General features: G+C 38.1%; 1 protein-coding gene across 1 annotated transcript; it reads left to right on the forward strand.

The window, feature by feature from the left end:
• Positions 1-23,134: 23,134 nt before the first annotated feature.
• LOC149845363 (uncharacterized) lies at positions 23,135-23,803 on the forward strand. The gene has a single exon (XM_089987719.1). The coding sequence runs from the start codon at positions 23,135-23,137 to the stop codon at positions 23,801-23,803; it is 669 nt and encodes a 222-aa protein (XP_089843845.1).
• Positions 23,804-72,089: the final 48,286 nt, after the last annotated feature.

The following is a 72,089-nucleotide window of genomic DNA, read 5'->3' on the forward strand; positions in this document are numbered from 1 at the left end:
CATGTTTTCCGCTTTTTTGCCTCGGCCGTTTTTGACTGCCGCTAAAGGTCCCAGCAGAAACTGGGACCTCCCAGTTTCTGCTAGGACCTTTAGCGGCATTCAGAAACCACGCCAAAAAAGGCAGAAAAACTCGTTTTTAGAGTGTTCTTTATTTTTTGTGGCCGTTCATCATGCCTATGATATACTGCCAGTATGGTTGCTCAGGTAGATACGCACCAAAGGGTTGCGCAGCTACCACTCTCTCTCTCTCTCTCTCTCTCTCTCTCTGTGTGTGTATATATATATATATATATATATATATATATATATATATATATATATATATATATATATATATATATATATTAGCTCCTGGAGCACCTACTCCTACCTAATAGAAGCTTTAAATTTTCAATTTTATAGAGCTATGTTTGTTGATCAAAACTGAATATTTGATGGGGATAAAACGTCAGATCTGTCAATTGATTCATAGTATCTATGCATATAAGCAGAGTGCTGAATCCTAGTTTGCCTCTTGTTACTGGGCAATAGCTCTAAATGGACGCATCCTGGTTTTGAGTTGTATGACGACTGAGGCTTGTTGGTTTGGTGCCTGAATCCAGGAAGATGGTTATTGGGAGGAAAATGGTTCTAACGAGTTTTTCCTTACTGTGATTCAGAAGGCAGCAAATGGCCATATTTGCAGTGTGGAAATCAAATGTGAGAAGTGATACTGCAACTGGGATTAAGAAGTGTGGCCTTTCTATGGAAAGGATAAACAGGGGTAAATTAGGAGTACTTTTATGAAGCAAAACAGGAATAAATTAGATGTACTATCATGAAGCAAATTAGAAGTATTATCATGAAGCGAAACAGGAAACTTGAGGAAATACAGTGCATGGATTTCTGGAATTGAGCTTTTGAGGAGGCTAGTTTGTAAAATTTCCAAATAGTATGGAAGCTTCTGGCACCTTGCTGCAGGCCTAACAGAGTTGTCTTCGTTTTAGAAAGAAATGAACTGCATAATACTTTTTCTTCCTGTGATGGCATAGACATATCATGGTAACAAGTGATTCAGCCTTGTCTGCATTTTAGAAAGAAATGAACTGCATGATACTTTCTCTTCCTGTGATGGCATAGATATTCCATGGTAACGAGTGATTCAGCCATGAAGCCTATGCTTTTTATAGTGGCGTTTTATTTACTTTTTCATGTAGACTTTGTGGACTAAACAATAAATTATGTGTCCATGCTTTGGTGAAAATGGTTCTGAGAGAAGCTGAGAGAAGTGATTTTGGTGGGAACTTAGGATTTTCTTCCTGTTTAGGAGCACCCAGTGATTCTTTGAAGATTCCAGGCTACAAATTCTTTTGATTTCTATACTTCTGGGGGGTAAAAATTCCAACAAATACCTCATTGGAAGTTCCGGGAAGAGTCAAAATCCTTCACAAAGATAAATAATTGACAAAGTATCCTTCTGCATGAAGGAACCGTTGCACGCTTGCCCATTTCCACCAATTTCTTTTTTGCCACAATGTGGATGGAAACTAATGGAAAACAAGGGTTCGTGGAAGCAAAAGGTGATTATTATTGTTTTGGTTCAGGTATCCTTATCATCGAAAGTTGAGGACAGGGCAAATGTTAGCCAATTCCAAGCATCTCATTCCCTCAAGGAATACGGACCACGTAAATTTACCAAACGAAATTCCATACCAAATGGGATGGCTTTTCAGTTTCTGCAAGCATGCTCTTCTCTTGTTTGGCTTGTAGAGATTGTACATGTATCTTCAAATTTATGCAACCCATTGATAAGCCAAGCATTACCAATCCTCAAGCGATAATGACACGTGAAGATCCTCCAAGATGACATCGGAATATGACTCCTTCAATGTAGCTGGAGATTCCACAAATGTAGCAACAATCTCCTCTATTGAAGGCCAACTCATCAAGTCCAGCTGTCATTCCTAAGATGATGCAACTGATTCCTCAAATGTCGTTGCTATCGTGATATAGCATTATCCAACCAATTCTTCAAATGTCGATATTCTATTGTGATATAGTGTTATCCCTCAAATATTGACATTTGAGGATCGTGTATCAGCTGTGTGTAATCTCTGAATAATTGAATATATAATAAAGCCCAACACTCACAAAAAATCAAGTGAGTTGAAAATGCAGGTTTATAATTGTCATTATCACGCAAGCTTCTTTACATTATTGTTATTCTTTTATGGTATCAGAGCCTCAAGCTCATTCGAGTACTCCAATGGCTTGCAGCATTGCCACAACCCAGTGGAATGTCGTAGCAAGTCTCGTATCAATCAAGTAGAACAGAGAAAACTACCTTCTCTGAAGATCTCAACTTGAGTAAGTAATGTTGAGTCAAGATCTTCTCAGATTTATAGATGGCTCTTCTTTTGAACCCCTCAAGTTCATCCTCTCAGAAGGCGAAAAACAAGAGGCAAATCTCGAGTTCTACATTTGGCGCAAGTCTGATCAACTTGCCTTAAGATGGATCAAGGCTACAATTTTCGAGTCTGTACTTAGCCAAATCATGAGAACCAAGATTGCACGAGAAGCCTGGGTCATGCTAGAAAAGTCTCATGGATCTCAATCATAGCTGAGAATCATGCTTTTGAAGAAGGGTCTTACCTTCATTAAGAAAGAAAACATAGACATGGATACATATCTTAAAAAAATCAAGTTTCTGATTGATTCCCTTGCTACTGCAAATAGTCCCGTTGACGACACTGACTTGGTGCAAATCACTCTCAAAAGGCTCCCCATCGAGTATGAGAGCTTTGTCACCTCTATCACCACTGCAGTCACCTATTACTCGTTTACTAACCTGTATGATCTCCTGATTAATCAAGAAAGGAGAGTTATTATACTTCATCCTAATCAATCAAAAAATCAAGAATCTTCCCAAACCGCTTTTAGAGTCTCTTGAGAAAGAGGTCGTGGTTGTGACTCCTATAGGAGTCATTGGAATTAAAGTCGTAGTCGAGGAAGGGGTCCCTCCAAAAATATTAATCTACCCTTCAATAACCCTCAACATCAATGGGGCCCAATCACCTGTCTTTATTGTGGTAAACGCGGTCATGTTGCAAAAAACTATTGGGATATTCCCAAAGCCTTTTCCACCATGTCATTACACCAAGCAACAGATGACCATTGGTATCCTGACACTAGTGCTACTAATCATCTAACTATGGATGACCAACAACTTGCAAACAAATCCCCTTATCAGGGCTGTGATTCCATTATGACCGAGAATGGTAAGACGTTATCTATATCTTATATTGGTGATTTGGTTTTATTATCTCAAGGCTCTAAGTTTGATTTAAAGAATATTCTTCACGTGCCCGACATTGCAAAAAATCTATTATCTGTGAAAAAATTCATGAAGGATAATGATTGTGTTTTCAAATTCACTCCCTTTAATTTTTTTGTTAAAGATCAACAAACATATAAGATTCTTCTTCGGGGATAGAAAACCAACATGGGACTCTACCCAATTAAGGTGAGTGAAACCTCGATGATGGCAGCATATGTAGGACCTTCAGCTTCATTTGATTTGTGGCACCAACACTTTGGGCATGTAAACAAGAAGATTATCTCTTTTCTTAAATCCAATAATGCTATTTTTTTAATAATAAAAGCACTTCAGTTTGTGAACACTGTCTTGTTGGAAAAGCAAAAAAACTTTCATTTGGTCATTCTCTATAAGAGAGCTCACAACCTCTTGAACTCTTACATGCTGATGTTTAGGGCCCTACTCCGATTGGCTCACGTGAAGTGTTATGTTTCTATCTGTTAATTGTAGATAATTTTAGTCAACTTTCATGGTTATTTTCCTTAACAACCAAATCTCAATTATTTGATTGTTTCAAAGGTTTCAAATCTATTGTTGAAAGTCAAGTTGGGTTTTTCATCAAATCCTTTCAATCTGACAATGGTGGCGAGTTCACAAATAGGGAGTTTGAAACTTACGTACAGAGCAATGGTAATTTTCATTGCTTTTCCTATCCTCACACGCTTGAACAAAATGGACTGGTTAAGTGAAAGCATCAACATGTTGTGGAAACGGGTCTCAGTCTCTTAAGTCGTGCATTCCTAGCTTATGTTTTCTAGACTAATGCCTTTCGCACTACAGTCTACCTCATCAACCGTTTACCCACTCAAGTACTTTGTCGCCAAACACCCTTCGAACGTCTCCTAAATCGGTCACTTGAATACCATCACTTGTGTTTTTGGATGTGTATGCTATCCTCTTGTTACCCCCAACAACTCCATCAAGTTTCACTCGAAAACCAAATCTTGCATCTTTCTTGGTTATCCTCCTCATCATAAGGGTTACATTTGTTTTCATTCCTCTATATCTCATATTTTTATCTCTCATCATGTGCTCTTTGATGAATCTCAATTTGCTCCTCCCAGTCTTTCTTCTCACTACAAGAAATTTGTGGATTAGCGATGGACGTAATCCGTCGCTAAACAATTTAGTGATGGACTAGCGACGGATAACTTTTATCACAATTTTCTAGTTGCTAATTAGTGACAGAACATATATGTTGCTACTTTCGTCACTAATTTATGATGGATTAGCTAATGTCATTATCCGTCGTGAGGCCATCACTAATATGCAGAGAATTGGTTTTGTGATAGATACACATCCATCACTATTGTAGCGATGAATTTGCACAGATTATAATTCATCGCAAAATACTGTTCGATTCAGTTTTGCGACAGATAAATATTCATCCCTAATCCATCGCTAAATTGGAGGTCGATACTAATTAGCGACGGATATTATCCATCGCAAAAAAATTTTAAAAAATATTTGAAATATAAATATCGAGAAAAAAAATTTCGTTATACAATTTATATATCATGTGTATAAAAAATAAAGTGCACATAAAAAATACATATACAAAGCAGGTGAAACAAATTTAACACAAGTTACAAGGGGAAAAAATTTATCGATCCACTATAATCCTCACCAAGTTCTAATTATTTAAAAGTGAACATATAGAGTTTCGTTTGAAACAACAAGAAGGTGCAACAAATTCAACATATGAATCTAATCATCGTCAAGGTTCAGAGCATCATCCTCTTTATTGTCTCGATCTGCCCCTTCATCCATGCCTCCATCAGCTCCTCCACATTGATTATCTCCAGCATCCTACAAGAGAACCGAAAGGTTAGTATTGATAAACAAAATATAATGAAATAAATTATATGCAATGCACCTAATCTAAGGCAATCAAAGTAACATGGATGAATGACACATAGACTAGCAATAAAGTGAAGAACATTAACATAATTTAGATATATGTTCTAAGGCTGACAAAATAAATCATAGTGATTCAATTATACAAATATGTGTTCTAAGGTTGTCAAAAAAATGTCAATGTGTTATGTATCACAATCATGCATATATGTATTATAAGGTAGTCAAAAACTTTCATAGTGATGAAATCATGCACATATGTGTTCTAAGGTTATCAAAAAACTTTCATAGTGATTCAATCATGCATATATGTGTTATAAGGCAGTCAAACAATTTTATATTGATGAAATCATGCTTATATATGTATTCTAAGGTTGTCAAAAAACTTTCTTAGTGATTCAATCATGCATATATGTGTTTTAAGGTTGTCAAAAAACTTTCATAGTGATTCAATCATGCATATATGTGTTATAAGGCAGTCAAAAAACTTTTATAGTGATGAAATCATGCTTATATGTATTCTAAGGTTGTCAAAAAACTTTCATAGTGATTCAATCATGCATATATTTGTTATAAGGCAGTCAAACAATTTTATAGTGATGAAATCATGCTTATATATGTGTTCTAAGGTTGTCAAAAAACTTTTATAGTGATTCAATCATGCATATATATGTTATAAGGTAGTCAAAAAACTTTCATAGTGATGAAATCATGCTCATATATGATGAAATCATGCATATACTAGCTTGAAATCTAATGACATGAAACTTTCATACCTGACGGGCACCTATAGACAAAGTTCTTTTGTCCCAAAAAAAGTTGCACAACTCATTACTGACAATGTCGGAAATTACTTCATGTAAAAAGTCATGCACTGTGTCCTTAACAAGTTGACAGACACCATCCCAAGAATTTGCAGGGTCAATCGGACGCTAGGAGTTGATGTTGGCAAGAGAACTCTGAGAGCCCTGGCTGGAGGAGGCAACGACTCGTGTGGTGTTCATATTACTCTCAAACCCAAATACACGACCCTTTTTGGTTCACCGGTTGCAATCACCCATGATGCAGGATCAAAAGGCAGATGCTGAGTTGAGTTATCGCCATATCGCTCTACCATCTGTTGCTCATATGACTCCTACAAAGTAATGATTACAATATGGATTAATAATTAAGAATTACAATATTCATGGTAACTTGTCAATTACAATGTTTATTAATATAATAAATACATAGTGTTGTCGCTCTCGCCTTCTCTGATACGAACTCTCTTGTGCTCTTACGTTTATGTGTTTTGACAAACACATCTTTGTAAGGCACAATGCCTCCTTGTTCTGCTTTCTGCGAGGTTAAATGATAAAAAAATCAATTAAAAAGTATGCAACAATACTTATAAATTTGATAATATATATATATATATATATATATATATATATATATATATATATATATATATATATATATATATATATATATATTGATGAGTTACTATTTTCTTTTGGTGGCTCCCAAAAGTCCTAGATCCACCTATGTGTAGATTGACATCGGGCATTTTCGCTCAGTTTTGTGCAGTTTTTGCTAAGCGGTTTGAAATTCATGGCTCGCCTACTTATCGCACATTGCATCCCAATAATTTGACCTGATAGTAGGATGACCATGGCCCTTCCACTGCAGTGGATCATCTATCCCACTAGATGCTTTTATTGTTGCAGTCTTTATATTGTGCAACATGTCGGCAAAACGACTAAGAGCCACCTTTTGCCACACTCGCCTCGCATTCTGCTCCTCTTTCGTAGTCGCAAAGCGATTCGAAGCCTACAAATAATTTTAGAAAGTTAGTACACATGACTATAACAAAAAATTAAATATGAAACACATTAGCTATGATAACGATTATATACCATGAATGAGGACCACAATTTGTCCAACACCTCGTTCAGGTACTCTTTCTATTGAGCGACCGGTCCTGAAAGATGCTGAACTAGTGACTGCCTAATTTCTCGTATTACTTCTTGTGGTTTGAACCTTGCGCTGCACATGAATTGGTACACATTATCAATCGACTATCGATATATATTATTTATAAGATAAGTATTGGATAAGTGAAAATGAAATACTTAAGGTCGACTATCGATATACACTATTTGAATGATTCATCGTGTGTCAGACTGAGAAGACCCTACATCCGGCGTTGTCTCGTGATATGTATGAATAGCTGGTATAGGTAGGTCATGTGCAGGTGAACCATCATCTATAGAAAAATGAGTTAGAAATTCACATAATGCATATTTAAACTAATCAAGTAAAAAATTATTTAAATAATATACCTATCGAAGCATTACGTGAAGGTGAAGGTTGAGACCGGTTATCATAACCTCCACTTGATCCTTGACCACTGGGTGCTTGACCACTGTGACCTCCATGAACTATATTCTAACAAATAAAAATGTTATTTGAATCAGCTACATAACTCTTGATCTTATCATAGACATAACATATGCATGAAATGTAAAGATTTAAAGGTCTTACATGAATCAATTTTATATAACTATGCATGAACTGTGCATGTACATGATAAGTATGCATGAAATGTAACATGATATGCAATTCCATAAACATGAATACATAATCAAATCAAAAATAACTTCATGCAAGCATATATACAATCACATCAAACATTGCAATACATTCAAATCATTCATATCACAACAATGTCAAACATGTACCTGCAACAAACACACTCCAGTATCCCGCTAACTACAACCATGACTAGCATGGTCTCTAAAATACAAACATAAGAGCATATGAGAAAGTGATGTGATATGTATTACAAGATATATTTCACTAGCTCGAGTGTGCTTTCTCATCACTTGTTTGACTTTTATATTATTTTTCTTCCTCCTCCTCCTCTTTATCCTTTTTGTATTCTTCTTCATTGGGTGCCCATCCACTTGGTATATCATTTGGATCGCATTCTTTCATACGTGTGCCATCGGAAAATAGAGATGTGACATACAGACCATGTGTGACATCGTGACCATAAGAGAAATACATATCATCTGATTGATAGTAATCACCCTCTTCAGCAATCTTGTCTTCCTGTAACTGATCATACTCGGGGTATAGTTTAGACTTCACCTTGCAAACTGCCCACCATTCATTTTTATCTGACTTCCTTATATTCGGATATGAAGTATAGTAAACTTATTGAGCTTGTAAGACTAATATGAATGGTTCATATGTTCCAAACCTTGATTTATGATTCACCTCCACCAATGCTTGAGGCTTTGTTGACTCTTGTTGTTGTGGGATCAAACCAATGACACTTGAATAAAGTTACCTTGTTATTTATGCCTAAGTAAGTCAACTCCATTATTTCTTCTATAATACCGTAGTAGTCATGTTCATTTTCACTGCAGCTGCTACCCTTGATACACATGCCACTATTCATCATTGACTTGTTTACACCATAGTCTTTTGTATGGAATCAGTAACTATTTACGATGTACCCGTTGTAACGTTGCACAACTTTGGTTAGACCATTTTGTAAATCACATATTCCTTAGTCATTAACATCACCATGGTAGACCTACAAGCATAAACAATGACTGTGATCACGACCAATTAAGTAACATATTATTATTTACACGGAAAGAATGCATGTCATCGTCCTTACCAACTGATGATACATGAAATGCACATCATGTTAATATAATATTAATGCATTTTTATGTTTTTTTAAGGTTTAGAACCCATGAATGGATGCATTTAGATATAAAGAAGTCTCGGTTCGAATTTTGCTCGAATCAGAGTTAAATTGATAAAAATATCATTTTTTTAGGGTTTCAGGTTTATTTTCGATGCAGAGCGGGACCAGATCCAATCCAGAAGCTCAATTTTGGATCTTGGACTGAATCTGAACCTTATTTTTACCCAAACCCATGTGTTTCAAAGTGTTTTCAAAAGATTTTTCCAAAAACCACCTCTTTTTGACTCGTTTTGATAGTTAGATGCAAATAACAAATAGTTTAGGTGTTTAATTAAAATTAACTTTAGAATTAGGTAGTTTTTAGAAATAGTAATAGATTAAAATATAAATAGTCTGATTTTTAGGGCTAGACTGTTTTTGGATGCTCTGGAGAAATCACCCAAGCTCTCCCTTCTCTCTTCTCTTTCTTCTCTCTCTCCCCCTCTATCACATGCCCCTCTCTACGAGCATGTGTCCTCCCTCCATCTTCTGCATCTCATCCATGTGATTGTATATCCTTTAATGTGATGTTTGTCTCTCTTTTGCAGGGCTATAGATCATGTGGAGCTTTATCTTGGAGGTGTGTTGTCTACACCAAAGAGGCTGGCCGTCCCTCTCTCCATACGGTCTTCATATTCTTCCTCAAACCCTCTACAATCGGTTCCTATCTGAGTGCAACCGGGCAAAGAGAGGTTGCAGCATTGCAAAAAACGTGTGGGCATGTAGATCTAGGCTTCATCAACCGCCCTACCTCACCCCCACCTTCATCAGATCGCCCTTGAGGTATGATCTTCTTCTTTCCCTTTCTTTTAGGAAAATCGAGTCCACCTTGAGTCCATTATTCTCAACCCCAACCCATCTCTTATTTTCTGTTTCTTTTAACAGTAAAACCACTGTCGTTATTTGTGTATTTTCTGTTGTTTGAAGGTCAAGTCTGGTCGTAGGTTAGATGTCAACCCATTCCAGTAGTTTGTCTAGCTGGTTTTGATGTTTGGTACCTTTTCGTGTATTGATTTTTTTTAGCAGCCCAGTAGGTTAAAAAGTGTGTTTTATGTAGTTTGACGTTGAGTTTGATTTGGTTAAACTATAGATTTAGGGTGGCACCTTTTGAGTCAATTTATAAAAAGAATCGACTAGTTTGTGTCTTGCCAATTGTTATCGATTTTTAATGTTGAATTCTAATTTTGTTGGTACTGCTTCCAGCAGAAAGCAAAGGTATAGTGTCAGTCCTAGAGTCTGGTTTAGTTGGTAAGTAGGGTAGAGTTGATGTCAGGTTAATATAGTTTAAAGTTATTTCAATAAAAATTGTTTTTCATAGCATAGGCCAAAGTTGTTTTATGTGTGTCAATGGTTGTCATCTTTCTCCTAGTGGACGGCAGGCATGGCTGGAGCTTAGAGTTTAGGTGAGTTTAGGAAAGTTGTGTTTAGGGTCTAGGTACAATGTATTCAATTTTGGGTAGGTTTTAAAATTTAACCAATTAATTTAGAATTGTTTTTTTTAGTTAAAATAACAGTTCACGAATTTGTAGTTGCATTACCAATTAGTCCTTGCATTTAGTTAGGCATTAGGTTGGTTAATACAAGGGCAGTTAGTTTTAAGTAGCTTAGGTTAGTCAAGCTTAGTAGTTCAAAATTCAAATGAGGGGCGTATGTGTCAATGCTCTAGAGTGGCGAATTTTGGAAAGGTTGGGGGATTTCCTAAATGCGTATAATTAATTTTAGGCAAGCTTATGGTCTCAGCCCCAAGTCTAGTCGAGTGGATTCTTTCTCCTTTTTAATTTGGGAAATAGATTGAATTTTCAACTTTCCTCCTAAGAGTTTCTTGAACTGTTTTAGAAAGGGTAGCACAATTCATTTGCAAGTTAAAAACAAGTGGGCTCTTTTGGGGCTAACGTTTGGACTGTGCAAGGAAGGTCTTGGGTTTAGGAAAGTGATTTTTATTTTTAAACTCTTGCTCAGATTTCAAAGTGAACCGGTTTTGGAAATACCTCATCTTACTATAGGAAATGCAATTCATATTTCTTCAAAACCGTGTGGGCCTGACGACTTGAACCTTTCCTATTGGTCCTTAATGCAAGACTTTATGGGACCCACTTATTTCCAGAATTTGCCACTTGTCATTTATGCTTCTTTCAATTACTTACATAGGGTAGAATAGTTAAATGCATGCATTGTGTTTAGTTTAGGAAACATTTGACTTATGTATTTAGCTTAGTGAATAATATCTAACATTTAGTATTGTATATTAGGTTAATGTATGGTTATGCATTATATTAGTCATTTAGTTGTTGAATGGGTCTAACATAGGGGTCGATTCATCTATTGTTGCTTACAAGTGCTTAGTTAGGTAAATGGTATTACACGTATGTTATTTTATGTCTTAAATAGCTTTGATTATTCATGATGGAGGCTGTATGTAGAAGTGTACATCTCAGAGTATGTTTATGTAACTGGTATTTATAGTTCAAGTTATGAAATTAACTTAGTCGTGTTAGTGTTAATTATTGGTCATTTGACTTATTAGTTCTTTCAAATAACATAGATAGTTATGATTTTGTTTCTTTAGTATTAATTAATTATATTTATTGTTAGTTAGTTAACCTTAGGTCTGATGATGACTGTATTTCATGTGAATTAAATAGATAGTGCACAAATTGGATTTTAACAAATGAATAGTACACTCAAATAAAAACCAGAATTTTGCACTGACTCACACTCGTTATTTTATGTGAAAATTTTCTGATTTTTTACAAAATCACTGTTCTATTCTATTCATTAGTGTGTTAACTGTTTACAAACCAAAATTTAGCTCATTTCGAGTTGATTTGGTTTGACTTTTAAGCGTTTTTCAGAATCAATTTTTTCGTGATTTTAAATTTCGGGACAAACAATTTCCTGATTTTCTATTAACTTGAAACGCTGATATCTGGAGATTCCGGCTGAGTTTTTCAATTCCGTAAAGTCTGACAGATTCTTAAATCTATTATAAAGAGAACAAAAGAAAAAATTTTAAAATCAGATTTCATTTTCGATTTCAAATTCACTGTTTGCAAAAATTTGTCAGAATCCACTTTTGCGCTATTTAAGGGCAAAACAATCATTTCCTTAGTTAATTGATTTTCGGTAGTTTTTATGGTTTTTCTGCATAATGTTAGTGTATTAACAGTAGTTAGCTTCATTAGAATTTATTCAATGAATTAGTTTAGTTAGAAATTACAATTTTAGTTATTTTTATTTTTAATTATAGTTTAATTTAGTAATTAGTTCAGAAGTAGTTTTAGATGTAAATTAGAATTGATTATCGATTACATACTGACTTTTTATTTTTGTTGTTTTAGGTTGATAAGTTCAAAACAGATCAACATGTGTATTTAAAATGTGAGTGTGAATGCACGTGTGGCAAAAAGACAAAATTACCCCTGGTGATCCGGAGAAGACTTAGCAATCTAATTCAGTCATTTTCATTTATAGTTTGTAATTTGATTAGAAATGTAATGTTAACTTAGTTGTAAACTCTATTGATATTAATAAATTAAATTTTAGAAATAATTCTGAATGTATCTCGTTCCCTGAGGATTCGACCCGTACTCGCCACGAAAGTGGAAAGTTGGTTTTTATTAATTTTTGGTTGACGAATTTCCAAATGATTTTATTAAAAATAATGTTTTAAAAATACCACTACAAAAGTTCAACCACCAACTCTTTCAACCATGCCATATACTTATTTTTATGTTGTTTCTATACTTCTGAATCAGTGAGATGTGGAAGTTCTTTTCGCAACTCCAGATCAAATCGTCTGTACTTAACAAATAATTTTATTATCGAACTATGTATGTATGTACGTAGAGAACTTAGTGTAACATATTAAGTATACTTACTCAATGTAGGGGTCGATCGCTGAGCAATTAAAAAGGATATAGATTTGTGCTGCATCTTTCTCTCAATCTTCCAAGAGTCTTGACCGGCAACTATCAAAGGCATGCCCAAGTGGTTTAAATATCGATAGTTCGTTAGCCGCAGTAACTTGTTTTTCATCATCATTACGAGATGAGCAAGTGTAACATATTGGAATGTGAGGTTTAAAGTACATAGATGAGAAATTTAAAATCTCTTCTAAAGTGTACGCCTCACAAATTGAACCCTCCACTCTTGCTTTATTCCAAACCTTTTTTTTTAGGTTAAACATATATCTGTCAACAATATACATCTCGTAATACAATAAATTGCATGATCTTGTCTTTCGCGTCAAACCTTTTAATAAATTGAGGTCAAACCTTTTTTTTTAGTACGATCAAAGTGCTTCCAAGCTTCTGTGTCAACAAGATAAGTGATCTTGTCATCATCATGTCGAACTTTATTTGTATGTCATCTCATGTGTTTAGCTGTCCTCGAAGACATATACAATCGTTGCAATCTAAGGGTGAGAGAGAAGTAGCAGAGCAATTTGTATGACACTTCTTTTGACCTCGTGCTACCATTTCCTCTTGTCTTTGACTTGAATCGAGGATGCCCACATGACGGACATGATCTGCTATTTTCTTGATCTTTAAAATACAATATACAGTGATTTGGATAAGCATCTATCTTTTGATGCCCCATACCTAGAGCGTTGACCATAACCTTCGCACGATAGAAATTTTGTGGCAATTTCTCATCTTTGGGCAGCATACTCTTCACAATAGAGCACAAACGATTAAAACATGATTGACTCAAATTATACTCGGACTTCAAATTTAGTAGTTGAAGAACTGCAGAGAAGATAATGTGACTCTCACAACCATTCCAAAGTGACTCATCAGCATCTCTAAGTAAGTCATAAAATCAACTAGCTGCATCGTTTGCTGCTTCTTCCTCTACCCAAGTTGGTACATGACTAGGACCCATAACAGAACCCAGTTCTGGTCCTGCGACATCAAATATCAAATCCATATATTGATTATCGTGCACCACATCCACCCCTGCATCAAAATTGTTTCAAAATGCTTCACTATGAAGCATCCAATTCTGATAATCACTCATAAAACCCTTCATGTATAGGTGATGTCTAACGCCATGAGGTTGTATAAATCGATTATTCTTACACATCGTGCAGGCGTACCTGATCCAACCGGTGGGATCCACTGTACTGACACTTGCTGTTGTAAATTCAATAAAACTGTCAACACCATCCATATATTCAAGCGATAACTCATTGTCAACTATCCTACGGTACATCCATTCATGGTTTGTAGCAATTTTATCCTATGATGTTACAGATATTATCATAACCAGTTAAAAGAGAATCATAAGAATGCTATGATGAAGAAAATATCTAATTTATCATGCATTGATGGTGGATGTAATGATTTGATATATATCACACACACACACACACACACACACACACACACACATATATATATATATATATATATATATATATATATATATATATATATATATATATATGATGTCATTCAATCGTAAGAACTATGATGTATGCATTGATAACTTAATATTTTCATGTGCAAAACCATCAGATCATATTTACACTCATCACAAGGATATTTAGAATAATGAAATCGCATTCATCAACACGATACATTTATTTGAAGCATGTTTTTATGATACAATTTCACATGGAAGGCATAATCAAATTGAAAATAACTTCATGCAAGCATGGATACAATCACATCAAATATGATAATACAATCACTCATTCATACCACAATAATGTCAAACATGTACCTGCAACAAATATACTCCAATATCCCGCTAACTACTACCATGACTAGAATGGAATCCAAGTTTCAAAAATAAGAGTACTTCTATTTTCATACATTCAAATCATGCTCAGCATAATCTCCGAACTCTAGCAAAGCAGTCTTAGATATCCACAACTAAGTGAGTATGTGAACAAAAAAGTGTTGCATCCAAGAAATTAAATAACCTCTGATGTGCCTGCATCACTTACTCACCATGGGTATTTACCCGATTTGCATGCTTTTGGCTTTGCATTTTTCTTATTTCTTTTTGCATGACATTTTTAACCGCATGCGATGCTTAGCACTAAGCATCGCGCAATTAGCTCAACTACGTACCTGCAAAGCACAAATGTACAAATAAAGGATTGACTTGCAGTGCCTTTTTTATGGATGTGCCGTCGGCTAAAATGTTGGCTCATGACACGATGCGGTGAGGCAAGCGATGGATTACCATAGATGTGCACTCTGTGTGCGGTGGATTGACGCAGCTCGCATGAAACGTCAAAAGTTTGCTGGAACTCTAAAGGTGATTTCTCGTCTCAACTTAGCGACCCTAGGTCAGGTGAGGCCACCCACTGAGTTTAAGCATATCAATAAGCAGAGGAAAAGAAACTTACAAGGAATCCCCTAGTAACGACGAGCGAACCAAGAATAGCCTATCTTGAGAATTGGTAGGCTTAGCCTTCCAAATTATAGTCTGTAGAAGCATCTTCAGCGACGAACTAAACCCAAGTCACATGGAAGGGTGCGCCAGAGAGGGTGAGAGCCCCGTCGTGTCTGGATCCTATCGCACCATGAGGCGCTGTCAATGAGTCAGGTTGTTTGGGAATACAACTGATGACTGTGAGGGTGAGAGCCCCGTCGTGTCAACGTGGTGCTCGCTGACGATGGTGGGTCGGGAAAGGTGACGAGAGGGAGAGTGCTCAAGGGTCGTCGGCAGCGGCACATGGTGGCGAGAGAGATGGAGTGAGGGAAGAAGGAGGAGGTGGCAAGCAGTGGGCAATGGGTAACGGGCGATGGTCGACAGGCGGCGAACGATGAGCGACGGGCGATGGCCGGCGAGCGACAGGATGAAACATAAAGGGAAAAGAAAGGGGCTCACATTAGGGGTTTATGGAAAATTTAATGATAGAAAAATTCCATCGCAAACGCCGTCATAAATTTACGAAGGAGAAGCGATAGAAAAATGGTGTCGCTCATCCATCGTGAAGTTGCGACAGAGTGTGAGACAAAATTTTTTTGTCGCTAATCCATCACAAATTTGCGATGGCGTTTGCGACAGAATTGTTTCATCACAAATTTTGCAACTAATTGTAATTTTAGAGATGAATAGTTTTCTCTCGCTAATCCATTGTAACTTTGCAATGGATTATTTCCATCATAAATTTATATCGCTAAATAACGTTTTTCTTGTAGTGTCTCCTGTCTCTACGTCTAATCTTACACACTGGGGTGTTTCCCCCGTGGTGGTGTTAGTCAATCCCTTACCCTCTTCTGATCCCCCACTTTCTTCATCCACTTCTGACCTTGTGCCTGACCCGCCTAATCCCTCTTCTTCCCCTGCAACTTGTTCACCCGATTTCAACTTAGCTGATTCCGCTTCTCCTAACCCTGTGGCCAATTCTCCCATGCCGGTACCTTTCATCCCTGCCCAGCCAATTGCTCATCTTACTGATCACGTTCATCCCATAGTCACTCGCTCCATGACAGGCTCACTTAAACCCAAGTCTTTCTCTGCGTCTTTATACACTATTGCTCACACTGCCTTTAGTGCACACCTTCTTGAGCCTCACCCCACCACCTACAACCAAGTTCTAAAGCATCCACACTGGTGTTCTACTATGGAAGATGAATATGATGCTCGCTTATAAAAGAGCATCTGGCATCTTGTTCCACCACAACCATAATTGAACGTAGTAGGCTATAAGTGGGTCTATCGCATCAAAAGGCATGTTGATGGTTCTATTGCTCGTTATAAAGTCTGTCTTGTTGCTAAATGGTTTCATAAAAAAGGTGTTAATTTCTTTGAAACTTATAGTCCTGTCGTTAAGCCAACCACCATTTGTGTGGTTCTATTCATTGTGGTCCCCTTCAAGTGGCACATTCACCAACTGGATTTTAACAATGTTTTTCTTAATGGGTTTCTAGATGAAAATGTTTATATGAGACAACTGCCTGGCTTCGTGCATCCTCAGTTTTCTCATCATGTTTGTAAACTTGATCGTGCTAATTATAGTCTCAAGTAGGCTCCATGGGTCTGGTACTAGCGCCTCAACTCCTACTTGGTTTCTCATGGTTTTATTATCTCTCAATCAGATGCTTCACTCTTTATTTTTCAGCAAGGCACTCATATTATTTATATTTTAGTCTATGTGAATGACATCGTCATCATAGGCAATTCATCGGTTGAAATCTCTCATCTTATTTTGCATCTTGTTGTGGCCTTCTCTATCAAGGATCTTGGGCGATTGAGTTATTTTCATGGCATCGAGGTGTTCTATTCTCTTGCGGGCATGACTCTCTCTCAGCGGCTATATACTTTAACTTTACTTCAGCAGGCCCGCATGGCTGATGCCAAACCTGTTTCTACCCTTATGAGCTCCTCCTCCAAGCTCTCCAACGACAGCTCGCTATTTTTCCAGGATCCTACACTCTATCACAACATCGTTGGTGGCTTGCATTATCTCTCTCTTATATCGCCTTTGCGATCAACAAGGTATGCTAGTATATGCATCAACCGACTGATGCTTACTGGACGACTGTCAAAAGAATCTTACGATACTTAAAGGAGACTTTGCATCATGGCCTACTCCTTCAATTCTCTTCCTCTCTTCAACTCAGTGCCTACTCAGATGCAGATTGGGCTGGTTGTCCAGATGATCGTAAGTCTACTGCTAGCTTTGTTGTTTTTCTTGGACCCAATGTGATCTCCTAGTCATCCCGCAAGCAGAAGACCATAGCTTGTTCGAGTACCAAGGCCGAATACAAATCCCAAGCATGTGCTGCCTCTGATCTCCTTTGGTTACATTCTCTCTTATGTGAACTCGGGTTTTTTCCTAACACACCCTTGTGCTATGGTGTGATAATCTCGGAGCTCTTTGCCTAGCTACCAATCTTGTTTTTTATGCTCGGACCAAGCACGTTGAAATTGATTTTTATTTTGTTCGCGATCACGTTCGCAAGGGCCACCTCCAAGTCTAGTTTATTTTTTCTCATGACCAGCTAGCAGATGGACTCACCAAACCGCTGCCTTTAGCACAATACATCAATCTTCGTCACAAGCTCAACGAGTGTGCGCCCCCATTGACCTTGTGGGGGTGTGATAAGCCAAGCATTACCAATCCTCAACCGATAATGACACATGAAGATCCTATAGGATGACATCGCAATATCGACTCCTTCAATGTAGAGATTCCACAAATGTAGCAACAATCTCTTCTATTGAAGGCCAACTCATCAAGTCCAGCTGCCATTCCTAAGATGATGCAACTGATTCCTCAAATGTCGTTGCTATCGTGATATAGCGCTATCCAACCAATTCCTCAAATGTCGTTGCTATCGTGATATAGTGTTATCCAACCGATTTCTCAAATATTGATATTCTATCATGATATAGTGTTATCCCTCAAATGTCTGACATTTGATGATCGTGTAGTGTAATCTCTATATAACTGAATATATAATAAAGCCCTGCACTCATGAAAAATCGAGTGAGTTGAAAAAGGCAGGTTTACAATTATCGTTATCACGCAAGCTTCTTTACATTATCGTTATTCTTTCACCCATAACATAGTCCAAGAATGAAAATTTTTCATGCCAGGGATGCGCCTTCAATCTCTTCAATCAGATCATAGAAGAAATACAGATAAATGAGAAGCTCAAGAATGTGCTTTCACTCTGAAGCATATACAAAGTAGTAGTTCAATATCAGATATTTATTCATTGGTGAGATTCTGTGCACGTCTTCATATAGGCACCATTTCCTTCAATTATTTGCATTATTCTTCTCAACATAACTAGGAATCCTATAGGTAAAGCAACAAGGATGTATCGACATAACTGGTTACGTTGATTTTGTGAGTAAGTTGTTGCGGTGGTCCCCGAGAATCTCATACGCTTTGTCAGGGGAAGGCAGCTTCTCACTCACAAAGGGGAGGCTGAGGAAGTCATCGAACATTAAGATGTGGGAGATTGTCTTCTTCAACCACTTTGTCAACAAGGATTTCCTCCATTCTTCGGATCCAGAAGGGGAACCAACCAGCTACTATATCAACCAATCCGATCGTCTCTCCACCAAAGAATTTCTTGCCTTTCAATGCACCTTCCAGAGTCTTCAGATCCTCAATGAATTCTGCCTTGGCCTTCTCTTGCTCCTCACCTTGAGTGAAGAAATATCGGAAACTTGATGGCAAACACTAGAAAGAGGAAAAAGGAAAATCATGAAAAACTGTTTCATTTTTTCTCCTGAATAAAAGAATGTATGAAAAGAGAAGACAAAACAGGGTGTAGTGGTGACAGAGTCACCTACAGTAGAAAACTACAAGCAAGAAAACAAGCATTATTGAGTACATCTATAAGGTCTGATTTAGAAGATGCACCTACAACCATGACTCCTAGACTCCTAGTATGTGGGAGTAGGTGCTCCCAGGTTTCCACAGCAGACAAACGCTAGCCGCTAGCTTCCAATGGCTATAGAATTCAATGATATGATAAAATCTTCTGCTATTATCATGCTTTTCTTGATCAGGATAGGCAACTAAACAAATTTTTTTGAAACATTGCATATTTGTATGGTCTAAAAAATACTATCTGCTTCACTCTTGGAGGATTGTTCAGAGAGGAATCTGTAGGCTGTGAATGATATGTCTACAGCCTGTATTTCTGTATTTATTCAGCCGACCCTCTTGGTCATCTTGATATCATTTTCTATCGTTCTCTCAAGGAAATTTTTTATATTACTTTTTATCAATATGAATGACAATTTTTTTTGACAGAAAGCTGGTGTTGGGCAGACCCTACCAGTTATACAACCATACCATTGAGATTCTAACTTGGAACGTCCCAACACAAGGTGACGTGCACTAACTGCTCCTGCCAGAGAAGGGGAGCCCCCCCCGCCCTCCCCCCCGGTTTGTACGTAATATGATTGACAAATGCAAACAAGTTAGTCTTTACCTTTTCTTGGATATGGGGGAAAGGTCTAGCTTATTTAGTTGATAGAATGGTCGAACCTTCCTCTTTTTTTTCTTTTTCTTGGGCTCACATTTAAGCTCTCATTAAACTCATTCAAAAAAATAAATGAGCAGAGCTTGAACAGACGTGCATTCCAACTGGAATAAGCTTGGTAAGCCCGATTAAGCTCGGATCACATACTTATAAAAAATAGATTTATATAGTATGCAAATTTTAACACAAAAAAGGATCTTACCTTAATGTAAAAGTCATTGGTCATCTTTAGAACTGTCATTAGTTCAAGTCTCACCATTTTCCTCTCTTTCAAAAAGGCATTTTACACAAATTTTAAATTATTTGTAAAATAGCTCAAGCTAAGCTGCTCGACTCGAGCCAATCCCGAGCCACATTTTTTCTTCACGAGTCAAGCTGAGCTAGGCCAAGCTCGGCTCAAGTGCATCCCCTAATTGTGTTGATATCGAGAGAGGCAAGGGAAACATCCTCCTCCTAAGTAATAAAACCATTCACTCCAAACAAGACAAAAATTGGAATTTCCTCTTTATCTATCAAGCACCTTTTTAGATATTGTACGGGAATTATATGTGGCCATGGAATGAAGAGAAAAAAACTGATTTCTTTATTTGTAAGTATTTAGACAATTTACACACATAGGTGACATACCTGGCATCTTCAAGATGAGCAGATAGCAACCCAATTTGAGACATGTGGAAGACATGAGAAAGTGAGGTTAGGGCTTTTATTGTTTGAGAGATGAATGTGGAGGGGTGTCAATATTTTGGGTTTGGCCCAGAACGACCCATACCAAACCATACAGGGTTAGGGTTTGAAAATAAATAAGAAGGTCCAATTAGAATCCAGGTCAGACCCGGAGATTCCAATTAATATATGAAGCCGTATATGGTTTGTGAAATTTCATACCAAACCCCGGCTTGACCCGACTTCCGACTAAGATTCACAAATTTTCAATGTAAAAAGGATACAAAATATTATTTTATTGGGTATGGTTCGGGTGTGGTTCATGTAATTCATATAGGATCCGAGTATGGTTTCTCTTAAGGTGGGTCTGATTGGACCTGGGTCCAGACCCGGTACTATCATCTCAAATGGGTCTGGTTTCACCTGAATTCGAACCAAACCTGACCCGTTGACACCCCGATGAATGTATAAGCACTTTTTTTGTTTTTGTTTTCTGTTTTTATCTGATAACGAGAAGAAACTACGGTTATGGTTCACACATTGTTACGGGGCTGAGGCATTGTTGTTAAAATCAGTTGACTAAGTGAATCAGTTTCTTTAAAAAATGAAAAAAATCGAATTGAATATAATCAAATTGAATCAATCAACTTTTAATCATCAGACGACACATGCCATTAAAAAATAAAAATATTATTTTTTAAAAAAAAATTGTAACCCCCTTAAAAATATTAAAAGAAATGAATTGAATCGGCCTTGAATCGTCTTTGGGCTGATTTGATCTGAATCAGCTAATTCAGACAGCTTTTAACAACATTGCTCAGAGGTGCCATATTGGCTATGGCCCTGTTTTGGTGCCATATTAACTCGGTCTGATTATAATCTTGAACTCGGTTTGGCTGGTCAGGTGAATGAGCCAAGCTCGAACACTTCAAGCTCGTCTCGTCCAGCTCCATTACCAGCCCTACCTGGGGAACACTGATCCCATCATATGAAATATGATGGGTTACATCATACATTCAATCCAAGCCATCCAATCCGTGTTCCTACCTCCGGGGCATGCCCGTAAATCCATCCTCAACAGTCTTACACGTGTGGTTTTCCTTGTTTATAAAAAAAATATTTTTCTCACAAAACCTCCCTTCTCTCTCTCTCTCTAGAAGTAAAAAAAATTAAAAATGGTAACTGGCATATGACTTGGGGAGGTCTCCTACCTAAAAAATACTACACACAAAAGCATGTTTGAATGGTCGATTTCAAGAATCTACGTTATAGATCTTGTTCTGCCACACACTGCGTAGATAGTAATGCAATTTCATTTGGGGGAGCACATGCATGTGACTCCTGATATCTTTCTTTGCTATCCATTCCCGGAGATCAAAGGATTACAAAATAATGATATACGATACACAACTATCAGTAGTGAGATATCTTCCATGCTGCGTTCCCTCAAGTGGCAGTAAATTCGAAATACTTGTGGGGTTGTATTGTATTCGTGTGGTGAGAGGTAGTGAGAAAGTGATAGATGAAGTTGGTTTGGTTGGATGGGGTTAAGTGCATGGCAGTAAAAACTGGCGTCAAGGCCGATGTAAATGATCTGTCCATTTGCACAACAAGGAAAAATCACTGAGACTGGCGTGTGACTTACTTTCATCTTTACCCTACCTTAACCTTTCTTTTTTACTTTGTAATTTCTACAAGAATTTTTAAAATGGCATCTAATTTTTTGGCACAATTAAGAAGGCACTTAACACTTTGGATATTTTAAAAAAGAGCACTAGAAAAGTTTTGTTTATGTTGATAAAAGTAAGATGTTTAAAAATTAATTACAGTTATTACTTAGATATTTTGGTGTTTATACAACGATATTATCATTTAATTTACTCTTCAACAATAAGAATATATTCTTATATAGTTCTTGTATGCCGACCATTTTACCCTTCAACAATTTGGTGGATTTATTATTATTTTTTATTTACCTTTAAAATGTATTGTTGTTTAAATGACCATCATCCTGATCATGCCGTAACAAATTGGTTAACTTTTTTTTTTTTTAAAGGCAAGCTGGGGTTAGGCAGACCCCTACCAGTCATACACTACACCATTGGGTTTTGAACCTGCAACGTCCCAAACACAAGGTAACGTGCACTAGCTGCTCCTATCAGATAAGCGGAGCCCCCGTTGGTAACAAATTGGTTAATTTGTAGAGAAAAAAGATTGAAGTTTACAAGAGAAGATAAAAAAAGTTTATTATACACGCATTTTTGAATTATGATGAAAAACTTAGGGGTTCATTTGAATCTTTAACGAATAATAATAATAACAACGGAGGCCAGCCCACCTTCTCGTTCAAGAAAGGTCAGGGCACAGCAGCAAGCAACACATCAAAACTGGGTTGTGGTGCCCTCGGAGCTTCCATTTTGGGTCATATTTCCATACAAAATTCTCTTTTTCTTTCTACATAAAACCCTAAACTTTAAGTTCTCTCTCTCACCCTTTGCACATTTTCGTTGGCTCCCTTCTTTGTTGAAGCTTGTTGGTGCAACCATGGCTGCCGACCTCAGCATGAACCCAGCGGAACAACCAGAGCCTCGCTCCGGCTCCACCCAGTGGCTATCATGGAGCACGCACAGGCCTGGAGATGATGCAAACGATTCGTGGGAAGCTCGGGCATTTGCGGAGGACGCCGGGAGCATCCTGGGCTCGACATGGCCACCCCGCTCTTACACTTGCACCTTCTGCCGGAGAGAATTCCGGTCAGCGCAGGCCCTCGGCGGCCACATGAACGTCCACCGCCGCGATCGTGCCCGGCTTTGCCAGCTCTCCCCCACCTCCCCACCCACTGCTGCACCTGAACCTTCTCCTGCCTCGCTCCTCTTTCCTCACCACCGCGAGTTCACCACCCCGGGAACCGGCGGCCTTTGTATGATGTACCCCTTTCCTGGTGCTGCCGGGCCGGGCGCGGCATCATTCTTTCGGACGGGGATCGCCGGATGCGCAGGTTCTCCATCAACACTTCTTCCCGTTTCTCAGTACTCAGCAGGCAATACGCCTGCTTCGTCGGTGCAATTCCTTTCATCATCTCTCTCCTCGGCAGACAACCAAATCGGGACATCGGACTTCGCAGCAATAATGGCCGGCAGTGCGACGAAGGCTGGGAGCTCGGCATTCATCGAAGAACTCGACCTCGAACTTCGTCTTGGACATAAACCGTAGCAGTGATGCAAATAAGAAATTGGAAACGGAATTCATCTCTATTTTTACACATACTGTAACTATAGAGTTGTTAAAAATTCTGGTGCATGTGTGAGATTCAGACCTCATTCCTGCCAATTTTATGAATGTTTAGAGGATGATTTTGAACATGCCATCGAATTCCGAAGCGCGAGTCTTCAGGTTGGTAGTAGAAATTTCATTTTCTCCTGAAGTTTGGTTATGTTGGTAATTTAGTATTTTGAGAGATGAGTGAGGAGGGAGGAGGGAGCATGACAGTTCACAGCGAGTTGAGAGTCCAAGCAGACAAAATAGAGCCTGACGTTCCGTGCAAAGTCACGGTGATTATTCTCTTAGTTGCTCTATGGGGACCTCAATTGACAAAGATGCCCCTTTGTTTGAATGACCAACTATATGTTATATGGTCCACAAGAGGGAGAGAGAGAGAGAGAGAGAGAGAGAGAGAGAGAGAGAGAGAGAGAGAGAGAGAGAGAGAGAGAGATGGACCCTGCCAGTGACTGTGAGTGGTCCTCCAAGCCTCGGGTATTCACAGTAGCTGGGGAGAGAATCCTGAAAGTATGAGTATCAGGCCAGTTAATTAACCAAGATGGCTTGGAAGTTAGGGTTCTGGGTCGTGTGGTCTACTTTTTCTGGCCCAAACTTAGCCTCACCGTAACCTAAATTTGGTTGGGCATGAGCCAAACAAGTGCCACAATCCTTTTAAGGAAACTTCAAGATTCAAGCAAAGTGATCACAAGCTTCAATCTCTGTTCTGCAACACTGAAAATTTAGGGTAAAGACTCCTTTTTCTGCTGCTGTGTGCTTTTTTGACATATTAGATGACCAACAAAATCCATGATTTCTAAGGTTTGCATTTCCTAGAATTAGTCCGAGTTGAGTGCATCTAAATACATGTCACAATGCTGCCTAAGATTTTATGCCTTTAATGATACTTTGGCACTTCTAAAAGATAGGAATCGGTCAGCAAGTAATAGATTCCTTTGTGTGCATTTCTTTTTATTGGTTGGTAGTATCTTCCCTAATTTGGTTTCCTTTAAGAATGCCATTCGATATCAGAAGTACAGTCTGAAAAGACATTAACCATGCGGTATTTTACTTTGCAATAAGATACATAAGCTATTCAAATAAACGTTTAGCCGTCTGTTTTCTGCTATAGCATGTGACTTCTCTCCTTTTTTTTTGAATGAAATGATCTCTCCTTTAATAATAGTACAAAAAGAAAAGTGCTAACCAAGCATTTTCCGGCTTGAATTTATAAAACACTTGTCCTCCCTCTTCTTCTGTACTTGTATCATCTTCCCATAGTCTTTTCTTTTTACATGCACTCGTCCTCCCTCTTCTTCAGTACTTGTATCATCTTGCCATAGTCTTTTCTTTTTGCATTTCATCTTCCCATATTTTTTTCCCTTTTACATAAACCGTATTTCGAAGCCTCAGATTTCCCAGAAAATTTATTAAATTGCGTTAGCAAAGTAGAAAAATCATCCAAAAGTGTAGTCACACGCACACACAAGTGAGCAATTTAAGCTTTCATTGGTTGCATAATCTTCTGTTTTGCCAATGGGCGTTGGTTCCTGGTTCCCCCTGTACTGAAACATAGAAAACATTTATTCTTATGTTTTCCTGTCTTCTGCTTCTAGATTCTTTAATTTCCAGAACAAATGCTTTTATATTTTCATTGCCTGCTATGTTCTCATGACTTAATCAAAGCACATCTAATTCAGTTATGTACCCTCCTTTTTTTTTTCATTTTTCTTGGTTTAAATCTCCTTGCAAAACTTACTATCCCAACGGATTATCCAATAGAAAAAAAAATGGCACACAACTCTGCACTCTCAGTTGTATCCAAGCGCGTCCTTCAGGATCATACTTGTAGTGGTGGTAATCTAATTACAATGGTGGATACTAGTGACACGTTGGTCATAAATATATATTTTTACGAAATTAATTGTTTTTATCAACAGACCAATAGTGGGATTTCTGCCCGTCGGCTCCGTCCATATGACTGGGCTGTACTGAAACATATATTTTGCTTAAAATGAAATAAGGAAATACTGAAAGGTAGTTGATGCACCGCTTGGGTAGGGGTGCCGCACGTTAAAACAAATTCAAATTTTAAGGAATAAGAATTATTGTAACTGACCATTGTCTCAAAGGTTGCCTCGTTAAGCCTCTTAAATTACAAAACTGTCATAGAGAAAAAGCTTTTTGGCCTCCACTTAGCTAAGCGTAGCCATGGGGCTGGGTGCCTGATGGGCTGTTGGCAGGGGTTGAGCATTGGGCCGAACCAGCCCCGCCCCGGTCCGTTTAGAGCTCGGTCAGTCTCATTTACTATCGGAACAGGTTTTGGCCCGATTCTTAATGGGCTCGGGTTTGAAGAGCAGCCCAATGGGCCAATGTGAAGTGGGCCCCGCCCAAACTCATTTATAGGTTATTTTTTAATAAAAAATTAACAAGTTCCCATGTACCTAACTAATTATCTTTCTAGTTTTCATAAAATTAATGCAACTAATTAGGTAAATAATAATAATTATCAAGTTACTATACAATTAATTAATTTTTAAAATTTTTATATTATTAAAAAATTAATAAATAGGTTAGGCCCGTCGGGCCTGCCTGGTAACCCATGGGTCAACCCGGATCCAGCCCACATATATAATGGGTCGAGTTTCAGCTTGGTAGCTAACGGGCTTGAGCCTAAAACCTTAACCCAAACCCGACCCATGGCGGGATGGGTCGGCTTGGTCCATCAAGGCACCCGGCCAATTGCCCACCCCTAGTTGTTGGATACCTGACCCTGTTGCAGGTCCCATGTGCAAAATGCACAGGGCCGAACATGTCCGGCCGGTTAAATAGGTTAGATCTAAGGGGCATAGCCTGAATCTAGCTTGGGTCTGGCCTCAACACAATTATAACTGGGTCAGGCCTGGATATGGGTTAGGCCAGGCTAGGCTAGCCTGATGACCACCCCTGCACTTAGTGATGTCAATGGGTCAGATGTAATCCAACATTCAACCATAATTTGAATGTGATTAGTTAGATTCAATATCTAAATTTGGATTTGAATTAAGTATTGAGGTTTGAATCCAAATCCAATTATGTGTAAATATCATATTTTAAGCTAGTTGAATCAGATTCAACTTCGTCTGATCTTATCCAACTCCGAAGTCGAACTTGATTATTCAAATTCAATATCCAAATTTGGATTTGAATTTAGTATTGAGGTCTAAATCCAAATCCATTTATGTTTAAATATCATATTTTAAGCTAGTCAAATTGGAATCAACTTCGTGTGATCTCTTTTTTTTTTAAGAAAATAAATATATTAAATCAGCAGTAATCAAAATACGAAAATTGAAGGACCGATGAGGTATCATCCCCTTCATTTCGAAATACAAAAAGGTTAAACAGAAAATCAAAAAAACAAAAACATTGTAGAATGTTTAGATCATAACCTAGGGAGTCCATTAGAACTGATTCAATGAAAGTCCTAATTTGGCCATTTTCTGTCACTACAAGAAAAATGTTAATTAGTGACGGAAATTGGCGATGGATTATTTCTTTCGCAAAGTTGTGACAACTTAGCGAGAGAAAAGTAGTCGTCGCTAAAATTGAAATTTGTTGAGGATTTAGCGATGGAAACATTCTGTCACATACTCCGTCGCTAATTAGCAGTGAATTAGCGACGAAAAAGTTTTGCGTCAAACTTCGTCGCAACGTAGCGACGGATTAGCGACATAAGTTTTTCGTCGCTAAGAAAGTCGCTACTTAGTGACAGAGTTTGAGACAAAATGTTTTTGTCACTATCTTTTGATATAAGCCCGTCTAAGCCGCAACATTCTCTCTTTGATTTCCCCCAAATCGAACCCTAACCCTCCTATCTCCGCTGATCCTCCTGTCCGACCACCACCGCCCCATTTTCGGTAGCTCCACCGGTGCCTCCTCGTCGAGCGACCGACCCCGTTCGGTCACCTCACCCCCCCCCCCCCCTCTTGGTTTCTCTCCCTCTCGAGCCTCCTGAGTCGTCGAAGCCCCCCGTCCTTGTTTCCTCTCATCACCATCTGCTCTCCCTCTCCCTCAGGTGATCCCTCTCTCCCACTGTGTTGTCTCCTTATTCTTTTCTTTTTCGTCTTGGTCTGGCAGGGGGCATCGACCCGTGCCTCCTCCTTTTCAAGAGCCACAGGGGCCTCCCCTGCGCCCCCCGACACTTTTTTTTTTGTCTTGGTCTGATAGCCCCCCCCCCTTTTTTCGGGCCTCCTTTTCAAGAACCATAGGGGCCTTTGGCCCCTGCGCCCCCTACCCCTTTTTTTCGTCTTGGTCTGGCAGGGGACATCGCCCCCCTCCCCCTTTTTCGTCTTGGTTCAGCAAGAGCCATCGCCCCCTGCCTCCTCCTTTTCAAGAGCCGCAGGGGCCTTTTGCCCCGACGCCCCCACCTCTTTTTTTTTTGTCTTGGTCCGGCAAGGACCATCGCACCTCCCCCCCCCCCTCTTGTTTTCGTCTTGGTCTGGCAGGGGCCATCGACCCCTGCCTCCTCCTTTTCAAGAGTCGCAGGGGCGTTTTGCCCCCCCCCCCCCCCCCCGCCCTTTTTTTTCTTGGTTGTATATAATTGTGCTTTGCAGATGCGTAGCTGAGCTAATTACATGATGCATATTGCTAAGCATCACATGCGGCTAAAAATGAAATGCAAAAAGAAAAAAAATGCAAAGGCAATAGCATGCAAATCGGGTAAATACCCGTGGTGAGTAAGTGATGCAAGCACATCACAGGTTATTTAATTTCTTGGATGCAACAATTTTTTGTTCACACACTCACTTAGTTGTGGATATCTAGGACTGCTTTGATGGAGTTCAGAGATCATGTTAAGCATGATTTTAATGTATGAAAATAGAAGTGCTCTTATTTTTGGAGTTCAGATTTCATGCTAGTCGTGGTAGTAGTTAGCGGGATATTGGAGTGTGTTTGTTGTAGATACATGTTTGACATTGTTTTGATATGATTGATTTGAATATATTGCAATGTTTGATGGAACTATATCCATGCTTGCATGCAGTTATTTTTAATTTGATTATGCCTTTCATGTGAAATTATATCTTGAAAACATGCTTCAAATGAACTTGACTACTACAGTGTTATAGAAGAAATAATGGAGTTGACTTACTTAGGCATAAATAACGGTGTAACTTTATTCAAGTATCATTGGTTTGATCCCACAACAACAAGAGTCGACAAAGCCTCAGGCATTGTGGAGGTGAATAATAAATCAAGGTTTGAAATATATTAACCATTCATATTAGCATCGCAAGCTCAACAAGTTTACTATACTTCATATCTGAATACAAGGAAGTCAGATAGAAATGAATGGTGGGCGGTTTGCAAGGTAAAGTCTAAACTATACTCCGAGTATGATCAGTTACAGGAAGACAAGATTATTGAAGATGGTGATTACTATCAATCAGATGATATGTATTTCTCTTATGGTCACGATGTCACACATGGTCTGCATATCACATCTCCATTATCTGATGGCACACATATAGAAGAATGTGATCCAAATGATATACTAAGTGGATGGGCACCCAATAAAGAAAAAGATGACAAAGAGGAGGAGAAAGAAGAATATGAAAGTCAAACAAGTGATGAAGAAGCATACTCGAGCTAGTGAAATACATTTTGTAATACATACCTTATGTTTGATATGAATGAGTTAAATGATTTGAATGTATTGAAATGTATTGTAATTATTTAAATATATTGCAATGTTTGATGTGAATGGTTTGAATGTATTACAATGTCTGATATGAATGATTTGTAATGTATTGCAATGATTTGATGTAAATGATTTGAATGTATTGCAATGATTTAAATGTATTGCAATGTTTGAATGTATTGCATGAAGTTATTTTTTATTTTATTATGTATCCATGAAGATATAGATATGGTTTATGGAGGTCACAGTGGTCGAGCACCTAGTGGTAGCCAGTCTCAGCCTTCATCTTCACAGGCTGCTTCAATAGGTATATCATTTAACTAATTATATACTCGATTAGTTTAAATGTGCATTGTGTGAATTTCTAACTCAATTTTCTATAGGTGATGTTTCGCCTGCACATGACCCACCTACACCATCTATTCATACACGTCATGAGACAACGCCGGATGCAGCATCTTCTGAGTTTGACACACGATGACTCATTCAAATAGTGTATATCAATAGTTGATCGTAAGTATTTCATTATCACTTGTCCAATACTTATCTTATAAATAGTGTATATTGACAATCGATTGTTAATGTGTATCAATTCATGTGCAGCGCGAGGTTCGAGTCACAAGAAGTAGTACGAGAAATTAGGAAATCACTACTGCAGCATCTTTCAAGACTAGTCGCTCAATAGAAAGAGTACCCGAAGGAGGTGTTGGACAGGTTATTGTCCTCATTCATGGTATGTAATTGTTTATCATAACTAATGTGTTTCATATTTAATTTTTTCTTATAGTCACGTGTGTTAACTTTTTAAAAGTATTTGTAGGTTTCGCATCGCTTCACGACTACGAACGAGGAGAAGGATGTGAGGGTAGTATAACAGAAGGTGACTGTCAATCGATTTGCCGACATGTTGCATAATATGAAGAGTGCAACAATAAATGTAGCTGGTGGAATAGATGATTCACTGCAGTAGAAGAGTCATGGCCCTTCTACTATTAGGAGAGATTATTGGGAGGCAATGTGTGACAAGTGAACGAGCAATGAATTTTGAAACCGCTCAGCAAAGGCTGCACAAAATTGAGCGAAGATGCCTGATGCCCATCTATACACAGGTGGATCTAGGACTTTTGGGAGCCACCTGAAGAAAATGGTTACTCATCAATATATATAGTCAAATTTATAAGTATTTTTGCATAGTTTTTAATTGATTTTTTTTATCATTTAACCATGCAGGAAGCAGAAAAAGGAGGCATTATGCCTTACAAGGATGTGTTTATTGAAACACATAAACGTAAGAGCATGGGAGAGTTTGTATTAGAGAAGGCGAGAGTGACATCATTATGTATTTATTGTATTAATAAACATTATAATATATAAGTTACTACGAATTATGTTATCATAAACATTATAATTCTTAATTATTAATTTATATTGTATTTATTACTTTATAGGAGTCATACGAGCAGCAGATGGTAGATTGATATGGCGATGACTCAACTCAGCATCTGCCTTTTGATCCTACAACATGGGTGACTATAACCGGTGAACCCAAAAATGGTCGTGTGTTCAGGTTTGGGAGTAACATGAACACCATAATAGTCGTTGCCTCCTACAACCAGGACTCTCAGAGTTCTCTCGCCAGCATCAACTCCCACCGTCCGATTGACCCTGCTATGTCTTAGGATGGTGTCTGTCAGCGTCTTGAGGACAAATGTGTGACTTTTTACATGAAGTCATTTTTAACCTTGTCCATAATGAGTTGTGTTACTTTTTTGGGGACAAGAGAACTTCGTTTGAATTCAACATGAGCTCCGATGCCCGTCAGGTATAAAGATTCATGTAATTTATTTCATGTTGTTAGATTTCAAGCTAGTAAATGCATGATTAAACACATATAAGTATGATTTCATTACTATAAAATTTTTTGACTGCCTTATCACACATATATGCATGATTAAATCACTATGAAAGTTTTTTTATAACCTTAGAACACATACAAGCATTCTTTCATCACTATGACAACTTTAGAACACATATGAGCATGATATTAGCATATATGAAGGTTTTTTTACTGCCTTATAACACATATATGCATGATTGAATCAATATGAAAGTTTTTTTACAACATTAAAACACATATATGCATGATTGAATAACTATGAAAGTTTTTTTACTGCCTTAGAACACATATGAGCATGATTGAATCACTATGAAAGTTTTTTGACAACCTTAGAACACATATGAGCATGATATTAGCATATATGACAGTTTTTTGATTGCCTTATAACACATATATGCATGATTGAATTAATATGAAAGTTTTTTTACAACCTTAGAACACATATATGCATGATTGAATCACTATGAAAGATTTTTGACAACCTTAAAATAAATATAAGCATGATTTCATCACTATGAAATTGTTTTACTGCCTTAGAACACATATATGCATGATTGAATCACTATGAAATTTTTTTACGACCTTAGAACACATATATGCCTGATTGAATTACTATGAAAGTTTTTTGACAACCTTAGAACACATATAAGCATGATTTCATCACTATGAAAGTTTTTTTACTGCCTTATAATATATATATATATGCATGATTATGATACATAACACATTTATTTGACAACCTTATAAACATTATATGCATGCGTGAATCACTGTGATATTTTTTTGACAACCTTAGAACACATATCTGCATGATTGAATCATTATAATTTTTTTCTGTCAGTCTTAGAACATATATTTGAATTCTATTATTGTCCTTCACTTTATTGCTAGTTTATGTGACATTCAGCCATTTACTTTGATTGCATTAGATTAGGTGCATTGCATATAATTTATTTTATTATATTTTGTTTATCAATACTAACATTTCGGTTCTCTTATAGGATGCTGGAGATGATCAGCGTAGAGGAGCTGATAGAGGCATTGATGGAGGGGTAGATCGAGACAATAAAGAGGATGATGCCCAAAATCTTGGCGAGGATTAGATTCATATATTTAATTTGTTTCACGTACTTGTAACTAATTAGAACTTGGCAAGAATTGTACTGAAACTTATAACTTGTGTTAAATTTGTTTCACTTACTTTGTATATGTATTTTTTATGTTTACTTTATTTTTTATACACAGGTTATATAAATTGTATAACGAGAAATTTTTCTTGATATTCATATTTCAAAATTTTTTTTTAATTTATGACGAATTTGTGACAGATTAGTGATGGATAATATCCATCGCTAATATCCGTTACCAATTTAAATCAGTCGATGTTTTATGATAGAATTTAATCCATTGCTAATCCCTCGCTCAATTGGTGACGAACATTAGCGACAGATACATATTCATTGTTAAATTTTAACGACAAAATACATTTTTTTGCAAAACTAAATCAGTCCTTATTTAGCGACGGATTATCGACAAACATCATTCATCACTAATCCATCGCTAATTAGCGACAGATAAATTTTGTCGCATTTTAGCAACTGAGATTATGTGATGGTTGATTTCCGTCGCTAAACACGGTAGCGACAAATTAATGATGGATTAACGACGGATAGCATGTGAACCCTATACAATAACTTCAACTTCAACTGAGTCAGAAGACAATCATGACTTCTTTTCGAACCCCTAAAAATACGTTGATTGCGTTCAATCCAAATTACTGTTAACACCAGGCACGCCATAAGAACTTCCATTTCAATCTTTTATAGTTGAGATGACTAGCAATCAATACCTGTCTAGGAAATTCTACCGCATCCAAGTTCATGTTCAAATCACCCCAAGCACGCTGCATTATAAACCTGATATATGAGTCATCCCAGAATAGGTGCTTAATCGATTCCTCATTGCAGCAACATAAGGAACATCGAATAGCCAAGAGATCCTAGTTGGTGTAGCTTGGTTTCCGTTTTCAGCTTTCCTTGTACAATTAGCCAGCCCAACAATGAACCACTCATAGGTAACCCACCCCCCAAAGTGCATTTTTTGGCAACCACCTTGCTAAAAGGCTACACAATGCCATGTAGAGTGAAACTACCGAATACTGACCACCGAAAGACAACGTCCAAACAATGTCATCCACTTTTTGTGTCAAGGAAATCAAAGTTAAATCAGCCATGAGGGCTGTCACGGGCCTATTTCCTTCAATGGGCCAGCACGGCACGACGGTCCTTCCTCACCGCCGCAAGCCTACTTGTCAGCTCGCTTGCCGGTCACGGAAGCTTGTAATCAAAGTGCAAGAGAGCAAGAGAGAATTGAGGGAGAGAAATTGCAATCGTAAGAAGCAGTCACAATGAGGGTGAACAAAAGAAAGCTCAACGCATTTACTTCATTCACAATTTTGCCCGCAGGCTATTACAGTTCAAGTATACGGGCTGTCCCTTCAGGGTATTGATTCACCTGAACCGGGCATCTTACATCAGACTCAACAAAAGCAAAAGAGACTCTAAGCGCAACTGTACACTGTAAGTTGCAAGGGAACATGCTCCTCCCTTCAAATCATGCGCCGTCCTCGGCGCCATCTGTTTCGTGGTACGCCCTGACTTCAGTTGGGTAGCGACTGTTCATTCGAAATGCAGACTCCCACATTGGTTCTGTTGTTTTCTCCCACTGCACCAAGTATTTCTTTGCTTGCCCCAAATAGTTGACCTTGTGGCGAAGGATCTGACTGAAGTGCTTCTCGGCCCGTTGTGCTGTCGGGGCCCTCTGCATGATGGGAGCGCGTTGTGGCACACTGCGTTTCGGGTCTCCATCATCTGGATGGAACTGCTTGAGGTTGCACACGTGGAACACCGGGTGCACCTTGAAGTCTGGGGGCAACTCCAGCTTGTATGCCAACTTGCCCACCTTTTTTGTGATGGTGAAGGGTCCCTCATACTTTCTGAGTAGTCCGCGGTGCCGCCCACGGAAGATGCATGTGCGACCAGGATATAGCTTCACCAGCACTTGGTCCCCAACTTGGAACCCCGCGGGCCGACAGTGTTTGTCCGCCCACTTCTTCATTCTCTTTGCAGCTTTGTGTAAGAATGCCTTCAGCAACTCATTATGCTTGTGTCAGTCGCGAACAAACTGATAGGCGAAAGATGGCCTTCCCTTTTCTTGTGCGGCAAGAGTGCGCAGGGTCAATGGCTGCTGCCCCATGACTATCTCAAATGGGTTGTGGCCTGAAGACTTTCTCTTCTGCAGATTATAACAAAATTGTGCCACATCAAGGAGCTTCACCCAATCTTTATGATTGGCACTAACAAAGTGCCTAAGGTACTGCTCCAGTATCTCATTGATGCGCTCTGTCTGCCCATCTGTCAGCGGATGGAAGCTTGTTGAAAACAGTAAATCAGAGCCAAGTAGCCAAAATACTTCACGCCAGAACTTGCCCGTGAAGCGAGCATCGCGATCACTCACAATGCTCTTTGGTATGCCCCAGTGCTTCACCACATGCTTTATGAACAACTCTGCAGGGCACTCCTTGAAAGTTGGGATGAAGGTGACATACTTTGAGAAACGACCCACCACGACCAAAATAGAACTAAGGCCCTCTATCTTTGGCAGACTAACAATAAAGTCCATAAAGATGCTTTTCCAAGGACGTTCTGGAATTGGTAGAGGCTCAAGGAGACCGATAGCCTTCTGGTTTGTCCTCTTATCTTGTTGGCAGATGAGGCATGTTCGCACATACCCTTCAACATCGTCTCTCATCTGCGATCAATAGTAGCCGCGCTCAAGGAGTGCTAAGGTCCGCTCCTGACCAGGATGGCCGGCCCATAGTGTATCATAGCACTCCTTAAGCAATTCTCGATGAAGGCTTCCCCACCGTGGTATGAAGATGCGTCCCCCTTTTGTTATGAGGAGGCCATCCTGTAGCCAAAATCGCCGAGTCTTCCCTGCCTGTGCTAGAGAAACAAGGTGTTGTGCGGTCGGATCCTACTGCGTACCTTCACGGATGCAGCTCAGCAATGCGCCCTCTAAGTGCACTTCAGAAGGCTCCACGCGCACAACTGCGAGTTCAGCCCTATGGCTCAAGGCATCTGCCACAACATTGGTCTTTCCAACCTTATACTCCAAGGCAAAGTCAAACTCAGCCAAAAACATCTGCCATCAAGCTTGTTTAGGCGTTAACTTCTTCTGCATTTGAAAATATCTCATGGTCACATTGTCCGTCTTGACGACGAACTCAGCACCCAAAAGGTAGTGCCGCCAGGTCCTGAGGCAATACACAATGGCAGTCATCTCACGTTCATGCACTGTGTAACGCTTCTTTGCATCTTTCAACTTGCGACTCTCATATGCGATCGAATGACCATCTTGCATAATAACTCTGCCAATGGCAAAGTCTGAAGCATCCGTGTGGACTTCAAAGGGTCTCGAATGATCAGGCAGTCGCAACACTGGCTCCCTCACTAAGGCTTTCTTCAAGCCATCGAAGGCATCTTGGCACGCTTCTGTCCAGAGCCATACCTGATTCTTCTTTAACAAATCTATGAGGGGCGCAACAATGAGGGAATAGCTTTCGATGAAACACCAATAATAGTTTGCCAAACCGAGGAATGACCGTAATTCTGGCACTTTGCTTGGCGGAACCCATTCCTGGACGGCCCTTGTCTTCTGTCCATCCATACGCAGCACACCACGCCCCACAACGTGGCCAAGGAAGCTGATCTCCTCCTGCCTGAAGAGACACTTCTCTCATTTGACACAGGTCATTCTCCTTCAACACCTAAAACACTGATCGCAAGTGCCCGACATGTTCCTCCATGTTGTTGTTGTAGATCACGATATTATCCAGGTAGACTACCACAAACTTGTCTAAGTAAGGGTAGAAGATCTGGTTCATTAAAGTCGTGAACGTGGCTGGAACATTTGTCAATCCGAATGACATTACTAGAAATTTGTAAGCACCATAGCGGGTGACGCAAGTTGTTTTTGGCTCATCACTTTCAGCAATCCTCATCTGCCAGTAACCTGATCGCAGATCTAGCTTGAAAAAGATGCGGGCACTGCCTAGCTGATCGAACAAGTCCGCTATCAATGGCAATGGGTACTTGTTCTTCACCGTGACCTTGTTTAGAGCACGGTAATCCACACATAACCGTTTAGAGCCATCATGTTTCATCTGGAAAAGGATCGGGGCGCCAAATGGAGCTTTTAATGGACGAACAATGCATGCGTCCAACATCTCATCTAGCTGTTTGCGCAACTCCTTTAGTTCAGCTGGCCCCATGCGGTATGGAACCATTGCGGGAGGCTTCGCTCCCATGGTCAACTCAATCTTGTGGTCAACCTCACGTCTTGGCGGAAGACGCTTTGGCAATTTCGGAGGCATCATCCCCCCGAAACTCCTCCAATAGTGGGGCTAGGGTTGGCGACACTGTGGCTTCTACCTTCCCTTCATCTGCATGCACTACAACTAAGAATGTTTGCTCCCTATGCTTGACACCCTTCTTCAGTTGCATTGCCGATAACACTGAAGACTTGTCTTTCTGCGTAAGACATTGTACTGTGTGGGACAGGTCTGACCCCATGATCGTCAACATGTTAAACTTTGGCAGCATCATAACATTTTGGCTTCGCAAAAACTCCATACCCAGAATCACCTTGAAATCATCCAGGGGCAACACAGAGAAGTTGGCTTTGCCAACCCAACTCCCCACTTGAGTAGCCACATCTCTTGCTTCACCAAGGATGGGCTTGGCCTCAGAGTTTACTATTTTGATAGTCCTTTGCTTTGGCCCAGTTTTCAAGCTCAACCGCTCTGCCTCTTCCCGCGAGACAAAGTTGTGTGTGTCCCCAGAGTCTATCATTGCTGAAGTAGACTTTTCATTCATAATGACTTCTATGTACATAAGTTTCTGACTGACCTGCATGTTCTTAGTTGCGCAACTTCTAGCTGCGTTAATTGATCGCATGGCCCCCATCCTTGGTTGTATGGTCTCATTGTCATTGCATTCAGTATCGCTGCATTCTTCCTGTGCAACATTGGCTTGCCCGTTGTCCTTTACAAGGCGCTTTGGGCACTGCCTGGCGATATGTCTATCGCCACAGAACCAACATGTCACAACCACACCCTTGTTGTTGTTGTTATGCTTTGTGAAGTTTTATTTCTTTTTGGATTAATGGCGTGTCGACGCCTCACTTTTATCATTGCGTTGCTCATTCTTCTTGCCTCCGTTGTCCGGCTTCTTCCCAACTTTGGTTGATGGGGTGAAAGGCTTGCGCTGAGTGTCAACTAAGCGCTCTGCCGCCACATATGCATCCTCCAAAATACGGAGGTTACTCCTTTCCACTTCAGACTGTTCTCATGGCTGAAGTCCCACAATAAACCAATTGAGCATGTCGTCTTCTGGCATGTTAGGTATCTCCAACATAAGCTTTTGGAACGTTCTGACATAGTCTTGCAACAAACCAGTGTGTTTGAGCTCACGAACCATCCGGTAAGCCTGCCTCTGCACATTTCTTGGCATAAAGTAGTTGTGCAACTCCATTTTGATGTCATCAAAGGTGTCTATCACACATTGAACCCTCTCTATGTCATTGCGCTTTCGCCTCCACCAAGCGATAGCATCTCCATCAAGTAAGGCCGCTGCAGCCTTAATCCTCAGATCTTCGAGGGTCACATTCTGGATATCCAAGTAGTCTTCTACTTGGAACAAGAAGTTCTCAATGGCCTTGCTGTCACGAGAACCATTGAATTTTGTGGGTCTTGGCACATCAATTCTTGATGGCCTCTCACCATTTCCGCCATTTAGGGTCACTGTCCGCTGCAACGTACAGTTCTTCAACTGAAGCTCCCTTACTTCAGTCTGCAAGTCGGCCACTGTAGTCGTCAATGAAGTGACCTGTCCCATTAATAAGGTTACCTGCTCTTGCAGGCTCGCCACCACATCATTCAGTCCATTGAATGATTCACATGCGGGTGAAATTGCTTCCTCATGCGAAGTCACCTCTTCCACCAGCTTGTTAACAGTTGCAGCCAACTCTTTTTGGCCTTGAGGTGAACCCATCTCCTCAGCTTCAGCAACTGCCTTGCCTTTGGTATTGCGCAAGTTTTGATAAGGCGCCACGATGTCTTGCTCACAAATTCCAGCTTGTCGGCGTGTCTGTCGACACCGACTCTGAAGTCCCTTCCCCAGCACGAGAACAGGCTCTGGTACCACTTGTCACGGGCCAATTTCCTTCAATGGGCCAGCGCAGCGCGACGGTCCTTCCTCACCACCGCAAGCCTACTTGTCAGCTCGCTTGCCGGTCGCGGAAGCTTGTAATCATAGTGCAAGAGAGCAAGAGAGAATTGAGGGAGAGAAATTGCAATCGCAAGAAGCAATCACAACGAGGGTGAACAAAAGAAAGCTCAACGCATTTACTTCATTCACAATTTTGCCCGCAGGCTATTACAGTTCAAGTATACTTACCATCACCGAACTGGGCAGCTTACATCAGACTCAAAAAAAGCAAAACAGACTCTAAGCGCAATTGTACACTGTAAGTCGCAAGGGAACAAGGGCAGTCCATTGCAAAAATGCTACGTCGGATGGATTTATTAATTATCAAAACTAATGTCCCATTCGCTGAAGTAGGCATCGAAACATCATGAGCACTACAAAATTTTCTTGAAAGGAACATGATATAATTCAGGAAACTCCTCCCGAAGATATCATTCACCCCGCCACTTGTCCTGCCAGAAGAAAGTATACTTACCATCACCGACGCATACTCTTAGGAATTGACAAAACTCATTCACCACCTAAGTCCACCCCTTCCAAATATCCCACCACCCATTCCATTCGTCGTTCAGTTTCAAAAGCCAATCCGATAATTCATATTTTTTAAAAAATATTGTAGACAACTTTCCTTCCTTCTTGCAAATCAACCACAACCATTTTGCAAGGAAGGCCATATTAAAATAGTGGAGATTGTGTAAACCCAACCCAACATACTCCAATGGTTGAAAGATTACCTTCCAACCATCCAAGGGCCTGAAACTTCCTACCAAGTTGCCTCCCCAAATAAATTTTTAAAACATCCTTACCAACCTCTTTTACACTTTTTTGGCATTTTAAAAATTTGTAAGAATAAAACCATGGTAGAGATATTATAACGAACCAAATCTAATCGGCTTGACCTAGATAAAAGGCATGTTGCACAAGATTGTGTTATCGCCCGAACACGACCTGCAACTTTACTCCAATGCATTTCACGAGAAACCCCCAAATGAAGGCGAAGCAGGTTATATGTTCTCCCCCCGAAGAGGGCAGTTAGCTACATCTTGTGTTCGGGGGGTCCCAATAAGCACCACGTATTTGAGCTTGTGTGTCTCGTATCCCCATGTTTGTCAGCATTAATTAGCATTGGAGTTTGATGCGATTGCAAAGACTTAAGTACCCTCTCCTCCATTGGTGCAAAAAAAATGACGATTCTAGAAAAAGAGTGGTTGTAAAGACTTAAGTGCCCCGAAGATGATTATTTAAGACCCAGTCTCTGCACTGTAGGATTATCAGAGAAAAAAATCTCCCCTGGAGGAGGCTATGAACATCAAGCCTCTCACTCTCTCTCTCCCTTCTCTTTCTACTTCTGTGCACATCCAGCAAAAGATCTTACATTGCTCCATCAAGCACCGACTGACCTGCACATTGACTGTTGTGGAGTCTGATTCAGAGTTTTTACCCTTACAGGAGGAGGGTTTGGGGGCTCCTCCCAGCGTGGGTAGCATCATTCAACTAAATGAGTTGTGGATTCTGATTCAGAGTTTTTACCCTTACAAGAGAGAGGTGATGATGCATGAAATACACATCATGTAAACAAGTTTTTCATGCATTTTGTATCAAGTTTAAGGTTTTAAACCCATGTTTAGATGTGTTTTGATAGTAACGGGCTATGGTTCGAATTTCAAAAAAATCGGAGTTAAAATGAGAGAGTTATGGCTATTTCAGTGTTTGGGCATGGATTTCGAGGTGGATCGGATCCATATCCGACCCAATTAGGTTAATTGGACCTTGGATCAACTCTTAGAAAGCCCAAAACCCAACCCACACGCCTATCCATATCCATTTCAAAAAGTTTTTCTGAAAACCCCCCAGAAAGTGGCGCCTAGCAAATTTTATTTTTTTAACCTTCTTTCTGAAAAATGTCAAAACTATAAATAGTTTTTTTTAAAGAACCCTAAGCGTCTTTGGCTGTGTTTGGACGCCCCTTGCAGTGAATCTACTCCAGCAACTCCTTCCTCTCCATCTTCCTCAATGTTTTGGCCATTGAAGACCGATCTATGCTTGATTTTCAAGCACATTTTCGATCTCTCTTTTGTTCCTTTTCATTTCTTTCTTCCTCCTTGCTGTTGTTTCACCATTTTTCTGTATTTTTGCAGGTGTAGCAGAGGTGGAGACCATTAACCTTGGGCGGGAGTGCGAAACACACCACCAAGGTGAGCCGGCCCTACCTCCATCTGGCTTTCTACACCCTCTGATCAAGAATCGGCTCACATTCCATCGTCGGTGGATCTCCAACGTGTAGCAGCTGCAAAGGTTCCATTTTTTGGTGAAGTACAGCATTCTCAAACTGCGTAGGACATCCATCTCCAGCCACGGTCCGCTCTTCTTCATCCCCCAGGTCGTCGGATCTTCCAAAAGGTAGGTCTTCTTCTTCCTTCTCTTCTAGCTAAAACCGAAAGTGAGTGTTGGTTTTCTTTTCTTTATTTTCTGAGTGTTTCTTGTTTTCTTTTTATTTTCAACCTTAGAATAGAATTCGTGCATAGGCCAGCACGTTAGCTTAGGTTTATTTATTTGCTTGATTCATTTAAATCAAGTTTTTGTTGATTTTTCATCCTTTTTATAAAAATCGGCTAGATCTTCATCTAGCCGATTCTTCAAGTTTGTCATAGGTGTTCTTGGGGCTGTTTTATTGAAAATCCAATAAAAAAAAAAGTGTTCATTTTGATTCATCTTAGTCGGTTTTGTGTGGGTTGCATTTGATTTTGATTGAAAAGCAAAATCCAAAAATCGGCTAGACTTATTCTAACCGATTCTTGATTTTCACAAAAAATAAATTTTTTTGTTTTGATATTTTTGTTTCGTCCAGCATGTGTATTGTGTTGTTTTGCTGAAAATCTCATTAGAAAATTTCATTTTAGTTCATTTTATTCGTGGGTTGTGCTTGTGTCTTGTTTTGATTTTATTTTTGAAAAAGAAAAAAAATCAGCTAGGATTATTCTAGCCGATCTTAGTATTTTTGTTAAATGTATGTGTTGATGTTGGTAAACTGTGTAGTTGCTGTGTGTTTTAGGTGTTAACAGCAGTATATAGTCGTGTTAGTTCATTTCATTCGTTTAGGATAGTTCTAAATAATTGTTTTTAGCATTTTGCGTTTTTGGTGTTTTAGATCTACTAAAAAACAAAAATTACAAAAGTCGATTTTTCAATTCTTTATGTTCTTAATAAATTCCAGCAAAGGGCTGTTCATGTTTGCATTTGTGGAGTTAGGAGTTCTTTTCATTATATTTTAATTTAGTTTTATCAAAATATTGGTTCATTAGTAAGTCGTTTTTTTTTAGTTTTAGTTTTTATTCTTTTTATTTTTTTTTTAGTCTTCTTCTTCCCCAAGGAGGGGCGGCAGCCATTAGAGCTCCTCTTGAGCTCTTGGTCGAATTTTTTAGCAAGTCTTAATTGTCATTAATTGAGTTAGGAAGGTGTCTAGGTTCAATGTATTAGGGTTTTCTTTCTTAGCCGTTTTTAGGGGTTAATTAAGTAGGTTTTGGGAATTAGGTTAGCATTAACTCCTAGGAAATCGTTTTTTCATTTAATTCCTTTTATTCCCTGGGTAGATTTAATTCTTTTAGTTAGAAAGTAGAGCCAATTTAGAGTTGGCGATTTTTGAGAAGAGAGGCAATTAATGCATTGAAATGTGGAAAGTTTTTGGAAAAAGTTAAGTTTCAAAAATCGTGTGGGGTATTTAAAGAAGGATTTAATTCTTGATTGCCTATTAATAGGGAGTTACAAATTGAGATTTGAAAAGCCAATTTGAAAATCAATTAAATTTCCAAAGTAGGCGTTTATGAGTTCAAGAAAGAAATAATTGCACTTAAATTCTTGGTTGGAAAGTCAAAATCGTGTGACTATCTAGGTTGGGCGGTTTGGCTTCTCAAAAAGGAATTAATTGCAATTAAAGGCTTTCCCTCACCTTGGTTTTGGAAATTGCATTGATCCATGTTTCCCAATTGGATTTAAAAGCTCATTAAGATTGTAACTCCCCATTAGAAGGACGATTTTGGGACTTCTCCATTTTCAAAATTATCTCTGAATTTTTATTGGGTGCCTATCCTTCTAACCGACCTCAGTTGACTAAGTTAACCCTAGTCAAGCTTTAGTCCAACACTTGAGTCTAGTCAAGACCACACCTAGGTCGAGTCAACCTTAGTCCACCTATTGAAACCTACCCTAACCGAGTTAACCTAGTTGACTTAGTTAGGTGTGCCTTGTGTCCAAGTCAACTTGAACCCTAACCCAAGTCAAACACAACTCGAGCCTAGTCAAAGACCTAGACCTAACTCAAGTCAAACCTTAGTCTAAACCTAGTGGGTCAACCGAGCTTACCTTATCCCATTCGAGCCTAGTCAAACCTAAGTTAGGTCAAACTTAGTTGAGTCTAAGTCAACCCGAACCTAGTTGACTAAGTCCACCCTAGGTCTAATCCAAGACCAAGATCTAACCCGAGTCAAGCCTAGTCAAGTCAACAATAGTCCAACCCGAGTCAAGCTTGATCCGAGCCTATCCCAACCTACCTAACTCAACCCGAGCTTAGTTGATGAAGTCAACCCTAAACCGAGTTCAACCTAGTCTTAATAAGCCTAAGTCCAAGACCAAGACCTAACCCGAGTCACGTTTTAGTCTAACCCAGGGTGAGTCCAAACCGAGCCTAGGTTGAGTCAACTCTAGTCTAAGTCAAACCTAACCTAGGTTAAACCAAGTTGAGTCAACCTTAGCCACGTTAACCCAACCCTATCCAAGGCAAACCGAGTCCACTTAAGTCAACCGAACCTAGTTGACTAAGTCAACTCAAAACCGAACCCAACTAGTTAGGTCAAACCTAAACCAAGTCCATACTAGCCCGAGTCGAGTCAAACATAGCTCGAGCCTACCTAATCCAAACCGAGTTCTCCCAAACCAACCCGAACCCATCTAAGTCAAAACCGAGCCTAGTTGAGTTAACCGAGTGAACCCTAACCCTAGCCTTTGTTCTTTAGTGAATTAATTTCATTTAGTATTATTTATTTTGATTTTTATACTAATTAGTTTATTTATCTAATTTAGTTTTAGTGTAGAAGTATGTGTGTGTATATCGTATTTGTTTCGTATGTGTGAAATGTGTTTTGTGAGTGTTTGAATTGGTAATTAGATATTATTTAACTTAGTAGTCGAATTGCATTTTATTGTTTAGCATAGTTGCATTTGCATTGTTAGTTAACGTAGTTCTAGTCATAAATTGCTTATCGTGTTTTGTTCGTCGTGCATTTAGTGTATTCATAATAATCATCTGCATATACACTGTTATACAGTGTCATTTAGATTGCATTAGGTTTGATTTGTCTTTTAGAGTGTTAAAATAGATTCATAAAGTGAATAGTGCACTCAAATAAAAACCAGATTTTTGCCCTGTCGCACCAGCAGTATTTTCTGTGCAAAAATTCTATGTTTTCCAAAAAAATTTCTTCTATTCACTTTATTGACGTGTTATTTGACTGCAGACCAAATTTCAGCTCATTCGGAGTTGATTTGGTCTGATTTTTAAGCGTTTTGCGAAAACCCATTTTTTCTGGATTTCAAATTACAGGACTTTCAATATCCTGATTTCTCCCAGATTTGAAACGCTTATATCTGGAGTTACAGATATTTTTTTTTTCATTCTGTAAAAACTGTCAGATTGTTTAATCTGTCAGTTACAGAACATAATAAATTTCGGGAAAATTGGACCTCGTTTGCCTTGTCAAACAGTGGTTTTCCGATAACCTGTCAGAATGCTATTTTACACTAGTTAGGGGCAGTTTCGTAATTTTCTTAATTTCGGCAATTTATACCTGTTTTTAGTAGTTTCTGCATTTTAGAAGTTGCATAAGCATAATACAGCATTAGTAGAATTAATTTAGTTAATTTTAGACTTAGTTTATTATTTTATTTAATTATTGTTTAATAAGTAGTATTTGTTTATTATTTTTGTAAGACTAGAATTCGTTTTAGTTATTGTTTGCATTGTTAGAATAGAATACTAACTTTGTATTTTTCTGTATTTTTAGGTTGACCAGTCATATTTACTTTCTAGGGTATTGTCCAAGTGCGAAGATGCTCTAAGTGGCGAAAAAGACGGAAATACCCTTGGTGTGGAGCAGAAGACTGAGTGTTTTTTTTATTTTTATTTTAGTGATTAATTGTAGTTGTATTAACCTTATAGTTGTAGATTGATTTTTGTAATTAATAAATCAAATTTTCTAGACATATCGTGAGTAATTCCTGTTCCCTAAGGATTCGACCCGTACTTACCACTTTGTGGAAAGTCGGTTTTTATATTTTTGGTTGACGATTTTCCAAAGTTTTATTGAAAAATATTATTTAAAAAGATCATTTCAAAATATCAACCAAGAGGTCTGGAGGTTCCTCCCATCGTGGGTAGCATCATTCAACTTGAAGAGTTGTGGAGCCTGATTCAGAGTTTTTACCCTTACAGAAGAGGGGTCTGAGGGCTCCTCCCAGCATGTGTAGCATCATTCAACTTGATGAGTTGTGGACTCTGATTTAGAGTTTTCGCCCTTACATGAGGGGGTCCGAAGGCTCCCCCCGATGCGGGTCCCGCTGCGCGGTCAACGGGCGGGGGTTCAGGTGGGGCCGCCCCTGGCGGGGGGGCTCGGGGGGCAGCGCCCCCCGGATTATTTTTTTTTGGGGCCTTGTATAGTTTTTTGTCTTTCCCTTTTTTAACTATCGAAAAAGAGCAATAAAGCGTTTTGTTTAATCGTGGGGCTCATGTTTCTTTCGGTTGTTTCTTGCTCGAGGTTTTCGTAACACCCCTTCCCACAATTTTTTCAATGACTTCCCTACAATGATTTTTAGTGTTGTCGGGTCTCCAACGAGCCCCACAGCGATTTATAGTGTTGTCCGGTCTTCCAACAGTGATTTGTAGTATTGTCGAGCTTTCATATAGCAATTTGTAGTGTTTTCAGGTCTCCAACGAGCCCCATAATGATTTATAGTGTTATCCGGCCTTCCAACAACGATTTGTAGTATTGACGGACCTTCCTACAATGATTTATAGGGTTGCATAATACAAAATAATAGAGGTCTGATTTTTAGTTAAAATGGAGAATGAAATGACCATAGAAATCACTAAAAATTTATAAGAATAAACTAGACTCAATAACAATAACACCATTTTTTACGAATTTGGAATATGACCTTTGGTTAGAGAGATATGGCCCTGACAAGTTGGTCCTAATTCGGGTAGCGATTTACAGTGATTTGCTTACTGAATAACACAACAAATCGCTATAGTGATTTGTAGAAGACACTACAAATCGTTGTTGGAAGACTGGATAATACTACAAATCGCAATAGTGATTTGTGGAAGACACTACAAATTGTTGTTGGAAGACCGGATAAAACTATAAATCGTTTTGTAGTGTCTTTCGCAAATTACTATAGCGATTTGTAGTGTTATTCACTAAGCAAATCGTTGTAAATCGCTATTGGTCAGGGTCATATCTCTCTGACCGGAGGTCATATTCCAAATCTGTAAAAAATAGTGTCTTCGTTATTAAGTCTAGTTTATTTTTATAAATTTTCAGCGATTTCTATGGTCATTTCATTCCCCATTTTAACTAAAAATCAGACCTCTATTATTCTATATTGTGCAACCCTATAAATCATTGTAGGAAGGCCCGACAATACTACAAATCATTGTTGGAAGGCCGGATAACACTATAAATCATTGTGGGGCTCGTTGGAGACCCGAAAGCACTACAAATCGCTGTAAGAAGGCTCGACAATACTACAAATCGTTGTTGGAAGACCGGACAACACTATAAATCGTTGTGGGGCTCATTGGAGACCTGACAACACTAAAAATCGTTGTAGGGGAGTCATTGAAAAAATCGTGGGAAGCGGTGTTACGAATACCTCGAGCAAGAAACAAGTAAAGGAAACATGAGCCCCACGATTAAACAAAACGCTTTATTGCTCTTTTTCGATAGTTAAAAGAGGAAAAAAAAAATTATACAAGGCCCCAAAAAAATTTGGTCCGGGGGCGCTGCCCCCCGAGCCCCCCACCAAGAGCAGCCCCACCTGGACCCCCGCCCGCTAACCACGCAGCGGGACCCGCGCCAGGGGGGAGCCCCCAGACCCCCCTCCTGTAAGGGCAAAAACTCTAAATCAGGCTCCACAACGAATCAAATTGAACGATGCTACCCACACTGGGAGGAGCCCCCAAACCCCCCCTCTTGTAAAGGCAAAAACTCTGAATCAGGCTCCACAACGAATCAAGTTGAACGATGCTACAGTCAGTGTGCAGGTGAGTCGGTGTTTGATGGAGCAATGTAGGATTGTCTACTGGATGTGCACAGAAGTAGAAAGAGAAGGGAGAGAGAGTGTGAGGGTTGATGTTCATGGCCTTCTGTAGCGGGAACTCTTTGCCTCCCTTGATTTCTTTTGTAGAGAGAGAGAGAGAGGGTTTTACAGTGTTTTACGGAGAAGGAAGAAGAAGAAGATGACGATGAAAAGTTCAAACAGACATTTTTAATGGCTTAGGTTTGTTTCACCGGATGACCATCGGATCGCCGGCTCACCATCGTTTCGTCGGCTAAGGTTCATTTCACTGTGTAGACTTTGAAGAGTCAACATCATCCTCGACTTTCTGGATGAAGGACATGTTTGTCCTTTTTTTGAACCATTTGTTTTCTTTTTTTGAATGAAGAATATTTTTGTCATTTTCTCAAACCGTCATTTTATAGCAAGAATAGCAAGAAGGGTACTTAAGTCTTTGCAACCGAACCAGACTCCAATGCTGAGTGATGTCAACATACACGAGAATACGAGCCCCATGTGCTTATATACGTGGTGGTTTTTGGGACCCCCGAACACAGACGTGGGATTCAGTGAATCATCGGGGGTGAACATACACCACCCTCTCCTTACAGAGCCTATCAGTTAAAGGCACTCACACACCTGATGGGAGTTGAAATTGAAATAATCCTGTGGATTTTTTTTTTGAAAGGCAAGCTAGGGTTAGGCAGACCCCTACAAGAACAACAGCCGCCCCCATGTACGTAGCAGAGGGATTCGATCCTGGTCCTTCAGCTTGTCACAGGACCCCGCTTAAGGCTCCTAAATTTTGACAGCTTGAACTAGCCATCCATATTTAAAAAAAAAAATTGTGTTGATCTTTTTGTTTAAATACTATATTCATGACCTTTATTTTGTAGGTGAGCTATTTAATTATGAGTAAGTTGGTACTGACCTCTTCATGGGAAGCTCTTGTTTTATATTCTAATTTAATTCCCATCAATGATCAACAGGGTTGAGTTTGGCTGTTCAATTTACTGCTGAAGACGTTAAGGTTTTTTTATTTTTAAACGCAAGCTGGGGTTAGGCAGACGCCTGTCAGTTATACGACTATACCATGGGGTTTTGAACCTGCAACGTCCCAACCCAAGGTGACGTACACTAGCTGCTCCTACCAGACAAGCGGAGGCGTTAAAGTTCATGCGGACATCTTTTTTCAAGAATAATTTAAATCATTTTCTATCCCATTAGTAATGACAATAACTTATGGATTCCTGAAAAAAACAAAAACATTAACTAAAAAATGAAATAGTACCATCCATAATTCCGAGTCAGATTGAGAAATTTCTATTCAACTTAAGTAGGATTATATGATCAATCTCTTAATCCATAAAGGTACTTTTCTACTTTGTTTGTGGTAAATAGGGGTGTCAACGGGCCTGGTTTACCTGGACTCAACTCAAACCAAACCCTATAGGGTTCGGGTATTGTGATAAATAAGAAGACCTGATTAAGACTCGAGTCCGGATTCAAAGGTCTGATTAATACATAAATACCGATATAGTTTGTGAAATTGTATATCAGACCCAGGCCTCGCCCAAGTTTCGATTAAAACCAGCAAATTTTCAATGTAAACATGATAAAAAAAATATTGTTTTGTTGGGTATTGTTCGGATTTGGTTGCATGTAGTTTTTATCGGGTCTGAGTATGGGTTTTCTTATAGTGACTTAATGACCTGGGTTCGGACACGATACCATACCCGAAAATCTAGTCCAAGTCTGGTTCTACTGGGTCCTAACCAAACTCGACCTGTTGACACCACAAGTGGTGCACTGTTGAGATTTTTTTTGAAGTACGAAGGACGTGGTCTTCACGTGCATGGCGTGCAGAGCCAGACGCACACGTCGAGATCACATGCTGTAATTGCCCACTCGTAATGCAAATATTACCAAACTAACCTGATTTTTTGTCATCTGTCTAATCTAATCTGAGTTTTTAAAAGCTAGGGTAGTGGACGTGCACATGTAAACGGGTCAGATTCAAGTTGGATTTAACCATTGGCCGACCTACTCGGATATGACATAATTGGACTCAGAGTTGGATGAAATCACAAAAAGCCCAATCCAGATCCGACTAGCTTAAAATCCGATATTTTACACATAATTGGATTTGGATTCAGACTCAGATGCAAAACTCAATACTGAATCCAGATCTGGATTTGGATATCGAAGCTGAATAATCGGATTCGGATTCAGAGTTGGATCGAAGGTGAAGCGTGGAAAGGGAATGCATCATGAGGGTGCGTTCATCCCTGGGCAGCAAGGGCTAGCTATGCAATTTACAATGTGTATTCTAATGTGAAATAACTTGCGCGGCTTTGGTAGTCGCAGAAAACAGAATTCTTTAGCACAAGAGGCCCAACATTATTTGCAACCAGGAAACAAAGTTAAATTCCATTGACAAAGGTTTTTTAGATGAAATTTGCAGAAATTGTAATTTTATTGAGAGGCCCGCTAAAGGTCAGGCTGAGGGTATCCTTGCAGCATGGAGAGAAGATCTAAGTGGGTCAGTGGCATTCATTGGCGAGTTCTCACCATTACTTCATTTTCAAGATCTTTCTGTACTCCCGTTCTTGCTTACCTCAATTTAAAGGGCCATGCACTTGTGATTGAGCAGAGCTTGAAAGGATTCAGAATGATATCGTCCTTCTTACATCTGCAGACTGTTGGCGTGTGAGAGGTGATTTTAATGCTCTTTTTAAGAATCGATGATTTGAAATACTTTGCAAACTTATACAAGGAATATGCGTAGGTTCGCTTTTTTCATGGATAGTGTGGAGCCTTTCGGAATATCAATGCAAGGATCCAAATTTACTTGGTAAAACAAACGTACCCCCTTAATACTGCGCAAATTAGATAGATTTTTTATTTCCTCGCCTATGCCGCAAGAGTTGCATGATATATGTCGGTTTTCGCAGATCCTGTGTCTATGTTCGATCATGCGCCAATATGGTTATTGATGGGAGATAATAGGAAGAAGGGGTTTCGTATAGGGTTATGGTGGTTAAGGGTCTCAGGCATCTTCGGTGAGCGGTGGAAATCGGCGCTGGCTTTGGGAAGAGGGGCTGCTCAACGATTGATTGCAAAACTAGCTTTTGTGTGAAAGAAACTTATTTGAGTGGAATAAAGAGAAAAATGCAGCAAAATTCAAGGAGTTAAATGAGCGGGAGGATCAACTGAGGTTCACTACAAGAAAAATGTTAAGTAGCGATGGAAATTTGTGACAAATTTTTTCCGTAGCAAATTTGCGACAGATTAGCTAGAAAAAACTTTCATCATGAATCCGTTGCTACTGAGCGACGGATTAGCGATGAAAAATGTTTCGTCGCTAGTTCTCAATACAAGAAAAACAATTTAGCAACGGATTTAGTGAGGAAAATTTTTCGTCGCTAATTAGCGACGGAAAATTTCTCACGCTAAATCCATCGTTAATTTTCGATTTAAACCGACTCATCAAGAGCGAAATTTTTTTCCTCTCTCCCCGTTCAAAATTTAAACTGATCGAGCGATTTAAACCAACTTCATAAGCCGAAGGGATGATATCAGAGGACGGTGATGAGGCAAAATTGTTACGACACTGAACTCGTACATGATACTTCAAGTACAAGGTTTTGATGATGCGCAAATGAAATCAACTGCATTTCAGCTAAGACAATGAAGAATTTGATGAAGAATCTTTGAAGACTAGTGTGCAAATGTTAAATTCATTAAAAGTCTTAGATTCTTGTAAGAGCCTTACTTAGAGTGCATATTTAGGTTGCATTTTACCTAAAAAGTCTTTAGAAAAACTTTTCTAAAAGAACCCTTCATGAAAATCTTTTTAGAAAACTCTTTTCTTGAATTTTCGTGTTTATTAGTCGACCAATAGACTCACCAGTCGACTAATCCTTTCGCGCCATATTTTCTAAAAAGTCATTTTTATCAAATTAGTCGACCGAAGGTTTTATCAATTGACTGGACAGAACATGTGTTTTCTGGAAATTTAGCAGCAGTCGGCTAATGCTTTTATCAGTCGAGCGAACAGAATGTATGTTTTTCAGAAGCTTTTAGCAGCAGTCGACTGAAAGGTTTTTCAGTCTACTGATGATATTATCAGTCGACTAATATTATCTCTAGTCGACTAAGTTTCAAAAGTTCAGATTTTCAAACGGCTCGATAAACAGATCAGTCAACCGACGATAACTGTCAGTCTACTAATAACTAACTATTAGTCGACTAACTACTATTTCAGCCAACTAATTTTGTCGTTTTTCCTGAAACTTTAAAAAGGCGTGTCTTTTCATTTTTCAAACATTTTGATCGTTCAAAATGGACTGTTTTGACACCCTTTCATACCCTCAACGTATGGAAACTTTCAACTATAAATATGAGTGTATTTTACACTAAAAAAAACTATAATTCAATCAATTTGAATCAATTAGTTATTGTTTTTCACTCATATTCATTTTCTCACTCACGTGATATTTTTCACTTCAGTTTTTCACTCAAATTCCTTTGAGAGATAGTGAATTCGTGAGTAGAGTATTTCAATAACCTCAAAAGCCAATTACATCTCATTTGCATTCAAAAGAAGGGCTCATAGGTTGTATTGTAAGTTGTTACTTATTTTCTGTAAAAGGAAGAACTCCTTGGTTTAAAGGAGTTGTTTGCTTTCAGTAGGTGTATTACTGAAAGTGGGGTTGTATTTGGTCTGTATGATCTTGTAGTTACACAAGGTTGATAGTGGAAGTCTCAAGCGGGTTTTTCTTGGGGACTGAATGTAGGTCAGGAAAGACCGAACCAGGATAAATTATGTGTTCTTTGTGTGTTTGCTTTTCAAATTACAAAATCCGTCAATATTCCGCAGACAATTTTTAAAAGCACTATTCAACTCCCCTCTAGTGCTCGTTGCCTCGACCCTACTGCACTTTCATTTGGTATCAGAGCAGGTTTGCTATTATTTTGATTTGATCATCATCTAGCATGGCAACTACAATATCTCAGCACAAAGAAGAATGCTCCTATGTTCGTCCTCCTCTCTTTGACGGAACAAACTATGGATACTGAAAAGTGAGAATGACAATATTCTTGCAATCCATAGATCTCGATATTTGGAGAGTTGTTTCAGATAAATACCAAACTCTATCAATTGATTTCAGCCGATGGACTGATGTAGAAAAGAAGATTGCTTCACTTAATGACAAGGCAATAAATGCATTATATTGTGTTGTTGACAAGGTAGAGTTCAATCGCATCTCTCAATGCTCTACAGCAAATGAAATCTGGCATACTCTTCTTGTGACTCACGAAGGTACGTCAAAGGTAAAGGAATCTAAAATTGCTTCTTTGGTTCATAAATTTGAATTGTTTAAAATGAAGCAAAATGAATCTATATCGGACATGGTAACAAGAATGACCGATATAACTAACACTCTGAAATCCCTTGAAAAAGAATATTCACAAGTGGATTTAGTCAGAAAGATCCTAAGGTGTTTAACTTCTGAATGAGAGAGAAAAACCACATCTATTGAAGAGGCAAATGATCTAAACACTCTCACTCTTGAAGATTTGGTTGCTAACCTAATGGTATATGAAGTCCAACTTCAAGACAGACAAGAAGAAGAACCCAAGAAGAAATCTCTTGCTTTTAAGGCTACTTCTGACTCTGAAAATTCAGAAAAGATGAAGATGAAGAGATAGCCCTCATTACAAGGAAATTCAGAAGATTCATCAAAAAGGGAAGATTTCAAAGAAAAGTAAAGAAAGCGAATTCTTTCAATCCCAATGAAGTCAAGTGCTTTAACTGCAAAAAGGCAGGACATATCAAGAAAGATTGTCCTCTTCTCAAAATCAAGGCCAAGGACCTATTCAAGAAGAAAAAGACATTTCAAGCATATTGGGATGATAGTGACTCCTCTTCCGATGAAGAATCAAATGAAGAAGTCGCCAACATGTGTTTTGTAGCACAAGAAGATTCGGTAAGTCAATTTGACTATGATGATTTATTAGAAGCATTCAATGATTTATATGCTAAATTTAAGAGTCTAAGTTCTAAAAACAAAGGGTTAAAAACTGAAAATTTAACTCTTGACTCTCAAAACAAAGTATTACTTCAAGAGATAGAAGATCTCAAGAAGGAAAACTCTTGTCAAGCATTTGAGATAAAAGAAATTGAAACAAGAACCAATCTCTTACAAAAAGAAATAACTAGTCTAAAAGAAAAATCAAATGATCTTCTTTCTATAGTGACCAAATTCACAAATGGTCAAGAGAATCTAGAAAGACTTCTTGGTTCTCAAAGATGCTCGGTTAATAAAACTGGATTGGGATATAGTTTTTTTGATACTCAAAATAGACCAAACTATATGGTGAAAAATCAAAGACAATATTCTCAACCATTTGTTCATAAAACTAAATTCTCTAGTTCTAATAGAAATGCATCTAATCATGGAACTTATAATGCGTATAAACCTAGACATGATTATTCTAGAAATGCTAAATCTTTTTATAGAAAGAATATTTATTATCAAAGGAAACCAAAATCCAAATGGATATGGGTTCCTAAGACTAACTCTCATGGACCCGAAAATAGAAAGGGGTCAAATGCTTTGTCTTCTAATTTTGTTGTAGGTACACAAAATAAAGAGCAAATGGATATTGGACAGCGGTTGTTCCAAACATATGACTGAAAGGCCGGAGTTATTTTTCACCCTCCAAAATAAGGATGAAGGAACCGTCACCTTTGGTGACAATAACAAGGGAAAAGTAATAGGTATTGGTAATATTGGTAATCCAAAATTTCCCTTGATAGAAAATGTTCTTTTAGTAGATGGTTTAATGCATAATTTATTATCTATTAGTCAATTATGTGATAAAGGTTTTCATGTTTGTTTTGAAAATGATTGATGCTTAATTTCTGATTTTCAATCTAAAAAGATCATTTTTAAAGGTAAAAGAAGGAACAATGTGTATGAACTATATCTAGATGAGTTACCCACTTTTAATGAAAAATGTCTTATTGTTTCAAATGAAATTCAATGGTTATGACACAAGAGACTTGGACATGTTAACTTTAAAATTATTTCCAAGTTATCCAAGAATGATCTTGTAAGAGGCCTACCTAGAATATTATATAAGAAAGATCACTTATGTGATGCTTGCCAAAGGGGTAAACAAATCAAGAGTTCTTTTAAAGCAAAAGATATAGTTTCAACAAAACATCCTCTTGAACTTTTACATTTAGATCTATTTGGACCATCTAGAATTCAAAGTTTGAATGGTAGCAAGTATGCTTTTGTTATAGTAGATGATTATTCTCGATTTACATGGGTGATTTTTCTAAAAAGCAAAAATGATGTTTTTTCAAAATTTTCTAAACTTTGTAGAAGAATTACAAATGAAAAATCTACATCTATAATTAAAATTCGTAGTGATCATGGTGGTGAATTTGAAAATGAATCTTTTCTAAAGTTTTGTGATTTACATGGTATATCTTACAACTTTGCTTTTCCTAGAGCGGCTCCACAAAATGGAGTTGTTGAAAGAAAGAATAGAACTTTGCAAGAATGTGCTAGAACCATGCTTCAAGATAAAAATTTACCAAAATACTTTTGGGCTGAAGCAATAAATACAACATGTTATGTTTTAAACTGTGTTCTTATTCGACCAATCTTACATAAAACATGTTTTGAATTGTATTATGATCGTATACCAAAAATCTCATATTTCAAAATTTTTGGTAGTAAATGTTTCTTGTTAAATACCAAAGATAATCTTGATAAGTTTGATTCAAAATAAGATGAATCAATATTTCTTGGATATTCCTCTAGAAGTAAAAGCTTATTGTATCTTTAATAAAAGAACATCTTGCATTGAAGAATCTTTACATGTTGCATTTGATGAGAATTATGAGCAGGTTATACCTCTAAGCGAAGAAGAAGAAGTTATACTTCAAGAAGAACCCTTGATAGAGAATTCTTATCAAGATAATGTTCCTTTTTAACCGGTTTGGAAAGAAGATCCTAATCATCCACAAGAACAAGTTATTGGAGAAATAAAGAGTGATGTCCAAACTAGAAGGCAATTAAAAAAATATATTGCAAATGTTGCTTTCATATCTAAAATAGTACCAAAGAATATCAATGAGGCTTGTGATGATGAATTTTGGCTTTTGGCCATGTCTGAAGATTTTATGAGAATTAGGAGAGAACTAGGCATTTGCTCATTTTTAGATTTATAAAATTTGTTTTTGAAAATGCTATTTTTGAAAAAAATCTCAAAATCACACCATATTAGTCGACCGATAAAATTTCTAGTCGACTGATGCTTTTAAAATTTTTAGAATTATTCACACATTTCTAGTCGACCGATAAAATTTTAGTTGACTAAATTTTTTTTAAATTTTAACTGAAGGGACCCGATACCCCTTGGATTTTTTAACACCCATTTTTTTTTTTGCATCATTTCATTTTTGTACCTTTTCATTTTTTTTAAAAGGAACGAAACCCTTAAAATGAAACCCTCTCTCTCTCTATCCTCTCTCTCTTTCGAAAAACACTCGAAGTGTCGTTTGAACCTATCCTCGCCAGAATTTTCTGGCCGTGACAGGGAAACGCCGGAATCCTCTTGCAGTAACTGGCGCATCTTCAGATCTCACCGAAATCCTCTTGCCATGACGGTGCATCTTCAACCATTGCCAGAATCCCCTTGTGGCAGCCTCCTCGCATCTGCCGTCATCCACCGCGGACTCCTCCTCGTTTATTCACTGTTTCTGTTGCATTGGTTCTCCCTCACAACGCCGGACAACATGTTCCTTCCGCCAAACGCCATTTGGAAGTCAACATCATTCTCTGCAACTATTTTTGGGTGAATTTTTTTTAACCATGCCTCGTTCGAAGACTGCATCTGCAAAAGGTTTAGGTTCTCCTCCTCCTACACCTTCTTCAAGACATGGATTTTCTCTCAAATTACTCTGAATTCCTCTTTTATATGATACTTTTGGATCGATTTCTGCACTACCTATTTTACCAGGCCGAAATGTTCTGTTTCATCTATTTTCTCGTTACAACATAAGAGAATTATTTCCAGGAATTTCACATATTTTTTATGCCTGTGCAGACACCCTTCACTATCCTTTTCTAATTCACTTGTTTTATATGAATTTACATTTTGATCATGAAACTGGAGTTCTTTCCTCTCTTGTTCGTGATGTTGAAATCGAGTTTGATTCTAAACTACTTGGAGAAATCCTAGAAATTCCATCTTCAGACACTCTTTTCAATACTGTTGAACTGAATGATGAGAAATTTTTTGAACAAATTCTTCTTCCAGGTGCACCACACTGCCCTCCTTTCAAAAATACTAATCTTCAAACTTGTGCACGCATTACTGGACGAATCTTTGCCCATAATGTTCTACCTAAAACTGGTTCTTTTGATTATTATTCCATAGATCTTTCTACGGCTCTTTATGTCTTATTTGGAAATATTTCTATAAATTGAGCCAATGTGTATTTTACAAATTTGTGGAAACAAAAACCATTTCTTCCTTATGGATGTCTTCTAACTCATATTTTCAGACATTTCAAAGTTCCCTTAACTAATGAAAAATATATTGAGCAAAAGGAGTTCTTTGATCAAACTATTTTTAAAAGGATGAAAATCAAATATCTACCTCCTTTAAATGTTGATCAAATTGAACCATCTGATCCTACTGAACCATCTATTTCTGAACCCTCATCATCTCAAGCAAAAACAAAGAAATTTTCTACAAGTCAAGACAATGATGAAGTTTTGCAGCGACTGAAAGCTTTGGAGCTGCATCAATGCACTTTTCGTGAAGATGTGACTCAACAACTTTCTTCGATTCAGAAAGATGTTATTGCAATCAAGGACTTGCTCAACTGACTTTTCTGATTTTTATTTTCTGTCTTTACTGAACTTTAATACTTTATGGGTTGTAATATTTTAAACTTGTATTTGCATTTTGCTTATGATATTTCTGCCCTTACTCTTTTTTTATTATGACAAAGGGGGAGAAAAAGATTGAAAAGATAGAAATTGCATATTGCATGGAAATTACATCATGAGAAATGCAAACCAATCAATATGTCATATATGTGCTTTGAATGTACTAACTTTTAATGTTTTGCAACATATTGATAGGGAGAGTAAAATCTCCATCTATGCATCTAAATGCTTCATCTTTGATTAAGTTTGTCATCATCAAAAAGGGGGAGATTGTTACGACACTGAAGTTGTATATGATACTTCAAGTACAAGGTTTTGATGATGAGCAAGTGAAATCAACTGCATTTCAGCTAAGGCAATGAAGACATTGAAGAATTCGATGAAGAATCTTTGAAGACTAGTGTGCAAATGTTAAATTCATTAAAAGTCTTAGATTCTTGTAAGAGCCTTACTTAGAGTGCATATTTAGGTTGCATTTTACCTAAAAAGTCTTTAAAAAAACTTTTCTAAAAGAACCCTTCATGAAAATCTTTTTAGAAAACTCTTTTCTTAAATTTTCGTGTTTATTAGTCGACCAATAGACTCACCAGTCGACTAATCCTTTCGCGCCATATTTTCTAAAAAGTCATTTTTGTCAAATTAGTCGACCAAAGGTTTTATCAGTCGACTGGACAGAACATGTGTTTTCTGGAAATTTAGCAACAGTCGACTAATGCTTTTATCAGTCGACCGGACATAATGTATGTTTTTCAGAAGATTTTAGCAGCAGTCGACTGAAAGGTTTTTCAGTCTACTGATGATATTATCAGTCGACTAATTTTATCTCTAGTCGACTAAGTTTCAAAAGTTCAGATTTTCAAACGGCTCGATAAACAGATCAGTCGACCGACGATAACTGTCAGTCTACTAATAACTAACTATTAGTCGACTAATTTTGTTGTTTATCCTGAAACTTTAAAAAGGCATGTCTTTTCATTTTTCAAACATTTTGATCGTTCAAAATGGACTGTTTTGACACCTTTCATACCCTCAACGTATGAAAACTTTCAACTATAAATATGAATGCATTTTACACTAAAAAAAACTGCAATTTAATCAATTTGAATCAATTACTCTTTGCTTTTCACTCATATTCATTTTCTCACTCACGTGATATTTTTCACTTCAGTTTTTCACTCAAATTCCTTTGAGAGATAGTGAATTCGTGAGTAGAGTATTTCAACAACCTCAAAAGCCAATTGCATCTCATTTGCATTCAAAAGAAGGGCTCATAGGTTGTATTGTAAGTTGTTACTTATTTTCTGTAAAAGGAAGAACTCCTTGGTTTAAAGGAGTTGTTTGCTTTCAGTAGGTGTGTTACTGAAAGTGGGACTGGATTTGGTCTGTATGATCTTGTAGTTACACAAGGTTGATATTGGAAATCTCAAGCGGGTTTCGCTTGGGGACTGGATGTAGGTCGGGAAAGACCGAACCAGGATAAATTATATGTTCTTTGTGTGTTTGCTTTTCAAATTGCAAAATCCGTCAATATTTCGCGAACAATTTTTAAAAGCACTATTCACCCCCCTTCTAGTGCTCGTTGCCTCGATCCTACTGCACTTTTAAGAATGACCGGTTGTTGGAGGACAATGACGCCAAAAAGTGTGTCAGTTCATGAAGGACGACGACGAGGCAGAGCGACCGGTTGCTGGAGGACGGGGACGCTGGAGAGCGCACCGGTTCACAGATGACGGCGACGAGGTCGAGCAATCGATTGCTGGAGGATGACGATGTTGGAGAGAGCGCCAGCTCACGGAGGATGGCGACGAGGCAGAGTGGTCGGTTGCTGGAGGACGGTGACGTCGGAGAGCAAGTCAGTTCACGAAGGACGGCGATGAGGCAGAGCGTCCTATTGCTGGAGGATGGCAATGCCGGAGAGCACACCGATTCTATGCAGAAGACCCGCAGTGGTGGGTCAGTTCGTTCGAGTCTAAGACCCTTTGCAACGCCTTCCAGGTGCGGTACAAGTCTGGCATTGCTGCCGGAATACCGCTCGACAGGGAGCAAATTTTTTTAATTTTTTTAATTTTTTTTTTAAAATTTAGCGACAGATAATTTTCATCGCAAAAATATAACGATGGATCATGTCCGTTGCTAATCTATTGTAAATTACCGACCAAAGTAACGATAGATAAGTTTTGTCACTAATTAGCGAGCAAAAATGTGTGATGGACGATATCCATCGCTAATCCGTCACTAAACAATTTAGTGACGGATTGGCGACAGATTAGCAATGGATATCGTCCATCGCTAATCCATGATTTTCTTGTAGTGGTCGCTCTAATCAAGTGAGAAACTTGGTTGTGGCGTCTTGGAAGCCTTGGAATTGAAGCTTGCGCGTGATGAGCTGATTCATAAAGTGAGGGAATGGCGACTGCAAAAAAAATATAAAATGGAAGCAACGGTCCAAGGCCCATTAGCTCCAATCGAAGGAGCTTAATACGAAATATTTTCACGTGTGCTTCTACAAGGAGAAAAAATAAAATTTTGTCTATGATTATTGATGGTCATCGATGTGAGGGCCCTAACATGCTTCTTCAAGCCACGAATTATTTCAAGAATCGTCCTTCCTCATATGTCATGGCAATGCGAAGATACTGGGGGTTTTGGGTCGATCGACTCTTAATTATTCTCATTCCAAAGAAACCACAAGCAAAGGAAATCGGTAAATTTAGACCTATTTCATTGGTCGGCTCCATCTTTAAGATCATTACAAAATCCTTGACATCTAGATTAAAGTTGCATATCAGGCATCTTATTTCCCTATTGAAGAGTGCTTTTATTCCAAGAAGGAGATTGCATGAAGCATGTGTTTTAGCACATGAATCTATTCATTTCATCAAGCAATCATATACACCTTTATTTATTTTAAAGTTTGATCGTGAAAAAAGTGTTTTATTCACTTGATTGAAATGTTTTGATAAGTTGTTTGAAAATGATGAAATGTGGCAATAAGTGGATTTCTTAGGTTGAGGGGTTGCTTCATGCAACCTCGATTGTGTTCTCCATTAATGAAGAGAAGGGGGATCCTTTCAAACCGAAGAGAGGGCTAAGGCACGAGGACCCTCTCTCTCCTTTGCTTTTTATAGTTGCCATGAAGGTGTTCTCAGTTATGATCAATTCAATAGACGAAGCGGGTAAGTTTCATGGTTGCCAAGTCTCCAACACTATTTCTTTAACATGTTTGCCTTTTGCGGACGACTTATTAGTGTTTGGAGAGGCTATCGAGGAAAATATATGGATATTAGGGGTGATTTTAAGGTGCTTTGGAGAAATCTCGAGGTTGAAAATGAATAGAGGTAAGAACTATGTTTTTGTTCTTAATGATACTAGTGACATGTTGCAATAAGGGCATCATTTTATTTTTTTACTGTGATATTGGTTCTCTACCTTTGTCCTACTTAGTCCTTCCCCTTCATTTGAGAGGGTGGTGTATGTTCTCCCCCGATGATTCACTGAATCCCACGTCTGTGTTCGGGGGTCTGAATGAGCACCACGTATACAAGCACATGAGGCTCATATTCCCGTGTATGTTGACATCACTTAGCATTGGAGTCTGGTATGGTTGCAAAGACTTAAGTACCCTTTTTTGCTATTCTTCTCATAAAATAATGGTTTGAGAAAATGACAAAAATGCCCTTCATTCAAAAAAGAAAAAACAAACGGTTCAAAAAAAGGACAAACATGTCCTCCATCCAAAAAGTCGAGGATGATGTTGACTCTTCAAAGTCTACACAGCGAAATGAACCTTAATCGTTTCGCCGATGGTGATTCGGCGAAACGATGGTGAGCCGACGATCCGATGGTCATCCGACGAAACGAACCTGAGCCATCAAAAATGTCTATTTGAACTTTTCATCATCATCTTCTTCTTCTTTCTTCTCCTTAAAACACTGTAAAACCCTCTCTCTCTCTCTCTAGAAAAGAAATCAAGGGAGGCAAAGAGTTCCTCCTGGAGAAGGCCATGAACATCAACCCTCTCACTCTCTTTCCTTTCTCTTTCTACTTCTGTTCACATTCAAACACTGACTGACCTACACACTGACTGTAGCATTGTTCAACTTGAAGAGCTGTGGAGCCTGATTCAGAGTTTTTACCCTTATAGAAGAGGGGTTTGAGGGCTCCTCCCAGCGTGAGTAGCATCATTCAACTTGATGAGTAATGGAGTCTGATTTAGAGTTTTTGCCCTTACAGGAGGGGGGTCTGGGGGCTCCCCCATGACGCGGGTCCCGCTGCGCCGTCAGCGGGTGGGGGTCCAGGTGGGGCCGCCCCTAGCGGGGGGCAGCGCCCCCCGGACCAATTTTTTTTGGGGCCTTGTATAATTTTTTTAATTTTCTTTTCCTCTTTTAACTATTGAGCCCCACAACGATTTATAGTGTTATCCGTTCTTTCAACAACAATTTGTAGTATTGTCGAGCCTTCTTACAACGATTTATAGTGCTTTCGGGTCTCCAACGAGCCCCACAATGATTTATATTATTATCCGACCTTCCAACAATGATTTGTAGTATTGTCGGGCCTTCCTATAACGATTTATAGGGTTGCACAACACAGAATAATAAAGGTCTGGTTTTTAGTTAAAATGGAAAATGAAATGACCATAGAAATTGCTGAAAATTTATAAGAATAAACTAGACTCAATAACAAAAACACCATTTTTTTTTAATTTGGAATATGACCTCCGGTTAGAGAGATATGGCCCTGACAAGTTGGTCATAATTCGGGTAGCGATTTACAGCGATTTGCTTACTGAATAACACTACAAATCACTATAGTAATTTGTGGAAGACACTACAAAGCGATTTATAGTGTTATCCGGTCTTCCAACAATGATTTGTAGTGTCTTCTGTAAATCACTATAGCGATTTGTAGTGTTATCCGGTCTTCCAACAACGATTTGTAGTGTCTTTCGCAAATCACTATAGCGATTTGTAGTGTTATTCAGTAAGCAAATCATTGTAAATCGTTACCCGAATTAGGGCCATATCTCCCTAACCGAAAATTATATTCCAAATCCGTAAAAAATGGTGTTTTTGTTATTGAGTCTAGTTTATTCTTTTAAAATTTCAGCAATTTCTATGGTCATTTTATTCCCCATTTTAACTAAAAATCAAACCTCTATTATTCTGTGTTGTGTAACCCTATAAATCGTTGTAGGAAGGCCCAACAATACTACAAATCGTTGTTGGAAGACAGGATAACACTATAAATCATTGTGGGGCTCGTTGAAGACCCAAAAGTACTACAAATTGTTGTAGGAAAGCTCGACAATACTACAAATTGTTGTTGGAAGACCGAACAACACTATAAATCGTTGTGGGGCTCGTTGGAGATCCGACAACACTAAAAATCGTTGTAGGGGAGTCATTGAAAAAATCATGGAAAGGGGTGTTACGAAAACCTTGAGCAAGAAACAACCGAAGGAAACAAGAGCCCCACGATTAAACAAAATGCTTTATTGCTCTTTTTCGATAGTTAAAAGAGGGAAAAAAATTATACAAGGCCCCAAAAAAATTTGGTTCGAGGGGCACTGCCCCCCGAGTCCCCCGCCAGAGGCGGCCCCACCTGGACCCCCGCCCGCTGACCGCGCCGGGGGGGAGCCCCCGAACCCCCCTTCTGTAAGGGCAAAAACTCTAAATCAGGCTCCACAACGAATCAAGTTGAACGATGCTACCCACGCTGGGAGGAGCCCCCAAACCCCCCTCCTGTAAGGGCAAAAACTCTGAATCAGGCTCCACAATGAATCAAGTTGAACGATGCTACCCACACTGGGAGGAGCCCCCAAACCCCGCTCCTGTAAGGGCAAAAACTCTGAATCAGGCTCCACAACTCATCAAGTTGAATGATGCTACCCACGCTGGGAGGAGCCCCCAAACCCTCCTCCTGTAAGGGCAAAATCTGTGAATCAAGCTCCATAACTCATCAAGTTGAATGATGCTACCCACGCTGGGAGGATCCCTCAAACCCCTCTTTTGTAAAGGTAAAAACTCTGAATCAGACTCCACAACTCTTCAAGTTGAATGATGCTACCCACGCTGGGAGGAGCCCCCAAACCTCTCTCCTGTAAGGGTAAAAACTCTGAATCAGGATCCACAACTCATTTAGTTGAATGATGCTACCCACGCTGGGAGGAGCCCCCAAACCCTCCTCTTGTAAGGGTAAAAACTCTGAATCAGGCTCCACAACAGTCAATGTGAAGGTCAGTCAGTGCTTGATGGAGCAATGTAGGATCTTTTGCTAGATGTGCACAGAAGCAGAAAGAGAAGGGAGAGAGAGAGGGTTGATGTTCATGGCCTCCTCTAGGAGAGATTTCTTTCTCGGATAATCCTGCAGTGCAGAGACTGAGTCTTAAATAATCATCTTCGGGGCACTTAAGTCTTTACAATCACTCCTTTTCTAGAATCGTTATTGTTTTTGGCACCAATGGAGGAGAGGGTACTTAAGTCTTTGCAATTGCATCAAACTCCAATGCTAATTAATGCTGACAAACATGGGGATACGAGATGCACAGGCTTAAATACATGGTACTTTTTGGGACCCCCGTGCATGAGATGACATGTTCGGGGGGGGACATATAACCTGCTTCGCTCTGTAAGGGCTTCGGTGTCAGTGACACAACGCGCTCATTAAGTGAGAGTACTTGATATCAGGGGAAAAGCTACGAGCCCACCCTGACCTGAAAGTCCCCCAATAGGGGTTATTGGCTCAAGGTGGGCAGTGCCCACCCTGACCTTCATTGTGCATGAGAGGTCCGGTAAGTATGGGTGACACCCACGTCAGATCCATATATATCGTAAAAGTGATGTGCCCTTGCCCAACCCCGACCCCACCTCTCTCTATCTCTCACTCTCTCTTTGATGATTGCTCAGGGGATAAGGCAGTAGGCATGCCACCAGTGGCAGAGCTACATATGGGACATGGTGAGCAAGTTCCCACCCTGACCCGTAAATCCCCAATGAGGGGTTTTGGGTCAGTGTGGGCAGTGCCCACCCTTAGCGGAATGTTGTGCCCCCTTACCCCCAAACTCTCTCTCTCCACTGATGAGTGGTTATCGGCAGTCCATCGCTAGACAGATGTCAACCAATCATCACAGCCTACCAACAACATATTTTCAGTTAACATATTTTAGTGGATGCACACACACATACACATATGTGCACACCCTAATTTAGATTTTTGGCTCCGCCCTTGCATGCCACCTGCTTCTGCCATCCATTGTTTTTCTTTTTCTTCTTTTTGTGTTTTTTCCTTTTTAGGATATAGAGTTTCTTTATTTTTTTGTCTAATTAGCATTTGGGTTTTTTTAATGAGATGAATGTTTAATTAAGTATTTCTATGGTTTTTTTAATCAACATTAGATATGGTTTTACATACTTGAATTTAGTTATAATTTTTGGGGTTTCATTTTTTTCTCAATTAGCATGTACTAGATCTGAATTTTTTTGTTAGTGAATAGGTTTTTGATTTGTTTTTTTAAATAACATGAATATTAGGTTTTAGGGTCTTTTATTTTTTTGATTAGCATTTATGTTTTATAAATGAGATGAATATTTAATTAGGTATTTCACATGTTTGATTTTAGTTAGACTTTTAGGGGTTTTGTATTTTTTTCTCAATTAGCATATATATAATGTTAGTTTGGAAAAAGGTTTTGATTTTTTTAGTAGCATGAATATTTAATTAGGTTTCAGGGTTTTTTGTGTTTTTTTAATTATCATTTTGGTTTTTTATTTTGTTTTTTTAATGAGTTGACTATTTAATTAGGTATTTCTATTTTTCAGTTAGAAATTTAAGTTTTTTTATCAAGTAGCCTATAAATGAGTGATGCTTGTTAGGATTTAAGGTTTTGATTTATTTTTTTATAAAATAACATAAATGTTTTATGAATTTTAGTGTTTTTTATTTTGTTTTTTTAATGAGTTGACTATTTAATTAGGTATTTCTATTTTTCAGTTAGAAATTTAAGTTTTTTTATCAAGTAGCCTATAAATGAGTGATGCTTGTTAGGATTTAAGGTTTTGGTTTATTTTTTTATAAAATAACATAAATGTTTTATGAATTTTAGTGTTTTTTTATTTTTCAATGGTAATTAGACATTAATCCATGAATAATCAATAATAAATGCATGATTTTAATTAAAATATTAAGGGTTTTATATTTTAATTAAAATATTAAGGGTTTTATATTTTAATTAAGTAATATAAATTCATAATCATGATATTTATAAGAATTAGGGTTTTTGTAAGATTATACTTTAGAATAATTTTTTTGGAAATGTTGTTAGTATAACTTAATAAGATTTATTTTTTTTTTCACCGTGCAATCAGTGCATGCCCACCCTGCTTGATATAATTCTCAAACGGATTGGGTATTTAATCTATCGGAGAGAAAATAACAAGCAGTTGGGTTCAGGTTAATTACGTTGAGAAAATGGAAGCCCAAAAAATGCATATATAACACCCTGGTCAATTGAGTGAGGTCAGATATTCAACAAAAAGCAGTGCTCAAAACCAACCCACATGTGAATTGGTTCGGGTTAAGGCGATTGGAATAATGTTCTGGTCATCATGTTTATGCAATACCTGGATATTCAAATTCGGGTCAGGACAAGTACCCGACACAAACCCGACCTGTTGACAGCCCTATGAGAGAGAGAGAGTGGGAAAAGGCCGACACGCTCAGTCAGACAGACAGAGACGTTCTTCCCTCTGATACGTTAATTTCCCACTGTGGGAAGAGGGAGGAAAACCCGACGTTGAGAAACGCCGAGTCATGCGATTCCCCTGACCGTACGGTCGTGAGGGCTCGCTTTCTCACTGACAGTCGTGGATATCGACGAAGATCCGGTGGTCTCTCGTGGGTATGGAGCAGATGGCTCGAATTACCAAACTGACCCTTCTTTTTCGCCCTCTAGTGGCTGCTATAATAAGTGCCTGATTTTTTTCAGGTCTGGATTTTGGTGTGTGTGGGTCCGAAGTGCCTAACTCGTTTTTTATGTGAGAGAAGCGCATTTCCCACTTGTTTCTCAAATTGCTTCAATTCCCTTTTCCATCTCCTTTGCTTCTCCCTCTCTTTCCTCATTGTTTTCGTCTTTTTCATGTTGTTATTATTATTATTATTATTTGTTTTCACCTTGCTTCTCTCACTTGTTTATGGCTCGGTTTTCCTTGTTTCCTTTATGTTCTGCTTCTCACATGATTTCACTACCGCTTTTAACACTCGCTTCTCCACTTCTGCTTCACGCATCATTTTCCGTATCCATTTTGCTTCCTACTAACTATAGGAACAGAGCCACAACATTTCATGGAACATATCTTTTGAATGGAACTTGACGAAAATCCATTCAAGCTCCAAACCAGGTCTGATATGAAATCAACCCATACTGTCAGATTCGGTATAGTATATCCAAATCTGAACTGGATTTAAAACCAAATAGGGTAGGGTTTATTTGGATTTAGGTCAGAATCAGATAAACAAATAGGGTCAAGATATAAAAGCAAACATGAGATAACAAATCAAGTCTTTTCCTCAGATTTGGGATAGTTGTACCTTATTCAAAAGGTATAACCTAACCACGGATCAACATATTTTACCCAATCTTTTTGCAGATCCAGTACCGCTGCAAGTCACTCAGTTCACAAGGGGACTTACGGCCCGGAGCAGATCTAGTGATCCGAGTCCGAGTACTTTACAAAGCACTTGAGCCACACAAAACAATGTCGAGTGCTTGGGCAAATAAATTTCAAAAACACATATACAACATTATGATTATTTAGAAAATTAAATCTGCCTTAATTAGAAGTAACTGCATTTATTTACCTGATTTTTTTTTGCATTTCAAATACGTGCCTAGGGTATAAGATAACTCATTTTATGTCTTTTACAAATAAACATTGAGGGTGTTTTAGTCATTTTTCTGGTCTAAATGTTAGATGGGTGATTTTAATACCAAGGCTTACTTTGAGACAAATATGGAAAGAAATATACATGCACGGTTAAATGTAATAACAGAACAACTGGGGTCCTTTTCCAAAGTAGCAGGTCAGTGGCAGCTTTGTAGTTTACAAATGACAAAATAGCTAGAAAGGAGAATTTGGAAGTTATTAAACATTTTGTGTAGTTTCTTTTAATATTTTGGGTTTCTAGAAATTTGGAACTTAAAAGGGTAAAAGAGAAGAAAGAGTGAGTAAGCAAATTAGTAGAAAGTGGTATTTGAAACAACGTTTGACAAAGTTTATAAGTAGGATAAAGAAAGAAATTCTCAAACCTAGTTTTCAAGAATTGATCTATTCAAGATGAGTGGAATGGTTAGAGCCCAATGGTCTTCATATGCAAATTTACTCCACCAAAAAATAAGTTTTTTTGGAGATTGTGGGCGAACTTCTTGATTTTCAAGCGGGAAGAAATCAACTGGAAGAAATCATTGGTGTAAAACCCAAGGTCTAACTGGCCTATACCAGCAATATGTGTTCCCAAGTACGTTCTAGGTTAGAAGGGATACAAGGATCGCTTAAGTGCTTGCCTTTGTGATTGGTCTGTGTCACATAGGCAGGCACTTGAGCAAGCTGTGGAACTCGTTCACATTCTAAGGTGACTCGCTCTTGATGTAGTGTCACTCACCCACTCCAAAGCACTTGTTCCCAAGTTAGGTCAGAAATCATCGTACTCTGGACTTTCAAAAAGGTGATATGTAAAGAAATAATATTTTTTGTTTTTTGAAGTACAAGTTGAAAGAAGCAATCTATGGGGCCTAGGTGGCAAGGCAAGCTGTCTAGGTTCAAATCTCATGGGCATCATCTCTTTTGCAAGCTTATTGAGTTCTAAGCTATCGGGACAGCGACTGCAAGTACGATAGACAAAGTCAGCACAACTAGGTCCAACTAGGTCTGTCGAAAAAAGTTTCAAAATATAACTTATTTTGTAAAGTTTTAATGCTTTCTTGCTTCCCACCAAAAGTACTTTAAAATTGTTTTGTCCCATATCTAATAAGGAAAGAAATTTCTGATGGTTTAAATAGAGTTTTTGTTCTTTATCATTTACTTTGATAACCCTTGTGTGGCTTGCAGATATTACTGAGCTTCACGCGTAGGAACAAATGGATTGTTCATGCACACGTGTATGTGCATGTGTGCGCAAGGGAGCTTGAGGTGCAATGTGATGCTTTGATGCATAGCAGCACGAGGCATCAAGGTTTGTTTTGACCTAACCTTAATCTTTGACCAAGCCATTTTGACTTTTCGTTTCTCTATTGATTTGGTTGTTTGGATGACTTTAAATGGCATTTATATAGTATTTATGAGGCTTGTGACTGTTGGATGGTTTTTGAGGTCCTTGACCATTGGTCAAAGGCAGGTGATCGTTCAAGATCATTTTTATTCAATTTTCAAATTGTTGGATTTATGACCTTTAATTTTATTTCACAAAAATCATACTTTCCTTTCAAAAGCTTATAAATCTCTTCATTTTCATCTTTTGGATCATTAGATTTTTTTATTCTCAAAACTTTCTTGCTTTCTATTCTTTTGCTCTCTCTTGGCTTGCAAAAGTTCATGTGTGAGAGAAGTCACCTGAACTTGCGAAACATTGACACTCTTGAGGTCTGAGCTTAGTTGTATCTTGGAAACTCAATCTTGAATAAACCCTTTTCACAACTTCAAAAATCCCAAAGTGGGGTGATTGAAGTTCTAAAGATAGTGATCTTAAAAACATGCCTCTAGACTTGGGATCTAGATTTTCCTAAATCTTGTTTTTGGCTACCAATTGTTCCAATAATTTTAGAACTTCAATATGGCCCCTGGTTCGACATCCAACACCATCAATCTGCTGAATCATGACCTTAAAAAGCTTGATCAATTTAATGAGTCAAACTTCAAGCGATGGCATCGAAGGTCTCCTTCCTATTGTCTGAGCTACACGTCGATTATATCCTCAAAAAGTCATGTCCTATTGTTGCGGCTGAAGAATTTGAGACAGAAGAAAGAGAGAAAAATGACACACAAACAACTACCGATGCAAAGGGCACATCCTGAACACTTTAACTGATTCCTTGTTTGACATGTATTCTCCTTTGGAGTCAGCTAAGGAGTTGTGGAATGCTCTAGAGATCAAGTACAATGTAGAAGATGCTGAAAATAAAAGGTTCTTCGTAGACCAGTATGATAATTTTTCTATTGTTAAAGCCTATACTTGCTCAAATTCATGAGATGTAAATATTGGCTTATAAGATCAAGAAAGAATATATGTATCTTGATGATTATTGAGAAACTACCTAATTCTTGGAAAGAATATAGGAATCACCTAAAACATAAAATTAAAAAAATCACTTTAGATGGTCTTCTTAAGGACATCCAAATTGAGGAGAAGAATCATTTTTGTGACAAAAAAGAATTTGAGTCCTAAAGAGGGTTATCCTAAAGTGAATATTATTAGTAACAGAGGTGGCCAAATCAAGAAAACCCAGAGAATAAAAAAGAATTTCATGAAAGAGAAAAACTTAATTAATAAAAAGAAAATTGGTTGTTATGTTTGTGGCAAGTTAGACCATTTTGCTAGAGAATGCAGAGAACAGAAGAGGATTGGTCCCAAGCCAAATGAGTCGGAGGAGAGGCTTATTGCTGTAATCTCTAAAACTTCATGGTGACTGCAAATATAGACTGATACTTGGATACTGAAAGCACTGTTCATGTGACAGATGACAGAAACTTGTTAAAGTCGTATGAAGTAGTGGGGGAGAGATGTAATCTCTTTATGAAAACTCTTCCTCAATTAAAGTGCTAGAAAAAGAGAGTGTGAAAATTAAGTTCACCTTCAAAAAAATCCTAACACTTGAGAATGCTCACTATACTCCAAAAGTTCGTAAGAACTTGATCTCTGTAAATCTACTATCATGAAATGGTTTTAAAATTGTTATTAAATCTGAGATTATAACTGTGACCAAAGAAAAAAAATTTGTAGGCAAAGGATTTGTCAGTGGTGGTATGTTCAAGATGAGCATAAATGAATCTGTCACTTTTGTTTACATTGTTGACTCCTATTTTTTGGGGCATTCACCATTAGGACATATTAATTATCGCAACATTTATAATATGAATAATATTGGTCTGCTTCCTTGCCATAACCAAATAGAACATAATTATAAGTGTAAGATGCATTCAAACTAAGCTAACTAGACTCCTATTTCTTAGTGTAGAAAAGAATTATAAATTGTTTGAATTAGTGTATTCAAATGTATGTATGATGGATAATGTTTTAAGTCGTGATGATAATAGGTTCATTACCTTTATAGATGACTATTCTAAATTCTGTTATATTTATTTGATGAAACATAAATTTGAAATGTTTTTCAAATCCCTTCTTTATATTACTAAAGTACAAAATAGATTTAAAACTAAGATTTTATATTTAAGAACATATAGAGGACGTGAATACTTAGTTGAAGAATTTGATAAATTTTGTGAAGATAATGGTATTATTCATCAAACTTCTGCCTTTAAAACTCTTGAACAAAATGATGTAGTAGAAAAGAAAAATAGAATACTTGTAGAAATGATGAATGTTATGCTACATAATACAGGTTTTCATCCCAACTTGTGGGGAGAGACTCTACTTACTACTTGTTATATTCTAAATCGTGTTTCTTACTCTAAATTTGATAAATCGTCTTATGAATTGTGTTTTTATAAAAAAACTTAATCTTAGCTATTTTTGCATTTGGAGTTGTTTAGCATATGTCAAAATTCTAGAAAATAAAAGAAAGAAGGTTAGACCTAAAGAATTCAAACTAAATATAGTAAAGCATATAGATTTTTGGATATTGTTAATAATGTTATTATTGAATCTAGATATGCATATTTTAGAGAACATAAAAATGCATTTGATTCTCTTCTTGATAGTAGTCGTATTGTAGTTGATGAACATCATGTTAATAACATGATTGAATATTCTAATGATTCTGATGTTGAACTTGAAAATGAGGTTAACAGTAAATGCATTAGAAAACCGACCAATTTTAGTTCTGACTTTTATGCATTTCTAATTAAAAATGATCTTGTGTCTTTTGAAGAGGCTATGTCTTCTCAAGATGTTGCCTTTTGGAGAGAAGCTATAAATGATAAAATTGTTGTCTAATAATATTTAAAAATTAGTGGATTTAGGTGTTGGTTGCAAAACTATTGATTACAAATCAATTTTAAAAAAGTTAAAAGTCGATGAAACAATTGGTAAATTTAAAGCCCATTTGGTTGCAAAAGGATTTAAACAAAAAGAAGGTGATTATTTTGATACTTTTGCTCTTGTAACCAGAATAGCTATTATTAGAATTCTCATCACCATAACTGTCATATATAAGCCTGAAATATATCAAATGGACGTGAAAATAATTTTTTTGAATAAAAATCTAGATAAAGATATGGAGCAGCCTGAAGGCTTTGTAGTGCTAGGGCAAAAAACCAAAATTTGCAAATTTAAGAAATTCTTATACAGATTAAAACAAGCCCTTACGTAATGGCATGAGAAATTTGATAGTTCTCTGGTAAATAATGATTTCAAAATACATGATGCTGATAAATGTGTCTATAGTAAGGTAAATTATAATTCTATTATTATAATTTCTTTATATGTTGATGACATGCTTATTTTAGGTTCTAATATTGAATGTATAAATCAAACAAAAAGATTTCATTTTTCATATTTTGTATGAAAAATTTGGGTATTGCTGATAGTATTTTAGGAATCAAAATTATAAAAAAAGAATAATGGCATTGCATTATGTCAATCATATTACATTGAGAGATTTCTTACAAAATATGAATATATTGATTGTTCACCTACATGAACTCCATATGATCCAAACATGAAATTGGCTCCATGGTGTAAGTGTCAAACAATTAAAATGTGCTAATGTTGTAAGTAGTCTTATGTATGCTATGAACTGCACAAGGCCTGCAAAGAGTAAAGTGTATAGATGATATATTAATAATCCTAG

Source organism: Nuphar pumila, chromosome 2 (genome assembly GCF_984573655.1).
Source record: "Nuphar pumila chromosome 2, dmNupPumi1.hap1.1, whole genome shotgun sequence".
NCBI classification, from domain to species: Eukaryota; Viridiplantae; Streptophyta; class Magnoliopsida; order Nymphaeales; family Nymphaeaceae; genus Nuphar; species Nuphar pumila.

Coding starts and splice junctions, on each gene's coding strand:
- LOC149845363 (XM_089987719.1), top strand. CDS start 23,135: ATGGCTGCCGACCTCAGCATGAACCCAGCGGAACAACCAGAGCCTCGC.